Below are 72,089 nucleotides of genomic sequence, written 5' to 3' on the forward strand. Positions count from 1 at the left end.
AAATCAACCTAGAAATGATAGTTTACTCTTCTCAGAATTCTTCTGGTCACTGTGTTTTTTAAGTTGGTAGGGGACAGGGTCCTGCAACACTGCAAGCAAATACTTCAGAACAAATATCATCATTTGGAAAAGGATGCTCATGATTGGAGTTGATTAGTAGCTGTGACAATTTGCTTCAAATGCTTCCTGAAGGTAGGGACAAAATGAAGGATTTGTTGATTAGTTAGAAGTATAGGTTATGAATTAAGATTACCAAAAATCACTACAGTTTGGCCTGTTGAATATATGGGTGATAGAATCATTAACTACTCTGCAAGGTTTCAGGTGTAAGCCAATTCACTTGGGAAAAGAGCCTCAGTTCTCAGATTCATGAGTAGCTAGATTACAGGCATGAGCCACCAGTGCCTGGCTCCAGTGTGTGTGTGTGTGTGTGTGTGTGTGTGTGTGTGTGTGTGTGTGTGTGTGTGTGTGTGTAATGTGCCTGGCTACAGTGTGTGTGTGTGTGTGTGTGTGTGTAATTATGGTCTACACTATTCCAAGAATTTGGAAGACATTGTTTTAGAACACCAACCCCTTTGTATAAGTTTTTGTCCATTTGAATGGACCAGACTTTTTATAGCTGCTGTACATTAGAATCCTCAGCCCATATCTCTCAAAGCAGAACAGATAAGCAAGAAATGTTTGTAGGAAAGATGGTGGGAGGGAGAGAAGTCACAGAAAGTGGGACAGAAGGAAGCTGACAAAGCATGGTGAAAGTTAGCCTCTGGAGAGTCATGATCTGTTAACCAAGCACTGAGTTCCTTCCCAGTGATGGGCAGATAAGTACCAGGTGAGTCCAGAAATAGGAACATCCTTGCAATTGTCTGGATCACAGAGTGGAGTAACACCTACATATCTTATTAAATGAAAGTCTTTCTAGTGCCCTGTGCTGTATTGGGTGTAACAAAAAGCTGACTTTAAAAATTGCAACAAATTCCATTCTATTTTGAAACAAATAAATACTAAACCATTGTAACTTGCTTCCTCCCTAATTTACTGATGTTTCTGTACTAATGTGTATATCTGATACCTACAGGTAATTTCTACATTCTTGGTACTAATTAACATTTGCATTTAAAGGTGTCTGCCATGAATTGGAATGCTTGACCTCAGAAATAGAGAAGGAATTAGGCTGTTGTAAGAGCATTTCTTTGCCAGCAAATACTAGGACAGTTTTTACCATGATTTAGTCCGTTTTTTTCAGTTATACCATTAAATACAAATTTTAAGTAACAGACTATAAATATTCATTTAAAAATTTCATCTTTTGTACAGAAAATATTTATTTCCTATGTACTTTGAGCTGGAACACACTAGTTGTATATGCATGGCTTAACTGAAAAGACCAACGAGACCATAATATAAAGGTCTAGAAAATATTTTTAGATTTTTCTATTTTGCCTAGTGGCTAAAAATATTTCTGAACAAAATATATAAACACATGATATTTTCTGAAAAGAAGTTCAGACTAAAAGAAAGTTCTAAATATACAGTGGCTTTGGAAATTATTCAGTTGATGAAGAAAGAGAAGGAGGCAGAATAAAAGGAAAGGGTGAGAAAAAAAGAGCTTAAAGGGGAGTTAAGAGGGATACTGCAAAAGAATACAGCTAAAATCTACCTACAGCTAAAATTTACCTCTTGCTATTAGTTCCTCAATTTGTTCAAAACAGTAGAATGTGGAAAATGATACCATATGAATTCATGTTCTGTTCCAATACTCATCATTTCTGAAGTGGTATTCAAATTAATTCCACAGCATTGGAATCTTTTATACCTAAATATAGATCAAACTACTCCCAAAAAGCACAAAAATGACATGACATTGTATGCAATGGGATGTGTCAGAGAGAAAAAGTTTTATTGTCAGAGACACTTCCCAAGGGGAACTGTATTTTCTATACCTCTCAAATCAGTCTTTCTTTCTTTTCTCTCTTTTTTCCTTCCTTCCTTCCTTCCTTCCTTCCTTCCTTCCTTCCTTCCTTCCTTCCTTCCTTCCTTTCTTCCTTCCCTCTCTCCTCCCCTTTCCTTCCTTCCTCTCTCTCCTCCTTCTTTCTCCTTTCTTTCTCTCTGTACTTCTTTCCTTCTCTCTTTTTTTCTTTTCTCTTGGTGCTGGTACTAGGCTTTAAACTGAAAACCTGGGCACTGTTCCTTAAATCTTTTGCTCAAGACTGGTACTCTACCACTTGAGTCACAGCTCTGCTTCTGTTTTATTTTTCTGAATATTTTTTTACTCTCTTTAAGTAGTTGTACAAAGGAGTTGCTATTCATCAAAGCAGTTTATGAATACAATGCCTCTTGACCGATGTCATCTTTTTTTTTATAATTCTTATCCACCCCTTCCAACTTATACCTTTCCCCACTTTTCTTAATATTTAGATTATATATTGATTTTACTTTTTGCTATTCAACAAAGTAGTTAGTATCTTGATCTGTGACATCCCTTAAACATTTTTCATCCCCAGGAAATGGTCCACTTCTTTTGGTTGTCAATTGAAGGTAAGAGTCTCATGAACTTTCCTGCTCCCGCTGGATTCAAACTGCAATCCTGAGATCTCAGCCTCCTGAGTTACTGGGATTACAGACATGAGCCAATAGTGCCTGATGTGTCCCCATATCTTTAAGGATGGCAGGGAAAGTAAGTGACTGCATACCTGAGATGACATGGACGGATACAGATACTCAAAAAATAAATCCTACGTGTGTGGTACAGTGGTTAGCATATGGTGGATAACTCCTGCTATCGCATTTGATCATCTGTTCTCAACATTCCATCTTTGCTTGCACCTTGATTTTACTTTTCTCTTTCTGGTATATTTTGTGATTACAGTAGTCTAGAAGTCATTTACCTTAAGTTTAGGCATGAAACTCTTTTATGCAGTATTCTTAATGGAGGAAGAAATAGAAAGAGATTAAGAAACCTTGGTTTTGGACTATAGTAGAAGTTACATTGCTAACTTAATTATTCTTCCCTTGAAACCAGGTTTTCAAATTCCTCAGGTACAAATTCCAAGAGTTCTATTTCTGGTCTAGCCACTTGTACCATATGCTAATAAAGAGACATGGCGAAGGGTAGAGCAAAGAAATTTATTACATGGCAGCCACGGAAAATTATATTTTTAGCCATCTTCAGGGGATACAGGTTAAAAAAGGAGAACTAGGGGCAAGAGATGAGAAGGTATATATACAACTCAAAGAGTAAACATAACTCACAGGCAGATTCAGAGGTTCAAAGATTATGTCAGGTGCTCTGACAGTCCTTTTTCTCAGAATTGTCTTGAGAAATTACCGTTTTAGCCGTTGAGGGAAGTAGGAACAACTAAGTTTTGCCTGGAAGGTGGTTGTCCTAGGCTGTTCTCTTTGTAATAATTTTGCATTTTTCTGTGAGATGATTAGAAGGTAACAATGTCTATCTGTAGGATCCATTGCCTTGTGTTACATGATACTTCCTGGAAGTGATTATAAAATAACTGAAGGAGAGAACAGATCAAAGGCACAGATAGGGGAGCTGAATGCCCAAATTTTTATTTTGCTCGTCCATCTTTTGTATTTCTATCTTTGTAGGCTTTTGTTTCCTGATCCTAGTACATGGACGTTGGTTTATATGGAATCCGAAAGCTGCTGTTGCAGTGTCCTATTGACCTATTATTTTTCTTTATAAAGTAGCTGGAATAGCATTGTTTGCTTGGAGAGAAAATGTCTGAATAAAAATGGTACTGTAAACATCATCTTAAGAGTGTGCGTGTGTTATTTTGAAATCTGAAGCTTTACTAAATATGGTAAATTTCCCATTTGTAAAAGCCAGGACAGAAGTTTCTTATTTGAGGGATGCTAGAATTCAAGGGATGGACAGATTAAAATAAGTGCAGAATATACAAGAGAATACAAGAACTTTAGAGCAAAGTAGAACTAAATTGAACAGCACTAGGAACACATGGGTAGAAATTGGGACCAAGGAAAGCTTTAGAAAAGGAGGACCAACTGAGAATATATGGAGAGGAAGCAGATACAATAGAGGCATAGGAATTTTGAGTTTTTGCTAGATTCTTCCATCGTATGTATGGAGTAGTAGCTTTTAAATGTGGGAAGTAACCAGGATAGCTTTCTTATTTAATGTGTTTGTACAAAGTACATCTTCCGGGAACTATAAAAAATTAAATCTGCTTTTGTTTTTCAATTCCAATCAATAAATTTATGTAGACCTTCCCCTACATCTTTACTCTCACACACGTTTTGCTTGAGGTCAGGATAGATTTCTTCTTCTATCTTATGACAACTCTTTCTTCCCTCCATCCCACAGATGTATTTTGAGGGACTTTTTTGTACATTTGACTTCAACTGATATTATTTTGATATATCAATGATATACTTCACTCATTTCTAAGGTTGGGCATTAATAGATCCTCTTTATCATGTAGGTAGTATTAAAAATTGAGGGCTGGCTTGGAGTGTGTTTTAGTGGTAGAAAGCTTGCCTAGAATTTATGAAGAACAGAGTTCCATCTCCACAACCAAAAGAAATTCAGAAACATAAGAACCTAAGGCTTTTATTTTTTAAGTGTTGAGGTGATCTCAACATAAAGATGAATCAGAGAAATTTTAAATACATCTTTGAGATATCTTGCTATTATTATGATACTTTATAATATTTTGGGCTAGTCAACATATGACTTTAAAACTTGACAAATGCTATGATGCACAATTCTCACATTTCTTAGGAAGAGAAATGTGAGATGCTGCTCTATTCATTGGCAGAAAATAAAGAATATTACCTACAATTGGGCATTTCCAGACACTAGAAAGTTACATGTGATAAGATCACAAAAGCATATTTCAGCATAAAATCACTCCCTCAGAATAATAGAATACAGAGAAGCCACACATTTAATGCAATTATCTGGAGGCATTCTTGGATGCTCTTCTTTTAGTTAAGGAGTAGATAAATGTAATTTAAAATTGACGCTAGCTTCTGAAAATTCATGTAGAGCTCTCTGCAGGCTGCATGACACAGGTGTGGCACAACCTCACGAGTAAATTTAAGCTATTTGGAGGCTATAGAGATTATATCAGAGGACGTCTGCAGAGTGCCAGTGTTTTTGAAAGAGATAGAATATGAATAGAGTTTAGGAACAGAAAAGCTGGATAGGGATCTTTTGTCCTGTACATAGAATTGTTTCAGAGAAATATTATCCTTTGTTTGCTCTTATATTTTTTCTGACTTGAATCCAAAAACATATTGATTTGTTGTCAGTCAGAATTCCATGCTGGACAGATACATTTCCATCCCTATTGTACAAAGCTTATTTCATTCTGTTGCTTGGGGCAGATAGCCCTAAAACAACAGCTCAGCTTAACTTGCATCCATGCTTGATAAGCAATTCCCTCATCCATTTTAAATTTGATTCATAAATAAGGGACCAATGAAATCATCTTATCAATCTACATTTGCTCAGTTTTGTTGAGAGATATTCTGAAAGCTCTTTTCTTTCCTTACTGCCACTCCTAATATGAAATAGGTTATATTCTTCGGTCTGCCTCAGAAGATGAAATATTGTCATGTTGAATGTATTAGCTGCTCATATTACTCCTTTTATTCTACACATGATTATCTAAAGAGCCTGCCATGGGTGGCAGCCTGAACCTCTCTGCAGGAATGATTGAATATTGGAAACCCATGCAGCAGTGGGTCAAATCAGTTGTTTAAATTAATGAGATAACGGCTTGTTGTTATCCCAATAGCTTGAATTGAATCTTTATGCCTTTCATAGGCTAGGATGTAGTAGGACCTGTTTCTTAATATTGTGTGTGTGTGTGTGTGTGTGTGTGTGTGTGTGTGTGTGTGTGTGTGCACATGCTGGTGCTGGTATTTGAACTCAAGGCCTTACACTTTTGCTTGGATTTTTTGTTCAAGGCTGGCTTTCCACTATTTGAGCCATACCACCATTTCTGGCTTTAAAATACTCAATTGGAACTCTTTTGGATTTATATACCATGGCTGGCTTCCCAGTCAGATAAATTCTCATATCTCAGCCTCTTAAGTAGCTAAGACTATAAGTGTGAGCCATTAACTCTGAGTATATATTCTATTTTACATGAAACAAGAACCAACAGACAATGAAAAATATTTTTTGAAGTTTGAACTCATATGCAAATACTGCCAAGGAAGCTGTAGTGGAACAAAAAGTCATGTTACAGTGGAGAAAATGGAGGTAGATGTGCAGAGCTGGGTTGATGGAAGCAAGACACCTAATAGAAAAGCCTTCAGAAAGTAGACACATATTCATCACTTCAGAGAAATCTGAAGCATCGAAATCTTGAGAGTCTATACTACTTGGAGGTAGAATTGGACATAGCTTATTTTTTTTCCAGTTGAGATGATGAGAAAAGGATCAAATATAACTGTAGGTTTGGAAACTGAAAGGGTTGATGGATAGTGAAAAGAAAATGTAAAACAGATAATTGATATGCTTCTTTTATTACAATTTGAGCTAGCCATTAGAAATTTAAATGATGATTCTAAGTTCAATGAATTCTAAAATTGAAAGCCAAAACTCAAGGCTGGAGATGCAAATATGGCCTCAGAGCCTTTTCATCCTGTTTTTTATTAAGATTTTATGTTTATTACAACCATATTATGCTTCAAAATGTTTGCTTGAATAGTACCAATTATGATTTTTCTTACTTAAAATAGCTATGCAAAATGACATGCAATAAGAAGTGAAAACTCACCTGCTCGGCTTTCACAGGCCCCAGTGGTGTGACTAAACACCACATCTCTATTTAGATCTCTTTTTCCATTACATCCTGGCACACACAGAACCCTGATAACCACTCTTGTGAGTAGAGGAGAAATCTCATGACTATCGCATTAGTCTGTAAATGCCTCGCTCCAATATTTCTCCCAAGCCTGGAAATACCACAGCAGAAAGTTTAGAGAACTTTGGAGGATGACAGAGCAGAAGTGCCTTGTGTGTTGTGCTGGATATTGGCTGCATGAACTGGGGATTCATTAAATTGGTATAGCCACCATCTGTAAAATGAAGATAATATTCCATATTCCATGGGGCTGTGTAAGAATTAAATGAGAGAATGTTTGCAAACACTTGATACACACCACAGGTACTCAGTACATGATAACTTTCATTTCTATTAAAATAAACATTCCTAGGCCTTTCTTTCCAAATGCAGAAGTATTCATCCTTCATATCCAACCTCACCAAGCTACTTTATACTTTCTGAGTCAAGAGAAAACTATAAATGAAAGTAGCACATTCCCAAAGGTTGTTGAAAGAGAATAGATATACAAGGGTAAAACATAGAATAGTGTCAGTCCAACTAAATGAAAGGACCTCCATGATATAGAAACAAAAGCCATATAACGAGTGACTGCTGTCCTAAACGTACTATGTTATCTCTCATCTCTTGTGCTGTCCTTTGGTTATCACATATTGTTACAGTATTTCACCTTGTTATCTGATATATTTGATATATGAGTATTTGATTATTCGAAATCAGATAGGGAAAGGAGGAGGAAAACAAGAAGAGGGGTGGAGGTCGGGGAGGGAAATGGGAACCAAGACATGAAAAAGGGTATCAATGTATGTGAAGTAATGCACCCTCTATCTGGTGAATATAATGTAATCCTTCTATTAATTACAATAAAAATCTATGAATAAAAAAGTATAGAGTCAGTCCTCTGAGGCTCAGGCTGGAGGTCAAGTCCAAGCACATTACTATGTTTTGGTATAGACGGTGACACTGTAAGTTCTTTGCACTCTGCTACTCTTCTAAGTTCTCTCTGTTCATCCTTTGCAATAGTATGTGCCTCCATTTTGTTTTGTTTCCATTGTAGTTCCATTTGAGTTAATAGATAACATGAACTGTAACCTATCGTTAAAATGCCAGTGGCCTGAATTTAATTCTTTTAGTCACAGAATGTGCATAATTTCTTTGGGTCTTATGTACATTGAAGCTTGGAAGTAAAATTAGCCTATATGATATCGGATTTTACCTTCAGAGAAGTTTTCAGAAAGACAAGGTTAGACACAAGGAATATTAGAAAGTAAAATCCGTGGTGGTGGGGGGTGGTATTGGGGCTTGAACTGAGCTTGGGCACTCTCCCTTAGATTTTTCACTCAAGGCTGGTGTTCTTCCACTTGACCCATAGCTCCACTTTCAACTTTTTGGTAAATAATTAGTGAATAATTTGGATTTGTCTCTCCATGCTCCTTTAGACTTTGAACCCTAATCATTAGATCTCAGCCTCCTGAGTAGTTAGTAGCAGGTATGAACCGCTGGCCCCAACAAGGGTGAGATTCTTTAGGAGCTAAAGGGCCAATCAAAGTAACTAAAGTAATAACTAAAGGCTACAAAAAGAAACATAAAACGTTGGCATTACATATGGCTAGATCACAAAGGAATTGGAAAAAATGGTCAGAGAATGACATTTCTGACTCAATCTGTTTTTTCTTTTGGCAGACTTGATTTATTTACTCAATAATCCATACTATTGAAAGACCACCCTCCTTAGAGGAGGTCCCTCAGGTTGGAGACCCTTCCCAAGGAACAGCGAGACCACACAGTCGGATGCAACAGCAAGAGGTTTATTCAGGTATCGGGCGCCCGGGCGACAGGTCTCCTAGAAGACTTGCGCGCCGGTTGGGGAGCGAGGGGTATATTTTATAGGCAGCTAAAGCAAGCTTACAGAAGCAGAGGCAGCATAGTTACAGGGTTCTGATTGGTTTATTACAATTTTATTACTGGAACACTGGGACTTTCTATTTTAACACATCCCTTAACCACAGGCCTGTCGTTACCCCACCATCCTGGCACAACTGCAGGCCTGGTGTTACTCCATTTCTTGACCAATGGTGTTACAAAACATTTGTTCCTTTCGGTTCCTGGAACCCGGGTCAGATGTTGGCCCACAGAGTTCCTGTAATTGTACCCTATTTTTATCTTAAGGCTTACACTACACTTTTTATTTCTTAGTTCAAGCCTTGCAAGATGGCGTTACTGATGCTAAGCTGCTAATTATATGATAAGGTTTTATTTTTGGGGAGGGGAGGATCTTTCATTCCCCCCTTTTTCTTGTGCCTAAATAAAATCCTTTATTTTGGAAGGACAATTTTTTTTAAGGTAATTAATATACTGTTGTATAAAAATCTTCTTGAGATACCCGGTTATATTGCTGGGTTAATACCAGGGCTTGGACTACCGCCACTCGGTCTTTGACAAATTGCACTAATCTGTTTAATATGCAGGGACCAAATAACAAAATTAGGAGAACAATAATTAACGGGCCCATAATAGTTGAGAATAGGGTGGCAAACCATGGTGACTTATTAAACCATCCTTCAAACCAACCTTGTTGTGAGTCAAATATCTGCTGTCTTTGTTTGAGTCTTTCTCTTAGTTTGGCCATATTATCCCTCACTATTCCAGTGTGGTCCGCATAAAAGCAACATTCCTCTTTAAGGGCCGCACACAGTCCCCCTTCTTTTAGAAATAATATGTCCAATCCCCTTCTATTCTGCAACACGACTTCAGACAGGGAGGTTAAGGATTTTTCTAAGGCACTAACAGATTCTTCCAAAGCTGTGATATCTGAATGCATTGCCTGTTGAAGTATCTTAATTTCTTTGCTGGCCAAAAGGACAGATGTTCCAGTTCCAATTCCAGCAGCTATTCCTCCCATAGTTATTCCCCCCAATATTATTGCCATGGTTAAAGATATGGGTTCCCGACGTACTCGGTTACTTCCTTCATAATATTTATACATAGCATCTGAATTATGATAGGTTATTTTAGGCCATAATTCTACAATTACACAAAAATCTGAGGTGTCATCCAAAACTTTTGATGACACGCAGGGGGTTAATCCGGTGCTGCAAGCCCACAGGGTATTATCGGGGGGTACCAAAAAATAGGATTCAGTTGGTACTTGGACAATCTGAGTACACATCTTTCGATAATTTTGAGGAACTGTTCCTATGCACAATCCTCGACCTGTGATCTCTGAAAGGGTCAGTTTGTGCTGAGCAAAGGCCCTGCATTGAAGAGGAGGTGTTGCGAAGAGACTGAAATTTTCATTAATGGCAACTCCTTCATAAAAAGGGGGTCGGGCCCCCAAGCATAGCCAACATTCTTGGGTTAAATTAGGATTGGTGGCATTCAGGAATAAGTAGGTACCGTTAACCAATTCTTGTAATCGCTCAATGTTTTCTGGCTGAGCGGGGGTTGATGGGCCTTTGAGATCCCAGGTTTGTTTGGTCTCAGTTTCATTTACTTCTTCGACTAGGATCCCTGTTTCTGACATCATTAGGATCCCAGTTTTGGTTACTTCTTTGACTTGGGTCCCTGTTCCTGATATCACTAGGGTCCTCTGTCTATATATTTCAGGCCTAGAGAATATTACAGAAGTCCTCTGTCCAGGTGTTACAGGATTAGGACCTTGACTCAGGACCGGAGTTTTCTGTCTAAATATTGCAGGATTAGGGCCTATACCTACAGGCTCTGGAAGTCTTTGGACTTTTAGCCTAATCTGAAAGAGTACTCCGGGGTTATATCCTGAAACATATAGCCTAAGGCCCCAAAAAGTTCCCTGGGTCCACCCCCTAAATTCCTTCCCCTTTTCTGTGAAGCTTATTTTTAGAGGTAAAGAGAGTCCTGAGTAAAATCTGTCTTTACCCTTTAAACAGGCAGTGGTCGGTTTTCCAGTCTCTTTTTTGAAACCTCTTTTGACTTCAATTAAATCTCCCGGTAACTTCCAATTGACTTCCCCTGTGGTCTCACAGCCCCATTTTGCACAATAGAAATCCCCTGGTCCCCCGCACTGTTCTGCCTTGAGATTGGATCTACCCCCTCGGGGACAAACATAGAAATCATAATGTGCCCATTTGCATCTTGCATATGGGGTGCGACACCCGGCCTGATCAACTACCCCCGGGTGGGTGCTTCTGTAAAGGTCTTTTAATTTCACATTTTCTACTCCCCATATAGGGTCAGCTCCAACTGCTATTTGACAAAAATCGGGGGCAAGTGTGGGCCACCAGGTATTGAGGGGGGCTGCCTGGGTAGTCTCCCACACTACCTCCGCATTACCAGACAGAACTTGCCAGGTTAATAGCTTAAGCTGGTGGGGAGAGCCTTGACAACAGAGGACATTGATGTATATAAGAACCACTATTGAGAATTTGTTATAAGTCTTATCTTGAGGGGGTTTTGGGTTCGCTGAACTCACCATGTCTGCTCTCCGGTCCCGGATTCCACAGGTGTTGCCGGTTTGACGTGGGAGGCGTGGATCCAGGCGGCGATCCCGTCTACCTTGAGAGCGGTGGGAGTGGTCAGCAGGACAGTGTAGGGTCCCTTCCACCTAGGTTCAAGGTTCCTGGTCTGGTGCCGGCGGACCCAAACAGAGTCACCAATCTGGAACTTGTGGGGCACCACAGGACGATCCTGTTGCTCTCTGTATGCTGCCGCCAGAGGTCTCCAAACCTCCTTTTGGACCAATTGGAGGGCCTGTAAATGGGCTTGGAGAGTTTGACTATTAGCAAAGCTGGCAATATTAGGATCCAAAAAGCTAACAGCAGGTGGGGGAGCCCCATACAGAATTTCAAAGGGGGTCAACTGATGGGGTCCTGGAGTATTCCGGGCCTTATACAGGGCCAAGGGGAGGAGGAGCACCCAATCCCTAGAGCCAGTTGCAAGCGTTAATTTGGTTAAAGTCTCCTTTAAAGTCCTGTTCATCCTCTCTACCTGTCCTGAACTTTGGGGTCTATAAGCACAATGTAATTTCCAATCAATCCCCAATAATCTAGCCACCATCTGACTTACCTGAGAGACAAAAGCGGGCCCATTGTCAGTCCCGATTACCTTGGGCATGCCATATCTAGGAAAAATTTCTTCTAGAAGCTTCTTGGAAACCACCTTAGCGGTTTCTTTTCTGGTGGGAAAGGCCTCCACCCATCCCGAAAAAGTATCCACAAATACCAATAGATACTTGTATCCATACATTCCGGGCTTGATTTCAGTAAAGTCAATTTCCCAATGAATTCCTGGCCGATGTCCTCTTTCTTGAGCCCCTTTGGGGGCACTGTGTTTTCCCGCGTTGACCTGGGCACAGACCTGGCAGGAATCTGCAACTTTCTGGAGTATTTGATTTTTATTGGGAAAATAAAAGAACTGTTCATCTCTATCCAACAAGTCTTTAAGCTTTTTAGGACTGAGGTGAGTTAACTTATGGATTCTATCTATTATCTGGTGCGCTATTGGGGTAGGCAGCACAGTCTTTCCTTCTTTCAGCCAGTCTCCCGTTTCTTGGTCTAGGGTGGCTCCCAGGGTTTTTAACAGTTCTTGGTCCTTTGGCCCGTACCAGAAGGACGACCTATTAGGTATTTTTATAGGCAAAGTTGCTGTGATTTCAGGCATGGGCTTCAGTGCCACCGAGCGTGCTGTCTCGTCGGCCAGTCTATTTCCCATGGCCACGGGGTGGTCTCCTTTTTGATGGCCTGGGCAATGCATGATGCTGAGCCTGGCTGGCCGGAATAAGGCTGATAGTAGGGCCAGAATTTCCTTTTTATTTTTAACCTCTTTGCCTTCCGAAGTCAAAAGCCCTCTCCTACGATATATCTCCCCATGTACATGAGCAGTGGCAAAGGCATACCTGCTGTCTGTGTAGATGTTGACTTTCTTTCCTTTGGCCATCAGGAGAGCCTGGGTCAATGCCGCAAGTTCTGCCCGTTGTGCTGAGGTCCCTGGTGGAAGGGGTTCTGCCCAGATTACCTCCTTCTCTGTAGTCACCGCAGCCCCCGCTTTCCGTTGTCCGTCCTGTAGGAAGCTACTCCCGTCCGTATACCAGGTACAGTCCGCGTCAGGGAGTGGAACATCGGTGAGATCTGGTCTGGTTCCGTGCACTTCTGCAAGGATCTCTAGACAGTCATGAGGTTCCTCCATCCCCTCTGGTACCGGGAGTAGGGTAGCAGGGTTAAGGGTGACTACTGGGCCAAAATGGATTTTATCAGTGTCCAGTAGCATGGCCTGGTAATGAGTCATCCTGGCATTAGACAACCATCGTTCAGGGGGCTGTCTGATTATTGCCTCTACGGCGTGAGGAGCCAGTAGAGTTAATGGCTGTCCCATAGTCAATTTACCAGCATCCTTGGTGAGTACCGCAATGGCTGCCACCATTCGAAGACAAGGTGGCCATCCGGATGCTACTGGATCCAACTTCTTTGACAGGTATGCCACAGGGCGTCGCCAGGGCCCAAGTTTTTGAGTGAGAACCCCTTTAGCGTATCCAGACTTCTCGTCCACAAACAGATCAAAAGGTTTAGTTAGATCTGGCAACCCGAGAGCTGGAGCTGATAGGAGGGCCTTTTTAATCTCCTGGAAGGCTTTTTGTTGTTCTTCTCCCCAGGTATAGCTAGCCCCTTGCTTAGTAAGAGGATATAGTGGGGCCGCTGTCTCAGCAAACCCAGGGATCCATAATCTACAAAATCCAGCAGTCCCCAGGAATTCTCTCAGCTGCCGTGGGGTTTTGGGAACTGGCATTCTGAGGACTGTCTCTTTTCTGGCTTCTGTCAGCCATCTCTGCCCATTTTTGATGAGATAGCCTAAATAGGTGACCTGTTCTTGGCATATCTGTGCCTTTTTAGCTGAGGCCCGATATCCCAGCAAGCCCAAGGCCTGAAGCAAACTCTTTGTTCCCAGCTCGCATTGCTGGCGGGTTGGGGCTGCCAAGAGAAGGTCATCTACATATTGAAGCAGTGTTAGAGATGGGTTCTGGATCCGGAAATCAGCTAGGTCCCGGTGCAGGGCCTCATCAAAAAGGGTGGGGCTGTTTTTGAACCCCTGAGGGAGTCTAGTCCAAGTCAATTGCCCTGATAGTCCCAGCTCGGGGTCTTTCCATTCAAAAGCAAAGATTGACTGGCTACTGGGATGTAATCTTAGGCAAAAGAAGGCATCTTTCAGATCCAGCACAGAGTACCATTTATGAGCCGGTGTCAGAGAACTCAGCAAATTATAAGGGTTAGGCACTGTGGGGTGGATGTCTTCCACACGCCTATTTACTTCCCTCAAGTCTTGTACTGGCCTATAATCCCCAGTTCCGGGTTTCTTTACAGGCAGAAGGGGGGTGTTCCATGGGGACTGGCAGGGGATTAGAACCCCTTGATCTATCAGCCGTCTAATGTGGGGTCTTATACCCTCCTGCGCTTCTTTTGACATAGGGTACTGTTTAATGGAGACTGGACATGCAGTTGATTTGAGGGCAATTACTAAGGGGGCTTGTTGCACTGCTAATCCTAGACCCCCTGTCTCTGCCCATGATTCAGGAAATTCCTCAAGCCAGCTTTTTAGATCTGAAGTCTCTGAAGGTTGTTCATACAATCTATATTCTTCTTCTATATTTAGAGCCATTACATGTAGGGGCTGCCCTTCGGGTCCCATTACCCGGACCTTTGTTTCTTCAAAATAGATCTGAGCTTTTAATTTTTGTAGCAGATCCCGACCTAGTAGTGGGTAAGGACAATCAGGTACATGTAAAAAGGAGTGAGTCACTTTACCAGTGGCCAGGTGCACTCTTCGTTCGGTGGTCCATTGATAGCTTTTTCCTCCGGTCGCGCCCTGCACCCACACAGTCTGGTTACTGAGCGGTCCAGGGTTCCGGGTGAGGACCGAATGTTGCGCACCTGTGTCTACTAGAAAAGTCACTGGCTGCCCCCCAACATTAAGAGTTACCCTGGGCTCAGGGGGGGGCTCCTGGCCCTGACAATCCTAATCTTCCAAATTGAGTAGGGAGCTGGTGGGAGCCTTAGGCTTCTGAAAGTCCTTCTTTTTGGGGCAGTCCCTGGCCCAGTGGCCTCTTTCTCTGCAATAAGCACATTGGTCCTTGCCCACTCGGGGCCCACGCCCTCTTTCCCTACTTCTGTCTTGCTTATTTCTGTCCTGGCTTCTGTCAGACACTACAGTGGCCAGCAACTTGCTAATTTCTCTGGTCCTCCTCCTATCTCTTGTTTCCTCTCTTACTTCCGCCTCTTTTCTTAACCTTTCATCTCTTTCCTCTGCTTCTCTTTTTAGTCTTTCATCCCTTTCTTCCTGAGTTTCACGCTTATTAAAAATCTTCTCAGCTTCTTTTAATAAGTCAGAAAGAGTACTTGCTCTTAAATTTTCAAGGCGCTCCAATTTCTTTCTAATGTCAGGAGCCGCTTGCCAAATGAAGGACATGACTATGTTAGTCTCCACAGCGGGGTCTTCAGGATCAAAAGGGGTGTAGATTCTAAAGGCCTCTTTTAATCTCTCCAAGAAGGCGGAAGGGCTCTCATTTGCTCCCTGCATAACTTGCTTAACCTGAGCCAAATTTGTGGGGCGCTTCGCTGCCCCTTGGAGACCCGCTACGAGCAACTGGCGATAGAGATGCAGGTGATTCCTACCTTCCACCGTGGTGTGATCCCATGCTGGCCTCTCCAAAGGAAAAGCGGCATCTATTTCATTGGGCAACTGGGTCAGGTGTCCGTCAGCCCCCCTAACATTTTTCCGGGCTTCTAACAGAACCCGCTGGCGCTCTTCCGAGGTTAACAGAGTCTGTAAGAGCTGCTGGCAATCATCCCAGGTGGGCTGATGGGTCACTAGAATAGACTCAATTAAAGCAGTAAGCCGCGAGGGGTCCTTTGAAAAGGAAGGGTTATTGTTTTTCCAGTTGTACAAGTCTGAAGCCGAGAAAGGCCAATACTGCCATCTACCGTCTATCCCAATCCTAAGGGGGAAGGCTTGTGAGGTGGAATCAGCGGCCGGTGGCTCGCGCCGCCCTCGGAGGCGAGCGGCCATCGGGGATGCAGGGGGTGGCCCCGGAGATGGGACTGGGGCCAGAGGTGGGTTTGGCGGAGGAGCTGGTTCAGCTTCGGCTCCTCTGTTCTGAGGGTACGGCGGAGGGTCTTCCTGGAGAAGGTTAATCAAATTATCATCGGGTGGGAGAACAACAGGGGTGGTTTTGACCTGCTTCCGGGGAGGAACGAGAGCTGGGTAGAGGGACGAGGTGTTTGGAGAGGGAATGGGAGCTGGAGGTGCAGTAGCCTGGAGAGGGGTTTTGGGGGGAAGGAACGGCCTGACCCAAGGGGGGAGGTCAAGGGCAAGTGACTCCCAGGTGAAGATATAGGCCATCTGGTCGGGGTGTCCGTGTGGACCAGGATCCAGGATCTTAGATTTCACCTGCTGGATTAACGAGGGGTAAAAGCTACCCTCAGGGGGCCACCCCACCCCAAACGTTGGCCATTCGGAGGAGCAATGAGTGATCCACCTATTCTTGTGTATTTCCACTGACAGGTTATGAGCGGCTGCTCGAACCTCCTTCCAGTGCTGCAAAGTCAAACTTAAGGGGGTAGTTACAGTCTGAGTCTGTCCCATTTTAGCAGTCAGTTCCAGTCCCGTCACAATTAACACAAATACCACAAAGACAAAAAAACAAAAGAACTTCACAAGACGACCTTTTTCCAAAACTGAAAATGAATCAATTGTTGGAGGGGGCCCAGACGCCTCTCCCAGCAACTGAACTGCAGATTCCTCAGGCTGAGGTAGGGCCCCAAAGGGGGAAATAGGGCGGGTCAGATATCTGACCCCAGACATTAAACAGAAAGTAAATAAATTCAGACGGGAGTCAGAGGGTGGCCAATCCTCCTCCCTTACAGGTTGTGAGTGGATACTCACTTCAGAAGGGGTACCAGGCACCCCACTAGACAGACGGGGGCTTTTCCAAGCCCCTCTCACCCCTGGGACGTCTCCCAGGGGCTGCGGTTGGGAGTCCGAGCCCGTCAGCTCCTCCTCAGATCCGCAAGGTACAGACCGCCACGGCGAATTACAGAAGCGCATGCGCATGTGACAGAGAACGGAATTACAAACAAACAACAGAGAAATCGCTGGCCAGCTTACCTCCCGGAGGTGGGTCGGTGGTCCCTGGGTGAGGGGTCTCCTATCCCGGACGAGCCCCCAATTGAAAGACCACCCTCCTTAGAGGAGGTCCCTCAGGTTGGAGACCCTTCCCAAGGAACAGCGAGACCACACAGTCGGATGCAACAGCAAGAGGTTTATTCAGGTATCGGGCGCCCGGGCGACAGGTCTCCTAGAAGACTTGCGCGCCGGTTGGGGAGCGAGGGGTATATTTTATAGGCAGCTAAAGCAAGCTTACAGAAGCAGAGGCAGCATAGTTACAGGGTTCTGATTGGTTTATTACAATTTTATTACTGGAACACTGGGACTTTCTATTTTAACACATCCCTTAACCACAGGCCTGTCGTTACCCCACCATCCTGGCACAACTGCAGGCCTGGTGTTACTCCATTTCTTGACCAATGGTGTTACAAAACATTTGTTCCTTTCGGTTCCTGGAACCCGGGTCAGATGTTGGCCCACAGAGTTCCTGTAATTGTACCCTATTTTTATCTTAAGGCTTACACTACACTTTTTATTTCTTAGTTCAAGCCTTGCAAGATGGCGTTACTGATGCTAAGCTGCTAATTATATGATAAGGTTTTATTTTTGGGGAGGGGAGGATCTTTCACTATGAATTTCTCATTCAACATAGTCAAATAACTTGTACAGTCACTCTTGTGGGTTTTCTGTTTCTCTCTCTCTCTCTCTCTCTCTCTCTCTCTCTCTCCCTCCCTCCCTCCCTCCCTCCCTCCCTCCCTCCCTCCCTCTCCCTCCCTCCCTCCCTCCCTCCCTCCCTCCCTCTCTCTCTCTCTCTCTCTCTCTCTCTCTCTCTCTCTCTCTCTCTCTCTCTCTCTCTCTCCCCCTTTTCTCTTCCCAATCACCTCTCCAGATTCATGGCTATATATTTCATGTATCTGCTGATAATTTCATATCTGTTCCTCCATAATGATCTTCTTTCAACTCTATACCAATGCGTTCAGCTGTACATATGACACCTCCAGATGGACTTCTAACTGGCAGTTCAAACAAAACATGTCCAAAATACAAACCCTGAGTTCACCTCCCTTTCCAAGCCTGCACTGTTTCCTTTCATTTGACAGGTACATTATTTTGGAAGTTCCTCAGATCACAGTTGTTAGTGTTGTCTTGAACTCCTTTCTTTGTCTCTGAAGTCAGAAGATCTTGTTTGTTTTACCTTTCCAATACATCCTTGGTCCAATTTCTCTTCTTCCCCTGCATTACTACAAGATGACTATGCTGCCCTTCTGAATTTCTAGCCGGTTTCATTGCTCCACCTCTGGACCCCAATATTGTACATTCTCAATAGATTTTTCTGATGATCTTTGTGATAAATAACTCAGCACGCTGACTTCTCTGCTTGAAATTTTTCTTTCCAGGGCTAGACATATTCCATTCCTTGTCTATTAATGATAGAATAGTGGTCAGAGCTCTGTCTCTCTCTCTCTCTGTCTCTCTCTGTCTTTCTCTCTGTCTCTCTGTCTCTCTCTGTCTCTCTCTCTCTCTTACTCTCTCTCTCTCTCCTACTCCATCACTATCTGCAAGAGAGTACTGACCTTTTAGAAGACTGCAAATCTTACAAAACTTCTGATTGTTCCATTCATTGTGTACTTAGGATATAGAAAAGTGCCAGGTGTTTTCTGGTCTTCAATAATAAAAAAAAACAATGAATACATAGATGAATGGGCAAAGAAATAGCATTTTTCATGTTCTACTTAGTTATTGATGTGAAGTATATTCATAGATACCTATTAAAAAGTGTATCTCTGGAGCCAGAGATGTTGTGAGATGTGGCTCACATATAAATCACCTGCCTAGCAAGCATGATGACATGAGTCTAATTCCCAGAAACACCAATAAAGAAGTAGATCTTAGTGCTAAATTAGTTCCTTAGATCCATGTCTCAAACAGATTAATTAACCCTTCAGTTTTGTACCTAACAGGCTCATGTATTAAAATCGTCTATATTCTAGTTATTTATGACTCACAGCATTACAGAAAACTGTGTTTGGAGTTTGGGCTCTGCAGATAAACTACTTTGGTTCAGAACTTCACACTATGTGTGTGTGGCTAGTATTAACCAGCTATTCTTTAGAATTGTTAGAACTAAAAATCCACTTATAAAAGTGTCCAATACAGACGAGTATATGATATACACTTATAATCGTGGCTCCTCAAGAGGAAGAGGTAGGAGGATCACAGTCTAGACCAGGTAAAATTGTGACACCTTTTCTGAAAAATAGCTAAAACAAAAAGGGCTGAAGACATGGTTCTAGTGACAGAATACCTGCCTAGTATGCATGAGGCCTTGATTTCAATCCTTAGAGCATGTGTATGTATGCATGGACAATAACAATTGAATCAGAATAAATAAACTAATTAAAGCTGGGTATTTCAGTGAATGCCTAGAATTCTAGCTACTCAGGTGGCTGAGATCTGTGGATAACGGTTTGAAGACAACCTGTACTGGGAAGTGCATGAAACTCTTCCCCAACTCACCACCAGAAAACCAGAAATAGCACTGTGGCTCGAAGTGTTAGAGCACTAACCTTGAGCAAAAAGGCTCAGGGACAGCACCAGGCCCTGAGTTCAAGCACCACAACAGGAAAAAAAATTAAAATTTAAAAGGCACTAGCACATAATGGATTAATTGTACACTTACACTATTAGGATTTCTAAAGTTTTGTGCTATCAGCTAGCTACTGTTGCCCCCGACTTATGCTTTTCTCATGATATATCTAAATAGTTATGTCTGTTTTCTTAGCATTCACTTAGGAATATTTGAGCAGGACATCAACATAAATATGTTTTATATCATATAATTAATTGGATTCAATAATGAAGCCTTCTAAAACCTACTTTCCCTCTTTTGTATCCACATAGTCATTGAATATCTGTTGGATAAATGGCTTAGAACCTAAGGGCCTATAGAAAAAGTGCTGCCATGAATTTTTCTAGAGGTCAGTGTCCTACCGCTGATCCCAATCAAGACCCTGACAGACAAATGTCATTGACTGAATTTCCTATGCCTAGAGTCCCTTTACCAAATCCAACTAAGAAGACTGGTTTCTCTCATATGTTAGAACTTTCAAGTCCAGTGACTTTTGCATCAGATATGGACCCCAAGCTCTAGTGGTCTGGGGCACATTTCTTTATTGCACCTTTAAATCCTCCTGAGCTAGAAACTAGAAGTGTAGGTAGAGATGATATACTTTTTGCCTTTTCCTTTCTTTATCTTCCCAGACTTTCTCTAGCATATTATTTATATCCTTTTTTTCTTATTCCATTACTTCTTTAAAAGTAGAGATTATACTTTTATATTAATGATGAGTCAACAGAATGAAGATGAAAAAATTAATAATATTCGATCTACAAAAAACAACTTTGGGAAGTGATTTTCACATGAGCTGGCATCAGGGCACTACTGTTTGGGGGAATCATGATTGTTTTCCAATAACTACATATAGGGAATTTTCATTTTGGTGTTGTATATTAACAAAGTATTCCAAGTTCTCCCCAGTCACATATTAGGTTTCATATTCTAAAACCAAAAGCTATAATGACTTTTATTCCTAGTTTACTGCACTGGAAATGATTTGTGAACTGTCATTTTCATAATCATTCTCCCAAGCACTGCTGCCATTACTATCAAATGAGGAAATACACAAATATTCACTTAGATCTCTGTGAACATAAAGGCTTTAAGATTGAACTATTTTTAGTCTTTCCTCCCAGGGACTTTAGAAAGAAAATAACCTTCAGCCATTTTGAAATGGATGAAAATGATGCGAAGATTATAGAATTCATGTCAAGTACCTCTCCATGGGAACTGCTGAGCTAAGGGGAGACAGAAAGTTAGGTTGGGGGGTATGTTTAGTAGTGAATAATGGGAGCGAGGCTACTAAATCTTGAGTGCTAAGTAATCAAATGGAATTATATTACAAGTGCTTTTTACAAACATGTTCACTAGTGCGTCACTCTGTTCTGTCTGTGGATGCAAAAAAGTGTCTTAACAATACAAAACTCAGCAAGTTTTACTGAATGCTGGTCTAACAAAGCAGGAATCAATGTGTAGGACTATATCCTATGGATAAAAGAAAAGAAAGAAGAGAAGGAGCTAGTGAGGAAAGGAAATCCTGTAAGAACTACTCATTACCTGAAGGCCTGACTCACTGCTGAGTAGTTTTCTAAGGCCACACACTTCAGTTTCCACTACAGAATTAAAGATTTTCCTCTAGTACTAAAGGTATGGTATGGTATAGCTCTAGTGGTAGAATGGAAAAACCTAAGGAACATCACCCAGGCGCTGAATTGAAGCCTTAGGAAACTCTCTCTCTCTCTCTCTCTCTCTCTCTCTCTCTCTGGCTATAGTTATGTTACTACTCAGGAAAATATAATATTTTAATATAGAGTTGGAAATTAATGTGGTTATGTGAGCCTGTTATAATTTAATTTCACTATCTGATTCTGGAAGGGATAATGACAATTTTAACAGGTGTTACTCAGTTATCTTACTCTCCACTGGCCTATAGCAACTCAATGACCCTATAATTTTTGGTTATATTAATGATCTTTTTTTAATGTTAAGGAGTCAAAGGTTTAGAGCACAGGTATTCTCATTATTTCTTCTGTATATATTTAATTACTTGTTTGGGAATGCTTACCTTTCATCTCTAGAAGAAAAAAACAATTACCTTTTATAAATAGATTTTTGACAAAATAATTAAAATATTCTGATATTCAATAAAATTATGGACATGTAGACTCCATTTGCTTACTGAAGATTATATTCCCAGGGGTTGGGAGTTTGGCCTAGTGGTAGAGTGCTTGCCTAGAATGCACAAAGGCCCAGGTTTGATTCCACATGCATAGAAAAAAGCCAGAGCTCAAGTGGTAGAGCTCTATCCTTGAGAAAAGTCCAAGGACAATGGTCAGGCCCTGAATTTAAGCCCCACAACTGGCAAAGAAAAGATACTTCCCAGATTAAAAGCAGATTCTTATCATGAAATCATTATATCCTCTTTTCTGTTTTAAATGTGTCAGGCTCAGGATTTCATTTCTTATTTGAGCCTATCCATCCTGAGGTAGTCACTGCAGCCTTGGGCTCACTGTATATATGATGTATGATAAAGGAAGATGCTACACATTTGGATTTTTACCCTATTACTGGGTAAAAACAAGACAGAGTTGCTGATTTTGTTTTTCCGTTAGAAGATATATTTAAATGAGTCCCATACCTATGTAAGTTTCTGGTTACTTTGGAAACGACCCAGAACATATCTAATTTTTATATTTTATTTTATTTTTTGAGCATCTGGATGCATTGTTTCAAGCTAGTCTTCAGCCTTTCCAAATTCTTTCTTCAGGGACCACAAATAATAATGCCTACTGTTGTTGACACGTAATGGGCACAGTTCCATTTGTAATTTCATTCAAGGACTCAGAAGCTTGATCTGAGTTACTATTCAGGTCTTCATGCAGGCCATAGCCCCAGGTGATATTGGAGCCAGGAGGGTGGCTGCTTACTTAGAGGGACTCTAACATATCAGGCCCTTCCTCAGCCCACAAGGCTTCTTGCAACCAGCCTGTGTGAGACTGAAATATTGAACCTGTAAAACTTGATAACTGCTAACTCAGTGGATCCACTTTATGATTTAGAAAAGGTGACTTCTGGGACCTACCCCAAGAGACACACAACCTGGGTCTAAATGTTCTCTTTCTACCTCAGCCAAGTGGTTTTCTATAGTAGACCAATACCCAAATTTATGTTTTTGTGCAAGTAGAGCCAATCATGTCTAGACACAGTAAGGCTCTTCATGCATTTGCAAGATAAATGAGACAGGATTTAAAAATCCAGCACAAGGGGCTGCGAGTTTGGCCTAGTGGTAGAGTACCTGCTTAGCATGCACAAAGACCTAGGTTCCATTCCTTGGAAACACACACATAGAAAAAAAACTGGAAGTGGTGCTGTGGCTCAAGGGACAGGGCTCTAGACTTGAGAAAATCCAACGACAGTGCTCAGGCCCTGAGTTCAAGCCCCATGACTGGCAAAACAAACAAATAAATAATCTAGCATAAGTCAGTCATCACTGATAAGAAGCAAAGATTAACAATGAAAACTGAAAACTGATGCTTCATTTTGAAAGAAAGACAATTCTATAGGCAAATGTAACTTACATTATGTATGCAAGAGTTTTATAAATATTCTGCTTAATGTTATCTTCTTGAAAAGTTCAAAATCTATTTCCTTATTGTACAGATGTGAGTTCTTCCTCAAAAGGCTCGACCTCAGCACTGTGGAATGAACAGGCTGCTGGGTTAGGCTTCCATCTTAAAGCAAGCTTTTCTGTGAGATCACTATAAAATCCAGCCCATGAAACAAAGCTCATTATTTTTAATGCTTGGCACTTTTAAATATCATACTTTGAAGTGGAGAAGAGAGAAATTTCCTTTTTCAATTGTGAGGCACTGCTTTGGCATCTGTCCCCTGCCGCGGCACTCTAATGAAGGCAGTAGATAGTTCTTGGCTCAGCAGCAAGGCTGCTGTGAGAAGCACACAAGACATAGGAGAAAGCTCTGCTTGTGATTCCTATGGCTCTACATCAAAGCTTAATATTGATCTGCCATCAGAAAGGGCTCCTGAAATGCTGGAGGTGATGCTCCGGGAAGGATAAACAGGCCGAGTTATTTAGCAAGGAAAGAATGGAGCTCGCTCCTGTTTTCCATGGTGACTAAGCCAGAACAACTCTTGGAGGGCACACAGAGCATCCGGGTGCTTTGAGAGGCTCTGGGCAATGTTCTTCTTGTCTTGAATGCAGGGGATCCAGCCAGATATTAACAAGATCCTTTACCTTGTCAGTAGCACAGCATGAGAGAGATTTGCAAACCAGCCTTGCTTCTGTAGTGACATTGGACACTGCTGAGAAGGACCGTCTGTATTAGGTTGAGTGAGTTTTCCTGTGGGTGGCCCTGAGTTAGCTGTGCAACCTGGGAGAAAATATAGGCAGGAAAGAACCGCACAGTTCTATGTTGGCTCTGTACCAAACCCAGAATCAGTTAGTCACATATTTGAAGGTACTTTAATTCTTGTGTTTTATTCCTTTATTTTTATGCTGTTTATTAGCCCCTCACTAATCAGAAATTAACCCAACAAACAGGCTGTCTGGTTATCTGGGTCAGTCTCTTGATGAGCCACACCAGTGCCTTTCTGAGCCTGAGGCTTAGCAGCAGGGGACAATGAAGGCTGGTGAAGGTACTGAGTAGTTTTCCATTTTAACACACCTCCCACCCTCCCAGCTCAATATTTCATAGATTGGGGTGACAAGCAATGTTGTCTGAAGAATTCAGCTTGATAGTCACATATATTCTGTCAAGGTAATAACTCCCTTAGGGTTTGGGGGAAAAGAATCTTTCCAACTTGACATTTAAGGACACTGCAGGTTACAGCCTAACTACTATTCCCACCATACAGAGCAGAATCCAAGTGCTATCCCATATGCAAATGCCCCACAGAGACAAAATGGAATAGAGAGGCAGCTGACACTCTCTGAGGCTTCTCTTTTCAAAGAGTCCTTGAGTCTCAGGCAAAAGACAAAGAGTCCTAATGTTCTGTTAAGTAACAAATCCTCATTGACACAGCTTGAGTAACATTTGCAGAGATATGTCAGGATGATGGAACTTTTTGCAATAGTCAGGAAACAGTTAACTACCTGGGGAATAATCATGACTTGTTTGTTTGCTGTTTAAAAACATTTCTGTGGCCTGTCTGTCTATGTTTGGATACTATATGATAATATAATTTTCAGAGTATTTCCCAAGTAAAATAATTATTCCTGGAAGGGGCCAGGAGCCTGGCCTAGTGGTAGAGTGTTTGCCTAGCATGTACAAAGCCCTGGATTCAATTCCTCTGTAGCACATTCACAGAAAAAGCCCAAAGCAGTGCTGTGGCTCGTGGTAGAATACTAGCCCTGAGAAAGCCCAAGGACAATGCCCAGGCACTGTTCAAGCCCCAGGCCTGCAAAAAAACAAAAAATCCCTGGAAAAACAGTATAATCATTGTAATAAATTCCCATAATAGATGGGCCTATACATTTGATTTATCTATCTGTTCCCATTTATCTGTCATGTATACCATCTCCAAGACAGACCAGGATCTTTCTCTGGGGACATTTTGCAAAGGACTCTCAAAAAAGAAGATCCTCTGGCTTGATTGGTGTTGCTTAATGCTATCCTTGCTGGGATTTTCCAAATTCCTTTCTGTCTCTTGCACATCAAAGTCTCTATTCAGTGGTAAGTTGAGTAACTTTTTCTGCCTACTTTTATTTGGCACCTTTTTATGTCAGGTTCCTGTTGATTCATGATTGAATTACTTTCTGAATCTTTTTCTTTGACATCCTAATTTAGCAGACTCCAGTATGCACAATATTGATACCTGGTGTTATAATGGCTATTAGACACTTATCATTGATGGATCAAGTATAAATATGTTTTCATGCTTTAGGTTCATTGACAATATTTGTCCATTTTAGTTGCTTATTATTTCATTATATTTTATTAACTATGTTATTTATCATTATGATTTAATATGTTTTATCATGTTTTTGGGGGGTAGCGGGAGACCAGGCCAGTTCTAGGGCTTGAACTCAGGGCCTGGGTGCTGACCTGCGATTTTTGCTCAAGCCTGGTGCTCTACTACTTGAGTCACAGCCTCACTTCAAACTTTCTGGTGGTTAATTGGAGACAAGAGTCTCATGGACTTTTCTGCCCTAGCTGCCTTTGAACTATTCAGACTTCAGTCACTGACTAGCTAGGTGTGACTTACTAGTTCCCAAACTCATTTTTCTTTTGTTTTGGTGTCCTGATACTTCCATTCCATTCTTGTGACATTCTGTTGAACTACACTCAACTTTTCTTCTGTGCCTCAGACACAGCTTAGAGACCATTACTGTCCTCTCATTATTCTCTCTTGCTCTCCTTCTCACCAACTAGCTGTCTTAATGGTTATGCTTTATAAAGAGAACATTGTAAACAGCTTACAGTGGATGAATAAGGAAAGGTAACCTGTATCTTATGAACCACAACATTTTCTGGCTTCCTCCTGGTAAGAGCTATCATGTTATTTTGTTCTGCAATTCCCCCACACTATCTGCCACAGTTATAGTCACAATTTTGCTAATTTCAGATTTCACTCTTGTAGTTGCTCCTACTAGGTAATGGAACAAACAGATGTTTATTATTTGAAAGAATGTATTTATTACAATAAATAGAAGGCGTTATTGGAATGAATACTGAAAACTCATTATTAGATTTATGGCAATCAAAGGAAGACTATGTTTTAGAGAAGGAGTGGTGAGATTGACATTTTGTACCATTTGCCTAGGGCAATGAACAGAAATAGGCCCAGTTTGCTGCCTATGGGATGCATGGGCATTTTAGGATGGTCTTAGAGATTCAGTTATTCGTCTATTAGATTATTCTACCACTGATGGAAAGTGTACTGCCAGAGGCTTTTTACCAAGATAATGCAAAACCTCTGGGAGGAAAAATATGTTTCAAGAGGATGAGAGAGAGTCTTAACGGAATGACTAGTGCTGAATAAGCATCAGGAGAGATTTAGCAATAGTGGATGGTGAGAAATTTCCAGAGGGGGGGATGGTCTGTTAAATTGGCAAAGTGACAGAGATAATTAAAGGATCTGCGAAAATTTGGATCTTTAATGTCTCCCAAAGGCTCATGTAGACCGAAGGGTTGGTCTTCATCTAGTTCAGAGCTGTATTGGAAGGGAATGGAAAATTTAAGAAGTGGAGTCTCAAGGTAGGAAGGGAGGTACATTGGTGCGGTGCATTTCAAGGAGATTGTGGACCCCAGATCCTCTCCATTTTTCTTTTAAATTCTTGACCATGAAGCAAAAGACTTCCTCATCTACCATATCTACATGCTTCTTTTTTTCATATATTTTTATTGTACTTAATAGAAGGGTTACATTATATTTGCCAGATAGAAGGTACATTAATTCACATATATTGATACCCTTTTTCATGTCTTGGTCCCCATTTCCCTCCCCCCACCCCCACCCCTAATCTTGTTTTCCCCCCTTCCCTATCCAATTTCAAATAACCAAATACAAATATATCCAACATATCAGATAACAAAGTAAGATACTGTAACAATATGAGATAATCAAGGGATAGCTAAAGAGATGAGAGATAACATAGTACATTAAGGACAACAATCAGTCATTATATGGCTTTTCTACATGCTTCTTCTATGAGGTATTGGCGCATTCATTACAAGCCCAGAAGAAATGGGGCTGCCAACCATAGACTGAAACCTCCCAAAATTGCGAGTGACATTCAAAGTTTCTTAAGCTTTTAATTTCATGTGTTCATTGCAGTAAAGGAAAACTGATTGACACAGAATTTCAAATTAAGGGAGGTTGCTTTGCAGGAATAAATTTACTGATAAGGATTAAAAATTTAGAGAAAATGCTAGCAGAAAATTAAAGACTAGGTCAATGATTTTCAGACACTATTCTTGAACAAGTCTTGAATAAGAGCTACTGAAGTCAAGTAGTTTAATTGACATGAAATTTCAGAAGTAGTGCTGTGGCCCAAAATGGTAGAGTGCTAGCCTTGAGCAAAATGAGCTCAGGGACAATGCCCCAGGCTCCAGTTTCAAGCCCCAGGAATAACAAAAAATGAAAACAAAACAAAGAAATAAAAACCTGAGATAGAAAATGAAATTTCACAGTTGGTAGGTTTTCTCAATTCTATGCTTTTCTTCCATGCTTTCAAATTTTAAAATTTCTTTAGTTGCCCCCAATCGTCATCAGATGATATAAATAAATGAAAGAAACAATGCTGATTTGACAAAAATTAGTAACTATATATTAAAATTGCCATTTATTCGTTGTTTATAGCTGTTTTGCAAACCTACTCTCTGCTTTTCTCCCTTTTTCTCCCTCCCTCCATTTGTCTCTCTCTTCCTCCTCTTTCTTTCTCCTTCTCCCCTTCATTCTTTCCTTCCTTCGTTCCTTCCTGCCTTTCCTCTCCCTCCTTCCCTCCCTCCTTCTCTTGCTTCGTTTCCTCCTTCCTTTTGTGTGTGTGTGTGTGTGTGTGTGTGTGTGTGTGTGTGTGTGTGTGTGTGCATGCACCAGTCCTGGGGCTTGAATTCAGGGCTCTGTCTCTTAATGTTTTTGCTTAAAGTATTCTACTACTTGAAACACAGCTCCACTTCTGGACTTTGGGTGGTTAATTGGAGACAAGAGTCCTGGCTTTGAACTTGACTCTTAGCTTTCAGCCTCCTGATCAGCATGGATAACAGGTATGAGCCACTAATGCCCAGCTTGTCTGTAGTCTTACTTTTATATTTTATGATAGAATCCTATAAGAAAACAAAAATCTCCAGTTTCCATGTGAAATCAATGTACAAGTGTTTCATAACATCAATAGATACATGACAGACTAAGTCCCTCTTCAGCCTTGTATTCTCCTCTTGGCCTCATCTTTTATCCTGCAGGAAGCTCCATGAGGAATTTGTGCAACTTCATAATAACCATGTTTTCACTATAGGACCCTATACCCTGCCTTTAGCTTTGTCATCTGGAAGAACAATCTGTCTTTAGAGACAAAGATGAAGAAAGAATGGATAAATCAGCAAGTCTACTCATAGCTCCTGACTGGTAGATTCTGAGAGAATTCTCTGCATAGAGAATTCAGGCTCCAGAAAGTCTGAGTAGATTTGCAATAATACACCATACCTTAGTCTTTTTTCTTGCTCCAAATATTGCTTTATAGAATTTCCTGTCTTGTTTGTTTGTTTTCATTTGTTTTACTTTTTAAAAAAAATTAAAAAGTACTATCTTAAAATCAAATTTCTCTTTTTCCTATGGTTTCATTCACATAAAACTGTAATACAGCATAATAAAAATTTTGATAATCAGGTTAATCATGGAATGGTACAAGGACTGAGGGCAGGTGATGGTCAAATGGTATTGGAATTCATCTGCAGTATTTTAAAGTGTTGAAGGAAGGAACTCTTTTTATATTTTAGATGAGAAAAATGAGCCCTGCTAATGTAAATTTCTCTCACTTAGAACTTAGTCTGGGTCTGAGTCAAGTGAAAAACAGGACAGGGATTTAGAAGATGGAGAGAAAAATATTTCCTTTATGGCTGATAAAAAGCAAAGGCCATATAGGATGAGACTAAATGAAAGGATCTCTAGGATATGGAAACAAGAGCTTTATCTTGTGTGATTGTTATTCTTAATGTATTATGCTTTTTCTCTTCTCTTTTGTTGCCCTTTGGTTAGTCTCATATTGTTCCTGTATCTGACTTTGTTACCTGGTATATTATATATGTGTTTATTTGAAATAGGAAAGAGGGAAAACAAGATGATTGAGAGGGGTGGGGGGAAGAGAAATGGGGACAAAAACATGAGAAGGGGTATCAATGTATGAAAAGTAATCACCTACTACATGGCACATGTAACTGTAACCTCTGTATACATTACCCTGACAATAATTAAAAAACAAAAACTCACCATAAGGTTAACTTGGTCAGGCTGCCTCCAGAAAAGATGGAGGAGGGAAAATGTTATAGATCTAAGGCTAAGTGGGAGAGAAACATAGGACAAGGTCACTTACGCATTCATTCATTCATTCATCCACATATGCAGAGTGATTACTGTATTTTGGTTCATAGGGATCATGACTCACAAGGCCGAATGCTTTCTGCCTCTTCTTGCTGTTATAGTCTTATTCAGAGTCAAGTATTTTCTAGATTTCAGTAAGTCACATAATAGATGATGGTCAAATATGAATCATCTAATATGAATGAATGTAAAACTTCAGGCTATGAACAGCATGAAGATGTACAGCTTTTTTTTTACTGCATTATGCTATTAGAAGAGATAATCTAATATCCAACTCTGCGCAAGTCTTTTGCCTACAGAGAAATATTTATTGCCTGCCTCAGAGCACTGCACCACTGTTCTTACTTCAAAGCAGAACAGATGTCTTTTTATCAACCTGAATCACATTCTGTCTGAGTTGTGAAAGCAGTAGAATTGTTAATATTTCTCAGACACACACACACACACACACACAAACACACACACACACACACACACACACACACACACACACACTTTGTTTCCTGTTTCCTTTATTTAGATGTCAGGAAGGGACTTTAGATGTCAATATGAAAATTACACATTTTTCCCTTTTTAGTTTTGGCTTACAATTTGCTCTTATTTTAGTCCTTGTCTCTTTTCTTCATTGTGTTTTACCATTGTCTCACAGCCATCCTTAGTAATGACTGGCTTCCAGAATGTTCCATCCTGTGTCATGTTCATTTGTACATACTGTTCTTGTCCCATGAAAAATCCTTGTCCCTTTATTACTTTGTGGAAACCATCTCAAAAACATTCAAATTAAACTCCAACTAGAGCACTGTTTTACTTTATCAGCTAGCAAACCATATTCTCTATTGTTGTGGATATCTCTGAATGGCGTGTTATATGTTCCATTACAATACTGTTATTTCTCTTGACCTTTCTGATCACTAGCTATTTAAAAGCACAGATTGTTTTCACCTCCTCAAGTCTCAAAGCCCAGCTCATGACTTTTCTTACCATAGGTTCCAGCAAATGTTTATAGAATGATCAAAGAAACACTGCAAAAGTGTATTTATAGGACTTTTAAAATTATATATTATATACAGGAATGATTATTGCAAGGCAGACAGGATGTTGTTGCCGCGATACAATGGTGACCATGCCTTTTCAGTAAAGGAAGGAAAAGGATTCTTCATGACAAGTCAGATTGTGTGGTGAATATATAGTATATTCTGTGCATTTCCAGAGTAAGTAGGAGAGAGGGGGAAGAAAAAGGAAGACACAGAGGAGGACAAGGAGGAGAATGAAGAGGAGGAAGAGGCAGAAGAGAGCAAAAAAAATCAAATGTATACAAGATTAGAACAACACTGGAAACATCATGGGAAAATTTAATATATTACAATCTAGAGATAAAGATTATCAGTGAAGAAAGAACAAGCCTTAATATCTATTAAATGATTAAATTTTCATAGAATGTTATGATTGTCTTAAAGAAAAAAAGAAAAATAGGCATATATTTAATCAAATAACAAGCACTTTATTTACTAGGCAAAGCATTCTTTCCATACTAGAAAAATTCTGTACAAATGTCTTCAATTATTTTTGAGAGATATTTTTCTCTATGATGTTTTGTTGTTTAGTTTAGTTAAGACTTAGTTTAAAACTCAATTCCATTACACACTAAGTGCCAAGTTCATTTACTTTGGACCACAGGGTTTATTCTCCTTAAACTTCAATTATGACTTCAAGGGAAGTAAGTCCTACCTTGAAAACTGGTGTGGGAATATGTATGTCAATAGAAACATCTGTAAATAAGCAATCAATATTAGTATGTTAGAACTATGCACACTTGCCAGGCACCTGTGGCTCATGCCTGTAATTTTAGCTTCTCAGGAAGCTGAGATCTAAGGATCACAGTTTGAAGCTAGCCCAGGCAGGAAAGTTTCTAAAACTCTTATCTCCAATGAATTACTCAGAAAAAGCCATTAGTGGTATTCTGGTTCAAGTGGAAGTGTGCTAGCCTTGAGCACAAAGAGGCTTAGGGACACTGCCCAGGCCCTGAGTTCAGGACCTGCAAAAAACGGAAAAAAATGTATATTCATCTCAGAATCATCAGACACACACACACACACACACACACACACACACACACACACACACACACACACAGGCACGCACGCACGCATGCACGCACACACTCACAATGTGTTAATGAGCCTATTTGTTTCTAGTGTTGCTTATTCTCTGACATTCAGTTTCCATAAAGATGAGGCATGGTTAGAAGTCATACCTCACTCTTCAATAAGAAGCCCAAGTTAAACAATATCCATCTTATCAGCTAATTAGACTTGTGTATATGTTAACATAAGGCTAAAACTGAGCAGGAAAGGAGAAGATAAAGTCACATGCTCAGTGAATAAGGGAGACACAAACGGACTTGGGGGATGAGTGTGCAGAATTTGGGGCTTGAATGAGGCAGGAGAGTCATCTCTTGTGACATGTGGTTGGCAAGCTACCCTGGCACTGCCCGGGGGAAAGCCAGTAACTAAAGAGCTAACCCACACTGCTATTTAAGAAAATTACTGTTTGCAATGATCTTTATTTAAGAACACCTTAATAATAATGTTGGGTGTTGTGAATGTTAGAGTTAAAGAAACAATTGCTAGCCCTCAGCTAAGCAACCTTTTGTTCTCGAGCCAAGGTCTTTAGGACCTTTTTGATGAAAGAAGGGCAATTGTGGCATTCGTGCCCTTCTTCTGATTTAAAAGAAGGTATTTTAAATTATCTGTAATCTGTTACAGGTCAACTGTTCCAATCTAAGAAACGATCAAAATTTACCTATCCACTAACAGAGTAGAGGAAATATTTTCTTCACAATATGATTTTTTTGAAATAACCCAAAGTATAATGAACATTTTTGTGTTATTAAAATACATATACAATTTTTGTCCCAGAGACTGAAATGAGATGAGTTCATGATTCATCTTCAGTGTACAAGCTAGTAATAGTAATGGTCTGGGCCTCCAGGATATGGAAACAAGAGCTAAATAATGTGGTATTGTTGTTCTTAATGTACTATGTTACTTCTCATCTCTTTTGTTGTCCCTTGATTATTCTCATATTGTTACAGTATCTTGCCTTGTTTTCTGGTATTCTGTATATACCTTTATTTGTTTATTTGAAATAGGAAAGGGAAGGGGGAAAACAAGATGAGAGGAGGGGGTGGGAGAAGGAAATGGGGACAAAAACATGAGAAGAAGTATCAATGTATATGAAGTAATGCACCTTCGATCTGGTGAATATATAACTGTAACCTTTCTATTAATTACAATTTTAAAAAATATATGAAAACATATTTTTTAAAAAAAGAAAAGGAAAAGAGTAATGGTCTAGGTAGAGAAGCCTGGAACTTTCTGATGTGAAAAGGCAGAGATCCCTGAAATGAACTATTTTTCAACTCTAATTACAGTCCAATCACAGTAAGTCCTTTGGTTGAAATTTCCATATTTGTATCTATATTTTAGGCTTAAATATATTCAGAATAATCTCTCAGTAGGTTTGCTTGTTTTACTCCAGATGCAGTTTTCAATTTTTCAGAAATGATCCCAAATTGTTTAAATGCTAATTCTTTTTTTGTCGGTTGTGGGGCTTGAACTCTGGGCCTGGGTGTCGTCCCTGAACTCTTCTGCTCAAGGCTACCACTCTACCCCTTGAGCCACAGCGTCACTTCCTGTTTTCTTATGGTTAATTGAAAATGAGAGTCTCGGGGACTTTAGTGCCCAGGCTGCTTTGAACAGAGTTCCCCAGATCTCAGCTTCCTGAGTACCTAGGATTACAGGCATAAGCCACTGCAGCTGACATTTAAATACTGATTCTAAGATCAAATATGCCACGACAGTAAAGATCAAGGAAACATACTATATTTTTTAATTTATTTTTTATTGTAATTAATAAAAGGGTTACATGATATTTGCCAGATAGAAGGTGCATTAATTCACATACATTGATACCCTTTCACATGTCTTGGTACCAAGACATACTATATTTTTATCTAGTTCAGTCAAATTCAAGTTTGTCAATTCCTGTCTGAAATTTATATTCACTTTTGGAAAAGCTTTAGATATGGAGTATAACTTAATATTTTAAATTACTATTGTGATTTAATCTTTTATTGGTTTTTATCTGTTATGTTTCCATATATGTTTATACTGTATTCTAATCAAATTTTTACCCCATCACACTCCTTGCACTCTTCCCTCTAAGAAGTAGCATATCCAACAGTTTCCTTGTTCTGTTTTTATAGTCACAAATGGGCTGCTTCAACAGTGTTCAAACTCCATTATTGTCTCCATTGATCCCTGTCCTTTCAGGCTCCACCTTCTCATGGAGTGCCAATTCGTTTTCCTAGTTCTTTAACCATTGATATTTAGTATTAACAGCAGTAAATCAAAACTAATACATTAAGCACTGAGGAGATGCTTCCATACAGTACAAGCTAGGAGTCAGGACTTCCCAGGATCTGTTCCGTTTTTGTTGTGTGATTTAGAAAAAAATCTTTTTATGCTTCAGTTCCATATATATATAATATATATATTATATATATGAGACATCTATAATGCTCCCTCATAAAATGATGAGAATCACAGTGTATTAAGAATAAGTAATATTTGTAAATTTTGACTGTCATCACAACACCACCCTTATGAGTATTATCTTCATCATCATCATCATCTCATGAAATAAGTGACAAATTATAGACCTTCTAGAATTTAAAACAGATTTTATATTGAAGTCTTTTAAAACAGCACACAGGGATGGTTGCCATAGAAACAACAATTTGAATTTGCTGCCTCCAGTGAAGAAAATTTCAAGCCTACACTATTATTATTATTCATTATGCAGTAGTTAAAAATAAAATAAAGCAGGAACAGAGCTTGAGCTGTTCCTAATGAGTCTAGAATGATGCCTATTGTCCTTATGTGTTATGATTCCTTGTAAGCTATCAAAGGTAAACAGACTGGTATTTATATCTGCCTCCTAACTGACAGCCCCTTATCTCTCCCTCCTGAGTTAGTCTACTTGGGGAGCATTGCTTGAGCTCCCATTGCTATAACAACAGGCTGCTCTCCTTGAAACAAGATCCACTTTGAGTCAAAGTCGTACTGTTTCCATAGTAACTGCTACATATTTAAGCACAGCAGCCTGTTTCTTAATCAGTCAATTGTCCTTTGTCAAAAAGCAACCACATGTTGTTATCTAATAAAATTATGTATATTTTTCAGGCAGGGAAAATGAATAAAACTGAGTTGATCTCACAGAGAAATCAAAATCAAAAAAATTCTTTTTCATGATCATAATATCTTATGTATAAAATCAAAAAACTATGTAACATACACATATGTCAATTTATGTATAAGATAGCTCTATACTGAATACAACATATTTAATATACATAAATGACCAAATTTAAGGAAAATCATCATTATCAAAAATAAAATGTCCAAATCATTTTCTTGTTTTCTGTCATTACAAAATGATGTCCAGCCATGTTGAATGTGGAGTATGTTTTGCGTTACTTTCTTCCATCCCTTTGTTTCAGGCAATATAGTCAAATTAATTAAATAAATCCATTCCCTTAACTCCCCTCCTTACTTAACCCCCACAACAATTAACAACAACTCTTGGATGCACTTTTAGAGTTGACCTAACTATTCCTCTCACTTGGACACTCAAAATGGGAGTGGCTAAGTGTTTTTATGTTATCAGTCAACTAGAAAGTTTGAGAATTGAACTTAATTTCCTATTTTCCAATTATGGTAATTGGCTCATTCTCTTCATCTAGTAGAACTGGATTACAATCCTGCTATTAGCAGATGTCATTATTCTTATTTTTGTCATGGGTCTGACTTGAATACTAACAACCTGTGTGTGTGGAGAAAAACTGGTGTTAGTGTACAAATAGCTTTTCAATATTAAGGTTTATTTTTTCATTTAGAATATTTTCTTTTATAATTTGATTTGAATATAACTGTCTCTAAAGTATTCACGTATGTTAATCTAAAACTTTTCCAACACTCTGAGATCAGAGTTAGAATACAAAATGAAATTCACGGAAGTTTTAATCACCCATTTGCTTTTATTACTTTAAGACGCAGGAACATAGACTTTGTTTTTCTTAAATGTCTACAGCACCCAGCAGATTAAATTGCTTTGGGCTGAGATATATGTCAGATATTTCTAGGACAATCCTGAATTTAAATGTTCTGTTTCATTGTTCCCATATGTATAGCTGCGCCTGGCAGATACCTCGTCCTGGTTTTTGCAAAAAAAATATTGTCACTATAAATGTGAGACTTGCACTGCTCCAGCTTGGCCTTGGCTGGTAATTCCAATCAAGATTGCAGGACTCCTTGGCACAGATGGCACCTCGTCTGTGTCCTGGTGCTGCCCCGAACACACTGGCAAAGCCCCATTGTGCCTGTCTACCTGACAGAATGCTTCAAAGGACAGCAGGTGACACTTGTTTATCTTGTTCTTTGTTTTGGGGCAAAGGGCAAAAGGGGCAGATTGTCCACAGCCTGAGTAGCTAACTATTAAGTCTTTGCTGTATGAACTTCATTTGTTTGCTTTGTTTTGTTTTGTGCCAGTACTTGGGCTTGAACTCAGGGTCCTGATACAGTCCCTGCCCACTTTTGCTTAAATTTCTACCATTTAAATCAAGACTGTACTTCTGGCTTTTGGGTGGTTAATCAGAAATAGAGTCTCCTAGACTTTCTTTCCCCAGGCTGGTGTTGAACCACCATCCTCAGATCTCAGTCTCCTGAATAACTAGGACTAGTAGAGCCACCAGTACACAGTTTGTATGCTCCAAGTTTAAAAGCCACTAACTGGTTTAGTGTTGTAAATTATTTCAGCGATGCTTGTATAACTCTGTTATCAGCAGAGTAAATCTCTGTTACCCACTACTCATCCTGAGACGAGAATCAGATCACCCGATACCCGGAGATCACGTTGAACCACTTACTTTTTTCTTAATAAGAGTTGAACCTGAGGCACTCCTCTGACAAACAACACTCCAAACTTTCAGCCCCTCACTTGTGTCAGTTCTTCTGCCTATGAAAATTTTGTTGACATTATTTTTCAAAAATTACCTATGAATATTGAAAGATAAAACTATGTACAAAATTACAAATAAGTTGGGAAGCAGTGGTTCATGGCTGTAATCCTATCTACTCAGGAGGCTGAGAGTTGAGGGTCCCAGTTCACAGCCAGGCCAGACAGGAAAGTCTATGAGATTCCTATTTCCAACACTAAAATATCAGACTGCAGTAGTAGAGCTGTGGCTCAAGTGGTTGAGTACTAGCCTTTAGCTGAAGAGATCAGGGACAGCCACCAGGCCCAGAGTTCAAGCCCCAAGACTGCCAAAATAAAAGCAGAGAAAGGATGTGAACCAGAATGAGGACAAAGGAGCCTCGACTACTGGGAAACAGCACGCAGTGAGGGGATTATGAACAGTAGGGGTTTATTACTCATAGTTATGCAGATCAGGAAGTTTCTGATCAAGGAAACAGCCAGATTCTATATCTGGTGAGTTCTGGTTATGATATCTTTTTCATATCTAGACAGGAGAGAAACAAAAGAGACTAAAGGAGTTCCCATTAGTCCCATTTCAAGATAGTAACCCATTTCTTGGGGCAAACTGCTCACAAACTAATCCTCTCTCAAAGGTTCCACCTCTTAGTACCACCACAATGGAGGCTAAATTTCAATACAGATTTTGTAAGGAATACTTACAAGGCAAAGCAAAGACTAATGAAATATGAGAAAAGGCATAAATATAAAGTAAAAACTCTAGATTAAAGGAATAAGTTTGAGCTAATCATTCCATTCAGTATAAACCATTACTTGCTTTATTAGATTCCCGACGTTGTCATCGCAATTTGGCACAAACAGCAATATATCTTAAACAGTGGAACGGTCTTAGTACAGTGGCTCAGGCATATAATCACAGCTACCCAGAAGGGGGAGATTAGGTGAATATAGGCCATCTAGGACAAAATCCTATCTTAACAAGTGAAAAGTGAGCATCATTCATCCCAGGTACACAGGATGCATACACAGGAGGATTTCAGTCCAGGATCTTCTAAGCTTACATATGAGATCAAATTTGAGAAGAGCACAAGGTGTAGCTCAAGTTGTAGAATGCCTGCTTCAGGAAGGATGAGTTCCTGAGTCCCACAATCCAAGTTCTGCCAAATGAGGAGAAAAGGTATTAAGTATCCTAGAGTTCTAGAAGCTAGATGTTTGACATCAGCTGTGGATAGGGCTTTGCTCCATCTGAAGTCACTAAGACACAATCTTTCCCTACTTCTTGTCAGCCATGGGGCTTGATAGCAATCCTTGGAGGATGCTTCACTGCAGAGGCTAACACCAGCCTCTGCCTTTGTCTTTAAGTAGCCCTGACCTTTGTCTCAGTCTCTGTGCCCTTCTCCTTTCCTTACAGTACTAGATAGGATGGTTAATCTTGATTACAGCTTGATTGGATTGCTTAGCTCCACATGAATTCCAGAGATGATTGACATGTGGGACAGCCACAGAGAGGAAACGACCAGCCCTGTTTAATAGGTGGGACCTGGATAGAGTTAATGTAGAAAAGGAGGAACCCAGTCTACATGCAAGCTCCTTTCTCCTGAGGAAGTGTGTTTACTGCTGCCTTACCTTTGACAGTGGACATAAGACTCCAACTTCTTTAGTCTTTCAACCCAAACTCATACCAGTGATGAGGCAAAAGTTTCCAGGCCTGTAGCTTTGCATGAAGGTGCTTCTTGGTCTTCCTTGGTTGAAAGCTTCCAGCTGTTTTGGGACTGAGCAGCCATTGTGTTCTCTGACCCCTCAGGTTGTAGACAGCTATTGTGGGAACTACCCAGCATTCAGTTGTGTGACTCAATCCAATAAATCCCCTCTTATAAGTATGCATTATTCGTTCATGTCTGTTCCTGTAAAGAACAATGACTAACATTAAGGCAGACTGGGTTTGGCCTTTCATCCAGTATGACCTCATTTTAACTAGCTACATCTGCAGAATTCTATTTTCAAATAAAGTCACATTCTGAGATTCAAGATAGCTCATCCCAGAGGGTGAGAAATATTCAATTTAGTATTCTTAATCTTCTTTTGGCCACATGTTATCCTTAAGGTGGCACTATATTTGTCTAGTTCAATTCGATTGTGGATTATACAAGAAAATAACCTGGAGGGTCATTGTTTTACTCTGTATATGTAAGTCCATACTTTATGTAATCAAGGACTGGCTAGTAGACTTGGGGGATGAATATAAGGTAACAGATTTACTTTCAACAAACCTAAATGTACTAATGCAATTCAGCAGAAGTTAAAACCATGCAGGCTTGTCTAATATTTACATCATTTCATTACCACAAATAACCAGTGACATTGCCTTTGTAGAAAAACCAGAAGGCATTCCCACAGCAGGTCTTTTCCTCTATTTCATAACATCTATTGATTTACTGGTGTGGTCTAGTGGTCTCTCCCTTCATTTAACAGTAGTTTCTCAACTTTATTCTGAAATAAGACTGCTTTTTACACGGAAAACTTTACAAGAAGGAATAAGAGATACACTAGGTCTCCTTGGCAAAGGTCGAAACTTTCTCAATAAGGCCAAGAAACACAACAAATCAAACACAGGTTGGATAAGTGGAACTGCATTAAACTGCAGAGCTTCTGTATGGCAAAGGACATAGCTAGTAAATTAACTAGAAAGCCTACAGAGTAGGAGAAGATCGTCACTAATAATACAGTGGACAAAGGCCTCATATCTACAATATATCAACAGCTCAAAAATTAAATCACTCCAAAACTAATCTCCAAAGAAACAACCAACCCATTAAAAGATAGGCCAGAGATTCTTCGCTGAAGAAGAAATAAGAATGACCTATACACACATGAAGAAATGCTCGACATCTCTGGCCATAAAAGAAATGCAAATCAAAACAACTCTAAGATTCCACCTCACACCAGTTAGAATCGCCAGGATCAAGAAATCTAATAACAACAGATGCTGGAGGGGATGTGGCTATGATGGATCACTACTACACTGTTGGTGGGAGTGCAAACTCATTCAACCACTATGGAAAGCAATATGGCAGTTCCTCAAAAGACTAAACATAGAGCTCCCCTATTACCCAGCAATTCCAGTACTTGGCATTGACCCAATCATCCAGAAACAAGGACATACTAAATCTCTAGCACAACGATGTTCATTGCAGCACTATTTACCATAGCAAAGATGTGGAACCAACCCAGATGCTCCTCAGTTTATGAGTGGATCAACAAGATGTGGTATTTATACACAATGGAATTCTATGCTGCCATCAGGAAAAAAAAAGATATTGCCTATTTGTAAGGAAATGGAAAGACTTAGAAAAAATCATATTAAGTGAAGTAAGCGAGACTCAAAGGAACATAGGCTCAATGGTTTCCCTCATTTGTTGTAATCAGTAGAAACCTTGGGCTTTCCTAGCAGAGATTTACAAGAGAACAAAACCTAGATACATAAGGCCATATAGAATGATGCTAAATGAAAGTACCTCCAGCATATAGAAATAAAAGCCATATAAGGAGTGATTGTTTTCCTTAATGTACTGTTATCTCTCATCTCTTTTGCTGTTTCTTGGTTATCTCATATTGTTACATTATTTTACCTTATCTAATATATTGTATATATGCTTATTTGGTTATTTGAAATAGGATAGAGAAGGGGGGAAAACAAGATGAGGAGTGGGGTGGGGCATGGGAAATGGGGACCAAGACATGAGAAAGGGTATCAATGTATGTGAATTAATGCACCTTCTATCTGGTGAACATAATGTAACCCTTCTATTAATTACAAGAGAATACATTAAAAATATAAATATTAAAAAAGAAGTAAAATCTAAGTGCTAGTGATTATATATAGAGATCCCCTTCTTGAATGCTTGTTTGTTAAGTATGTCATTTGAAATATGATGTAAAAATCAATGTTAATAAATTCTTAAAAATAAACTAAAAATAGATGATTGTTAGACACACAAAGCAAAACATTTCAATCTTTCTTCTATAAACGACAGGAATATTTAACCATTTCTGTATATTCACTTTAAATCTATCTTTAAGTTTGCTGTTAGCATCTATTTTATCAGTCATTTGATTTTTTTTTTTCTTTTTGCCAGTCCTGGGCTTGAGCTCAGGGCCTGAGCACTGTTCTTGGACTTTCTCAAGGCTAGAGCTCTACCACTTGAGTCTCAGCACCACTTCTGGCTTTTTTCTATGTATGTGGTACCGAGGAATCAAACCCAGGTCTTCATGCATGCTAGGCAAGCACTTTAACCACTAGGCCAAACTCCTGGCCCCCAGTCATTTGATTTTTCCAAAAGCAAATTTTGTGATATAAATTTCTGTGTCTTCCCCAAAAAAAACATTTTGGAGGTTTTCATTGTTTGAAAGCATAAACAACAACAAAAACAATTTACTTTGGTGACTTCCTAAAATTTGGTGAGCTACTCTTATGTAATCTAGGACAAAGTATAAAAGTGTTGGCCTTTCACCATTTATCAAGTTACTTTTTTTAGCTTTGTAAATAGTTTTTACTTTTCATTATTATTATACACATTTAAAGATAATAAAACTGTCTTAAGATTTCAAGTTTGGAAATTTGTGGCAAGTTGTAAAAAGCGCATTTTAAATATACATTCAACATTATCATTCGTCTTCATTATTTCCCATCTGCTGAGGGTGGGTCCCTTCACTGCATGGATTGTAAGTCTATACATGCACCCAGGAAAACACCCAGGAGAATATATAATAACAGCCAAAATTCATGGATAGATTGTACAATAGATCTTTAACACAGATATCACATGATACCTTTGGGAACAGAAACCTGAAGAAGATTTTAGATTGTTATCAATGAAAAAGAACATTGTGCCTGTATTCTGTAAATATGCAGAAAATAACGGAGAAAACTATCTCCATTATAGCTGGTGAGCATTTTAGTGAGTGCTGGTGATATTCTCAGCATGGAGTGGGAGGGGAAGCAGGTGCTGGAGCCCTGAATATCTCTTTCTAAAGCAATAAAGTGGGGTAACTGAAATAATTTTACCCTATCATAGTAGTTTTGCTGGTCAATTTAAAAGAAGATTGTGGATGGATTATGAATCCTTTCACTCAAGATTCCAGCCAAAGAAATGAGCAATTTTCTTTTTCTGGTAATATTTCAATGACTATGAGAAATTAGTTCTAGTAACAAGTGGTACCTGGTATAAACTCTGTTCTGAAAACCAGGAGGGGACTCATTTTTAAGGTGCTTACATTACAAAACAAATTTAAAGTTTCTGAGTAGTCCACCAATTGAGGAATGGATAAGCAAACTGGGATGCACGTGCATAAGGTAATATGAGTCATAAAAAGCAATACAGGATGAAAAGGTGTGGGTGGAGTCTGCGTCCGACTCTGGAGACAGCGAGGAGGAAACCGGGCCCATTGTGCTGGGCAGGAGGCAGAAGGCCCTGCAGAAGAATCGCAGTGTTGATTTCAACCCCGACTTTGTTTTCACTGAGAAGGAAGACATGTCTGACAATAGCTGGGCCCTGGTTGATGTCAAGAGCCAGCTCAAGAAGAAGAGAGCAACCACAACATTAGATGAGAAGATTGAGAAGGTGGAAGAAAAGGAAAGCAGAGGAGAAAGAAGTCAAGTCTGGGAAGTCGGAGGAGAAAGAAGCTAGTGTGGGTGGTGGTCCTGAGGAGCTGGAGGATGGGGGAAGGAAGGATGATTACCTGCCGATGAAGAGTCAGAGACCGACTACTCCTCAGTGGACGAGAAAGTCCTCACCAAAGCAGGCACACTCAAAGTAACGGAGAGGAAGAGGAAGAAGGGCCAGGAAGCAGGGGGATTCTTTGAGAACGCCTCTCAGTGTGACGAGAGCCTCTCCTTCCAGGACATGAACCTGTCTCGGCCTCTTCTGAAGGCCATTAACAGCTATGGGCTTCAAGCAGCCCACCCCGATCCGGAAAGCCTGCATTCCCCTAGGTCTTCTGGGGAAGGACATCTGCACCGGTGCAGCCCCGGGGGCAGGTACAACCGCAGCCTTCGCCCTCCCCGACTTGGAGCGTCTCATCTGCCAACCCCGGCCAGGCCCGGTCACCCAGGTGCTGGGCATCCAGGTACACTCGGTCACCAGGCAGCTGGCTCAGTTCTGCAATGTCACTGTTTCCCTAGCTGTGGGAGGCCTGGATATGAAGTCTCAGGAAACAGAGCTGCGGGCAGCCCCTGATGTCCTCATCGCCCCCCGGAGCCGGGTCATCCATCACTGCCAGGCCATGCTCTTCTCAGCCACCATGACGGACGAGGTGAATGATCTGGCTTCTGTCTCCTTGAAGAATCTCGTCCCACGGACGTGGCAGGAGTTTGGACGGATCCGGCCTAACCAAGAAGAGGACCAGGAAGCCATTGTGGCTGCTCTGCTGAGGAGAACCTTCCCTGACCACCCAGGGAATGCTGTTCACCCAGACCAAGAAGCAGACACACCGCATGAACATCCTCCTTTTGCTCCTGGGCCTGCAGGTGGGCGAGCTCTATGGCAACTTGTCGCAGACGCAGCTGCTGGAGGCGCTCCAGCGCTTTAAAGATGAACAGATTTGACATCCTTGTGGCCACGGATGTGGCAGTCCGTGGACTTGACTTAGAAGGGGTCAAGAGCGGAAGATGTTGAAGGAGGTCATGAAGGCTGCCAAGGCTCCAGTGAAGGCCTCAGGATGTGATCCTCAAGTTCCTGGATAAGATTGAGAAGATGGACAAAGACGTCTATGCTGCAGCTGGAGGAGGAGGAGAAGGAGCTGTAGCAGTCAGAGGCCCAGCTGTGCAATGGAGAAAGGGCAGGAGCTGGAGAGGAGCTGGTTCCAGACCAAAGAAGAGAGGAAGAAAGAAAACATTGCCAAGACCGTGCAGGAGTTTGACTTGGTTTTAAGAGGAAAGAAGAAAAGCAAGAAGTTCATGAAGGATGTAAAGAAAAAGGGGGAGATGACAGCAGAAGAAAGATCCCAGTTTGAAATCCTCAAGTCACAGAAGTTTGCTGAGCGCTTGGTCAAGAGGAACTGCAGAGTCAAGTGCAGAGTCAAGTGATGCCCGAGGAGGAGCCGGTCAGAGGCCCCGCTAAAAAGCCTAGGACGATCTAGGTGTTTGACGAAGAGCTCACCAACACCAGCAAGAAGGCCCTTAAATTGTTTCCTCTGAAGAAAGGAAACAGTTGGGTCTGCCCCAACAGAGGAGAGGAGGAAACTTCAAATCTAAGTCCCGATATAAGAGGAAGAAGTAACTGTTGCTGCCTGAAGTTTCACTTGGGAAGTTGTCTTGATCTATTTTTTTCCTCCATTTGTAAAAAGTTCTTTAAATTTTTTGTGTATTAAAAAAAAGAAATATAAAACTGTTATCTTTTAGCAGGATTACTTTGCTTTTTGGTAACCCTGTTGTTGCAAACTTGGGTGGAAGTAGACATAGTTATATCAAGTCAAATAAACTGAACTGAAATACAACTATCATGTGACCTCATTCATAAGGAGTGTCAAAAGTAAGCTTGAATCATAGAAGTCCATGTAGAATTGGTGGTCACAGTGGCTGGGGACCATGCTAAGATACAAAGGCAGGAAAGGATTTGGCATTGAGTACTAAGTTATAGTTAAATAGAAGAAGTTCTGGAATGCCATCGTACAATGTGATGATCTTGGTAACTATGAGGTACTGTCTATTTCAAATAACTATGCTGCTTGATACATCTAAACTTGCTCATTTAGATGATCTTACTGTTTGATCTCCATAATATTACCAGTACATTTTGTTAGGATACAAGCCTGAAAATACTCATGCCTTGTAGTATAGAGTTGGTTAAAATAATTAAATATAAATATTTTTTCTAGGCTAATAATTAAATTTATTTTATTTTATCAAAATTAAATTTAAAGGCTGGGAGTATGGTCTTGTGGTAGAGTGCTTGCCTAGCATGCATGAAGCCCTGGGTCAGATTCCTTGGTACCATATACACAGAAAAAATAAAAAACAGAAGTGGTGCTGTGGCTCAAGAGATAGAGTACTAGCCTTGAGAAAGCCCAAGGACAGTGACCAGGCCCTGAGTTCAAGCCCCAGGACTAGCAAAATACCCAAAAACAAAACAAAACTATATTTAAGCATTCATCTTAGATACTCAGGAGGCTACAACAGGAAGACTTCAAGTTTAATACTGACTGGGGCAATATAGCAAGATGGTGAAAATGAAGAGGTTGTGCAGGTTAGCTCAGTCAGTTGAAATGTATCTTTTAAGAAATTAGGGAGTTTTGCATTAAAGGAATCTTAAAATTAATTCTTTTATTTGCCAATAATTTATTGAGAACTTATTTTAAAAGATGCTTTGGCAGGTACAGAGTGTGTAGTAATAAAAAGACAAATGTGCTTCTATTCTAAATAGTTTTCAACGTACCTAAAACTTTGAATATATACATAAATTTGAATATTGAAAATATATTTTAAACTACAACAGACTCTTATGAGAGTAGTGAATAAAAATAGAGCCATTCAACCATAAGATGCCAGGAAAGGGTTTTGAGACCAAATAGAGATTTGTCGAACACTAGGAGGATGTTGGCATAGGCAGTTGAATATTGAAAGAAACAGTTTTAGTCAGGGAGTAGAATAAAAAGTCTGTGGTCTCTTTTCCTCAGTATGGGCATATGTATTGTCATCGGGGTCCTGCTTGGATGTCTGGGGGAAGGGTGGTGAAGTGGTGACAGACCCCACAGCTAATCCTGGGAACACAGACTCCAGAGACCAGACTCATGGTGCAGATCTAACTTGATTTAAAAATGTGCTCGCTTATATACAGCACATCATACAATGGCAGCCACCTCATACCACCAGCAGCAAATAAGGCCTTCCTGTTGCAACTGTCAGCCAATGGTGTCCTGAGACATGCGCCCTTACTGGGAGCTCCTGGTTGCAGTGGAAGTGCCCTTGGGTTCCTGACTGCCTACCTAACTGGGTGTTCCCAGGAGTGTTTGTGCTTGAAGTCACAGGGTCACGGAAGCAGAGAGCAACCGAGGCTTCTAAGCCACCAGTGCGGAGGCCCCACACATATGGAACAAAAAAATAAAAGGTTATGCCTTTCACATCATGAACAATTACGATGGAAGAAAAAAACCAATTCAGAAATGTTTAAGATCATAGTAAAATGTATATAATAAATAATTAATAGACATTGTCTATAATGCTCATATATTATTTAAGTGGCATTTTGAAACATGGAATCAATAGGAACTTAATTTGTCATGATTTTTGTGGTTTGAACTCCTAGCCCTCTGTACTTGAATGCAATTATTAGGTTAAAATTGTAATTTTAAATTGTAATTTCCTAATTTCTTTTAAACTCATTTCATAGCATCAAATTTTGATTGTACTAAAGAGTTTGACTGTGTAACTGAAAACTTTAACTAGAAGCCTGATAAATATATAGTGGTGTGGTGAGCAAGGATGAAATAAATTGAAACTACTTTCACCCCCAAAAGCAGGAGGAATATGTATTGCACCACAGGGTGATAAAATAGAAATATGAAGAGAGCAGAATAACTTGTCATGGAACCATTTCATAATGGCTACTTTTTTCTCTACCAAAATTTCCCCTTTCTTCTCATCAGCACTGCTGGGTAACTACATTATAGAAATAAATAAGCATGTAACCAAAAGCAATCTAACTCAAATTGTTGGCGGAAATAAAGAATAAAACTTTTTATAAGTTCCTGAACGTTATTTTTCTCCCCATTATTTCAGTGGCAAATTATATTCTTTCACAATAATTTTCACTTACTCTTCCTCATTGTGTACTGCTTGGTGCTGTACACAAACTTCAGAAGGCTGAGCTGAGTCCTTGTTTCCATGGCACAGAAGAGATTCCTGTGTGTAAATGAGGTGAAAGAGCAAAATGGAGCTATCTCAGGTATGCAGATTAATGTGAAATACAATTTATATCTCCCGAGTAAATAAGCACAATGTTTTTAATTTAATAAATTTATCACTGGTATGTTAATAGCCTGGAAAAACTGTAGTATTTAATAATGATTCTCTTAAAGATAAGGTCGGTATCTGTTTTGCATTTTTCCTTGTGGGATTTTTTTAATCCCTTTACGGCATTATCCTTCCCTAAAGAATCTTAGGTAGACCTTATAAATGTTTAGGTTTTGACCTGTTATTTTGATAAGAGGTAGCTTAAGTGAAAGTGCATAGAGTACAATGGAAAGCTTGCAATTCTCTCAATTCTGGGAGTAGTAGCTAAATGTAAAATTAAGTTATTGCATTATTTATTAGGTCACTGGAAAAATCTGGATTGGCTATTACCAGGTATCACATTTACCCTTTGACAGTAAACAACTATGAAACTTGATAAGATTTATGAAATCTCTACTTTGAACATGTGAAAACTAACAGAAGGGGTTATGATCCCCAAGGAAGAGAAATATGGGAGAGATTGCTCATTGTTCAGGCACAAGACAGTGAATACCAGAATTGGATTATCTGGGAAAAGGAAGCAGAAATCAGATGCCAGGTTCACAGAGATGTTTGGAATTTGTGGGACAGGGTATCAAAGGTCTGTTGGCTTTGCAGAAAAAAAAGAGGCAGAGTGCTATAAAACTGCTTCCTTGATACTTTGGCCAAATACTAAGATGTATGTGGCCATGGTGAAATTCCATGATTGACAGAAGAAAAACTAACCTCAATATTTCTTACATCAGCAGAAAATTCTGAAGTCAGCAGTGCTGGAAAATACTGGAGCTTTGGCCAGCAGATGGAAGAGACTTTGAAGGCATATTCCAGGTAGTTAGATGAGACCTGAGTAAAACCACACCCTAAAATTAAAGCTACTTTATGTTATTCTTGATTTATTCTCATAAACTTAAAACTAAGCAATTTTTCTTTTACTATTTTATTGAAAAGTTGACAAATGAATACATTTGTAGCACATTAAATCAAAATTCACTTTTCAGTTAATAAGCATAATGGTAGTTCTCTCTATAGTCATTCTAAAAAGCAAAGTAGATGATTTTTTAGTGCAAAGATTGGAGCTTGAACTTCAGGACTTGAGCTCTCACTGGCTCAAGTGCTACTGCTCTAAGACCAGAAACACACCTCTACTTTCAACATTTTGATAATTAATTGTACCTTGGTTTGAAATTGAAGTCTTAGATTTTTTTCTCAATCTCAGCTTCCAGAGTAGTTATGATTGTAGGTTTGTGACAACTGCATCAATATCTTAATATATACTCTACAGAGAGGTAAAGTCAATTTAAAAATATTAAGTTGCTTGATCAAGGCATATTGCAATATATGACAGAAGTACTAGCAATATGACATTGTTTTACAAGTGATAAATCTATATCTGCATGGTCACACATGCCTATAATTCTAGGACATATGGACCAGAAATTAGAAGACTTGAAATTTAAGATCAGCATGGGTTATGCAGTGAAAATGTCTCAAAAACAAAATGAATCAACCAACCAAGCGAGCACACACAAAGAATCACAGAACAATGATTGGGAGAGGGTGGAGAGTGGGAAAAGGGGACAAAAACATGAGAAGGGGTATTGAGGTTTGAGAAGTAATGAACCCATTACCTGACAAATGTGACTGTAACCCCTCTATACATTATCCAGACAATGAAATACAATAAAATGTTTTAAGAAGAAAAAATGTAATTTTACTGAAATGAAAGTCTGAGCTCAATAAAACTACTATAAATTTGAAAAAAAGAAACAAAACAAGTGGTGAACCCACAACCATACACCATTATCATGTAGAGTCCATAATTTATGTTTAATTTCTAGTACAGTAAATTCTATGGGTTTGGACAAGTATATAAGGAGAAATATCCATCACTAGATAATTATGTAAAATAATTTCACTGCCCTAAAATTCATCCAAGCTCTGACTATTCATTCCTGTTTTCTTTCCTTAAGAGTTTTCGAGGGATGACTGTTGGCCTTTTTACTTCTTTTTTAAAATTACTATCTTTAAGTAGTAGTACAAAGGGGTTGCTGTTCAATAGAACAGATTATGAATATAAAATACCTTGATTGACATTTCCCCTCTCAAGATTCTTACCCATTCCTCATTTCTAGTTTTACATTTTCCAGAATTCCCTCTGGTTGAACTTACACAGTGTGCAGCCTTAATAGATTGGCCCATTTGTTTACTGATTGCATTGCATTTAGGTCTTGTATATGTCTTTTTGTAGCTTAATATCATGATATGCTTTTAGAGGAGATGTTTCACTGCTATATATGGTAATTAATGGGGAAGCTTCTGCTGAGGCTAGAAATGGGTATGCTTTCTGAAATTATTTAGTACTAGATTTAAACTTTCAGTCCTGGCAATTGTTCATTCTTATCTCCCTATTCTTCAATGCTTTTGAGTCCTATATATAAGTAGACTCTGTCTGATTCTTTCTGTTACTATCCATTGTCTAGATGTGACAGATTATTTACCTTCTTATCTGCAGAAAGACATCTTGATAGTCTCTGTATTTGGGCATTATTTTAAGAAGCGTGTATAAACATTCTTATGTAGATTTTTTCTCATTCACACAAGTTTTAAACTCCTTAGATCAAATAATCATGTTGAACGATAGCTGAATTATGTGGTAAACAGATATGAAATTTACAATAAACTGTCCACTGACTTATGTCCCCCTAGCCTAATGGAGTTGGATGTGGTGATGAATAATGGTTCCTGTGGTTTACCAATAACATTTGTTGTTGTCTAGACTTAAGCCATTCTATGCAATTATATCTCACTTTTATTTTTCATTTCTTCATGCCATATATTTTTGGTATGCTTATTTGACATCTCTTTTGGTGAGATATTTATTAAGATCTTTGGTTATATTTCTTAACTTTATTAACTTTTCTGAGTTATTTGTTTATTTGGGATAATAGTTTATCAGTTGTGCTTTTGCAAGTGTTTTGTCTCAATTGGTGGCTTGCTGATTCATTCTGGTGACAGTGTCTTCCATGACGTGAAGATTATCCATTCTTTCTCTCATGAATTTAATCTATTGTGTTGCAGGTAAAAAAGGCATCACTACTAAGTTGAGGCTCCAGTACTAGCAAGAGAAAAAAGCAAGGAGAATGAGGATATCAGCAAACATACTCACTACCTGACTTTTGTAACTGTAATCCCTATGTGCAACACATTTAAAATAATAAGCATTTTAAAAGTTGGTCTCTGAAAAAAAAGCCATCACTAAATCTAAGGTAGCTAGATTTCCTTTCATGTTATAACTTTTTGTTTTACACTTAGTAATTCAGTCCATTTTGAGTTAATTTGTGGGAAAATCTTAAGGTCTGGGACATTTATGTTAGCATATAGATGTCTAGGCTTTTAAACATAAGTTGTTGAAAAGATTCTTTTCTCCATATTGTTGTGTTTGATTTTTACCAGTGACTGTTTAAGTAGATCTACTTGGGTGCTGTCCATTCTGTGCCACTGATTCAGTAATCTTTTTCTTCTTTCAACAATGTCACATGTTTTTATCACTCTACACAGTTGTCATCTTCCTGGCTTTGTTCCTAGTCACACATATTTTGTGGGATATTCTGAAACTTGATTTTAATTTAACACCAAACAGATTCTTCTATCTGCTCTTAAAGAAACTCTGGGAGCTAAGTATTATTATTCCAGTTGGTTAGGGGGAAATGGATGCCTACACTTGAAATTGCCCACTTTCTGCCATTGACTTTTAATTTTGTCTTTTCACTCTTTTACTTCTGAACACTAAAATGAGGAGAATGAGTAAAGAGGGCTTAGGGACTGAGGAGAAAAAGAAAAGAATGCATGTAAATGAAGGGAAAGGCACTGCTTAGGAGGACAAAGAAATTTTTTATTTTTTATTGTAATTAATAGAAGGGTTACATTATATTCACCAGATAGAAGGTGCATTCCTTAACAAACATTGCTAACCCTTCTCATGTTTTTGTCCTCATTTCCCTTCCCCCACCATCTCCCCTCACCTTATTTCCCCCTTCCCTATCCTATTTCAAATAAATGAATAAAAATATATACAATATATCAGATAACAAGGTAAGATATTGTAATATGAGATAACCAAGGGACAACAAAAGAGATGAAAAATAACATAACACATTAAGAACAACAATCACACATCATATGGCTCTTGTTTCTATACCCTGAACGTCCTTTCATCCTATATGGGCTTATGTATCTAGGTTTTATCCCATTGTAAACCTCTGTTAGGAGAGTCCAAGGTTTATACTAATCATGACAAATGAGGGAAACCATTGAGCCTATGTTCCTTTGAGTCCCGCTTACTTTACTTTATATGATTTTTTCCAAGTCTTTCTATTTCCTTACAAATGGGGCAATGTCCTTCTTTCTGATGGCAGCATAGAATTCCATTGTTTATAAATACAACATCTTGTTATTCCAATCATCAACTGAGGGACATCTGGGTTGGTTCCATATCTTTGGTATGGTAAATAGTGCTGCAGTGAACATCATTGTTCTAGTGGATTTAGTATGACCTTGTTTCTGGACGATTGGGTAAATGCCAAGTAGTGAAATTGCTGAGTTATAGGGGATCTTGACATACAGATAAAAAAATACTAATATCTCATTGTTTTGATAAAAAATGTATCAAATTTTGGCCAAATGTAAGTTTGTGTGAGCCACATTTTCAAAACAATAACATAGCAAACTGAAATTTGGAATAATTTTTAAGTGCTTAAAGTATTTAATAACAAGAGCTCAAATATATTATTTGGTTATCTCTGTAGTTGAATAGTAAGCTAAAAGCCGAACACACCACTCAAGTTTCTTTCCTTAAAGTGATATTAAAGATATCTATATTCATTATAAAAACTGTATAACTATATTTTGAGACCCATTTTGTAAAGAAAAATACGTTATACTTTAAACAATACGTGTCTAATGCATTTTCTATAGTAAGAAATTCCATGTTTGAGTTAATCACACCTAAGAGATGAAATGATTACTATAAGGATTATTCCAAGTAGATAATGACATTTTTGAAAGAAAAGTTATTGCACATTATATTTTGATATAATTTGTATTCAATCCACTATAGGAAACCATTCGAATTTTTAAATTATTTATTTCTGCCCTCAATATTACTACTGACAAAATAAGAAACAGCTGGATTCATCCTAATTTGTTTCAAGTAGTGGTAATTAGAGAGGGTGTGAAACACAGCTCTCCACTCAATCTACCTAATTACTATAGAACATATGATAAGCCTCTTAGAAAAGCAAATACTTTGGGTGCACTACAACCTTCTTGAAATGCAAAATGATAGATGTACTCTCTCCCTTGCTCAGTTATTTTAAGAGAAAAAGGCTACACAGTAGCCACAGAAACCCATTTTTGAAGTGTGTATTGTTTTGGTTTGTTTTGTCTTTTTAAGAAGAAAATATATGATGATATTCACATGTTCAACTATCAAGGAACATTCTTTCAATTTTGTTACTGTGGCATTGCTTATAACATGATTTTCCTTTGGTAAATTAGAATATTTTAAGTTCAATCCAGCTTACATATTTAGATCTGCATTCTTTATTTTTTGTGCTCAATTTTGAATTGTGAATATGAGAGAATATGGCAAATGCAGTCAGCCTCTTGTCTGTAGCAGAATAGAAAATGTCTAGCACCTCCATCATTGTCCTTGATCCATAGCACCACTTCCAGTTTTTCAGTGGTTTATTGGAGATAAGAATCTCACAAGGACTTTTCTGTCTGGGTTGGCTTTGAACTGTGATCCTCAGATCTCAGCAGCCTGAGTAGCCAGGATTACAGGCTTGAGCCAAGGGCTTAAGCAACAATGAATTTTTGCTAATGACAGTTACGTTTAGTTCTGGAATCAAGTGGTGGTGCACTTGTGCAATCCTATACTTATGAGGCATAATACATGGCCAGTGTAATAGAACTGAAGTTACTGATTATATGTACAGACAATCTAACATATATGGATAGTTTAGGTAGAATTATCATGTTCTAAGGATAGCTCTGAGGGGCGGGAGGTGGGGGAACTTGAAACGTTGTCTGAAAAATAAAACAAAAAGGTTTTACAGGCAGGCTGATATGATAGATATGGGCATGTTCACATAGTAGAAGTCCTTGTCTAGAAGGCCTAGGTCCCTGATGCAGCACCAGTACTTCAGCTTGATAAAAATCACTACAAAAACAGAACTAGGTTAGGCTTCTGACATACAGAACAGTAGGACAGTAACTTTGTTTAAATCTGGTAAATGGGTGTCACTTGTGTAGCAATAATAGGAAATTCTAATACAATAACTAATGTGTTCTTTAACATTTGTATTCAAGACTTGGCTGACTTTATAGGTAAACAAAACTATAGGATTTTCCTGCAGAAAGAGTGAGGTATGGGCAGGTATGAGAATGTTAGGTAAAAAAGTTAAAGGAGGGGAGATTGGCAGAAGATGGCAGCAGTACCGTGGGGAAAAATTCGTAGGGGAAAAATTCATACCTCAAATCGATCCTAAGTAAGCTTTAGTGACACAGAGAACTCAGTCAGAGAGGAGAAAGGCAAAAAAAAAAAAATGATGCAAGAAGACAGCGTGGAGCAGTGGTGCCTGCCACAGAGCACCCACAGAGACAAAGAGGCTCTTCTCAATCAGAGCAGACAGCGCTTCTCGGTGGTGCAGACCCACCGGCTGCAGACAGTGCCACACAGAGCCTGCGCAAGCCCAGAGCCGACACCCGGCCGTGCACAGACCCACCAGCTTCACGGATCCGGAGAATCCAGCAATTTGTGAGTACCTCCGAGGAGAAGTTTCCACTTCTGCCCACAGAACAACATTGGGAGGGTACCCCTCCCCCAAAAGCTGAGAGCAGCAGCATCTTCACTGCTGACAAAGACCCAGCCAAAGCAATTGGAAAATGAGAGGTGTTGCTGAAAACGCCATCATTCTAAAGGGCAAAAGATTGTCCAGAGATACCTCAGCTGGAAATCCAGGCCCAGTGCTGCTAAAGTCCGTCCCCTATGGCCTGGTAAACAAAACCGCCAGGGACTCTTCAGTTTCCTTTCCCAATCAAGCAATCAGACTCAAAAACCACAAAGCCAAATCACAAGAGAATAAGACTTTCTGAAGTGTTTGAATCCCAAATTTAGTGGAGACACAAGTTTCCTATACTGCCTCCTTCCCCGCCCCCTTAAAAATACTGAAAATACAGTTTTTGTTGTTGTTGTTGTTGCTCTTTGTATTTATTTTCTTCTACCCCTTTACATTTACATTTTTAGGTGTTCTTATTTTTTCTTTACCATTTTACCTACACTTTTTTAATATTATATTTCTTTTTTTCTCTCTCTCTTTCTTTTCCCGCATTCGTTCTATAACTGTGGTCGTTCCTAGAAAAATAGTGACAGCTCTGGGTACAGTCTGAATACAAATGATATCTATATTGATACAGTCAACTGCTTTTTAATCTCCTGGTTCTCAAAGCTAGTATTTCTTGGGTAAGAATTCACAATAGTGAGGAATCTCCCCCCGTCTTTTCTTTTTTTTCTTTTTTTGTGTGTGTCTTATTTTTTTGTGTTTTGTTTTTCTTCCTGTTTTGCTTTGTTTTTCTGTTTTTTTGTTTTGTTTTGTTTTATGTTCTTTGTTGTTGGTTTTGTTTAGTTTTCTTTCTTTTTTAAATTTTTATCATTGAAATCACCTTTATCTACCTCCCTCTTTTCTCTTCTTATTCTTCTTATTACTCTTCTTATCTTCATAAGTTTTACCTAATTTTTTCTAAACTTTGTACACAAATATCCTATCTGTCTATCACCTTAAGTCAGTTATCCTTATGCTTTACCTTTTCTTCATTACTATAATAAACTTATATTCCTATATTATTCTTTCTTACATCCCCTGTTGTCTCTCACACTATTCTGTCTCTAGTCCTGTGTTCATCCTTCAACTCTTATAATGCATGGATCTACATTTGATGCTTGTTGAGCAACGCTGTATATCTATTCAATTATATTCTAAGTACAGAGGGATTTAAATACAATAGAGATTGGATTGAGGGGCTTATTATCTTGATCATAAATTGGTAATCAGTGGTTGTATTAGATTTGACAATAAGTGCACAAAAAAAAGAGAGAGTGATAATACCAACCTAAAATTGTGAACATCTACTGTCAGCCAGCTAAAGAGGTCTACATTGGTTATATCTGAAAAATTATATTCTTGTTTAGTAATAATCTTGCCCCCATTTTCAAATGGGCAGCACAAGAAACTCAAGAACAATGTCAAATCAAGGAATAGCATCTCCCACCCAATATAAGCAGGCAATGGAGCAGTCAGTGGAAAATCTAGAGGAGAGTCTTCCAAGTTCTATACAAATGCAATTGATAAACTTCATTAATGAAAAGTGTGAAAACATAAAGAAAGAGATAAGGGAGGAAGCCATAGCTAAACAAGAGGAAACCATAAACAAGGTGATATGTGAAAAAGGGGAAGACATAAAGGAGGCCATAATAAAGGTTTTTCAAAGAAAAATGGACAAATTCATAGAATCCACAAACAAAAAGGTGACTGAACTCCAACAAATGTCCAAAGAGAATAAAACTGCTGAGCTAACCTCTCAAATGGAAATCAATGAGCTAAAGAAATCCATACATGATCTAAAATAAGAGATGCAAGGCATCAACAATGAGCAATTAGAAGCAAGGGAGATGAAGAATAAAGTAGATAGCTTTGATAGCAGGTTAGACAATGCAGAAGAGAGAATTTCCGGGGTTGAAGATAATTTAGTTGTTATAAAGAACAGAAAATTAGTCAAACCAAAGCTAGGAAATATGAGAGATTGCTTCAGGAGGTCCAAGATACAATTAGAAAGCCTAATTTAAGGCTGATTGGTGCCGGGGCCAGCCGGCAGCAAACCAGGGTTCGCGGATTGGGATTCCTGAAATAGGGGCAAGGACTAGGAAAAAATAGAAGAGAGACAAACAGATGGAGTTCGGGAGGACTACAGCCCAAGTCAGCAGTCCAAGAAGACTGTGAGCTCCAGACTGCCGCCTAAGACTCTCTTGTTTATTTTAAGTTCCGACCTTAAATACTCTTCTTAAAACTAGGGAACTGCCAGAGGCTACATTCATACAAAATAGTAAACAAGTCACATATAGGATAAATGAGAAAGAATTAACATTGCTTAAAGTCATCCTGATAAGAACTGATTAAAATTGCTTAAAGTTATCCAGATAAGAACTGATTGACATTGCTTAAAGTTATCCTGATAAGAGCTGATTGACATTGCTTAAAGTTATCCTGATAAGAGTTACTTCCTTGTGTATACAGTTGTGTAGGTCCAAGGTCAGGTCCAAGGTCATTGACCCCACAGTCGGTCCCCAACAGATTGGTATTGAGGAGAGTCTAGAGGAAGAGGTAAATGGTATTGGAAATATACTTCATGGAATCACCTCAGTGAACTTCCTGAATATCCAGAAGGGCAGGCCCATCCAGATACAAGAAGCTTTTAGAACCCCAAACACACCTGACCAGAAAAGGACATCCCACCGCCACATTATAATCTGAACTGGATCAATAGAGAACAAAGAAAGGATACTAAAGACAGCCAGGGAGAAGAGAACAATCACCTACAAAGGCAAACCAATCAGAATAACCCCAGATTTCTCAGCAGAGACCATGCAAGCAAGAAGAGATTGGAACGATATATGCCATGCCCTGAAGTCAAATAACTACCAGCCAAGAATACTGTACCCATCTAAGCTCTCATTCACAACTGAGGGAACAATAAAAACATTCCATTCCAAGGGAAAGCTTCAATATTATGTAGCAACAAACCAACAGTACAGAAAATTCTCAAAGATGTTCTACACATGGAAAACCAACACAAATGTAATACAGAGAAAGACATGGCACCTAAAACTCATAACATCTAAGTACCACAAAAACTATCAAGACACAGGCCCTAATGAAAGCTTGTAAAAATGGCAGGAACTAATAAATATCTCTCAATCCTGTCTCTCAATATCAATGGACTTAACTCTCCAATTAAATGACATAGATTATCTAGTTGGATCAAAAAACAGGATCCATTGTTCTGCTGTCTTCAAGAGACACATCTTACCCCCCCAAAACAAACATCTTTTGAAAGTGAGAGGTAGGAATAAACTCTATCAAGCTAATGGTTCCCATAAACAGGCTGGAGTTGCCATTCTCATATGAGATAAAATAGATTTCAAACTAAAATTAGTGAGAAAAGACAAAGAAGGTTACTACAAAAAACCAACCCTAATCCCAGTAGAAGGAAGCAACTTATTAAAATCAACGCAGAATTAAATGAATTGGAGACCAAAAAAAAAACTATAGAAAGAATCAACAACACAAGGAGCTTTGAAAAAATTACAAAATTGACAAACCTTAGCAAATCTTACTAAAAAAGGATGGGAGCTTACCGAAATAAGCAAAATCACAGATGAGAATGGTAATATCACGACAGAAATGACCAAGATCCAGAGCATCATGAGGGAATAGTTTTCCATCCTTTATGCCAACAAATTTGAGAATTTAGAAGAAATGAATGAATTTCCAATATAACCCTCATCCCCAAACCAGACAGAGATTCATCAAAGAAAGAGAACTATAGACCCATTTCTTTGATGAATATTGATACAATACTTCTCAACAAAATACCGGACAACCGTCTACCACAACTTACCAAAAAAATTATACACTATGATCAAACAGGATTCATCACAGGGAGGCAAAGCTGGTTCAACATATGCAAATCAATTAATATAAGTCAACACATCAACAGGAGCAAGGACAAATATCACATGATATGATTGTCTCAATAGATGCACAAAAGGCATTTGACAAGATCCAACACCCCTTTATGCTAAAAGCTCTGGAGAAACTAGGAATCCATAAAACATTCCTCAGTATAATAAAGGATGTGTATGACAAACCCACAGCTAGTATTATACTTAATGACGAAAAGCTAAAGCCATTCCCTCTAAAATCAAGAACGAGACAGGGATGCCCACTCTCTCCATTCCTCTTTAATATAGTATTAGAATTCCTAGCCAGAGCAATAAGGCAAGAAGCAAGCATAAAATGGATCCAAACAGGGAAGGACGAAGTGAAACTTTCCCTCTTTGCAGATGACATGATTCTGTATTTAAAGAACCCTATAGAAATCTTCTATTTATCCTTGTTGGAAAATTGTTTTGAGGACAAAATGAATATCAGCAAAAACCATTTTCTCTCCCACCTGTTATTGTTTCCATCTGGGATGAGGATTCAATTCATTTGAATCGGTCAGGTCTTCAATTTCCTGAACTGCAGGTGATTCCATATGCTGTTTACTGACCTTCTAGTTTGAACAATATTTTAGCATTGGGTTAAAAATTTAAAGGAATATGCCTGAGCCATGACCATTAGTTTTGTCGTAACATATTATATCATCCCCAAGTCAATGAAAATACATCTCTATGACAGCATTGTAATGAAATTCTATGCTGCCATCTGAAAGAATGACATCGCCCCATTCATAAGGAAATGGAAAGACTTGGAAAAATTTTATTAAGTGAAGTATGCCAGACCCAAAGGAACATAGGCTTCATGGAGTCCTTCATTTGTAATGATTAGTACACTTCTAAGACTCTCCTAGAAGAGGATCACAATAGCTCAAAAGCTATGTATAAATGGTCATACTGGATGACACTAAATAAAATGAATGCTAGGATATAGAAACAAGAGGTTTTTCTTTGTGACTGTTGCTCTTAATGTACTATGTGAAGTTTTTTTAAATTGTAGAGTATAGAGAGGTCACAGTTATATTCACGAGATAGTAGGTGCATTACTTCTCCCACAATACTACTTCTCATGTTTTTCTCCCCATTTCCCTCCCCCACCCCCAATTATCTTGCTTTCCCCTTCCCTTTCTTCTTTCAAATAAACAGATAAACGTATATACAATATGCCAGGTAACAAGTCAGATTCAGTAACAATTTGAGATTAACAAAGGGCAATAAAAGAGAAGAGAAATAACAGTACATTAAGAACACCACAAGATAAAGCTCTTGTTTCCATATCCTGGAGATCCTTTCATTTAGCCTCATCTTATATGACATGTGGCTGAGAACCACACTTATACACAGATTCTCAGACCCAACCCCCCCCAAACCAAGTAAAGACCACCACCTATTGACCACAGAGAGAACCTACAACAGTCTCCAATGCATCAGAAATTGCAATGACAAATCACAAAATATATAAATAATCAAAGCCCCACACAAAGCCCAAAAGGAAACAAGAGTGAAGAAACGAGAGATGTCACCATCCAAGAAATGACACCTGAAGAGACAGGAAATATGACCCTGTTCAAGGAGATGATTGCGGACATGACTAAAGAGAGCAAAGCAGAATTCCAAAAACAATTGCAGGAACATAAGCACGAAATCACAAAGAAGCTCCTCGATCTCAAAAGAAAAATAGAAAAAAATTATACTTCCCTAGAAGAAAAGATTAATATCCTCTCAGCAGACATAAGCAGCTCAGTGTTCACAATTCAAGCAAAAACAGATGCAATAAGCAACAGATTGACTGAGATGGACTATAGGACACCAGGAACGGAAGATAAAACACAACAACTGGAACAAAGAATCATCAGTCTGGAGAAATCAGTCAGAATTCACCAAAGAGAAACCCAGGATCTGGCAGACACAGCCAAGAAATCAAATCTTCATATAATAGGAACCTAAGAAAGGGAAGAGTTTCTAAATAAGGGAATGCAGCCCTTATTCACTAAGACCATAGCAGAGAACTTCTCCAACCTCAAAAGGAAAAATAAACACATTATTGAAGGCTTAAGAACTCCAAGAAGGCAAGATCCTAGAAGGAATTCATTTAGACACATCATACTAAAACCATTAGACCCGAATACTGAGGAACTGATCTTAAATGGTGAAAAAAAAGAGCTATACTACAATGGACCAAGAATTAGAATAACTGTAGACCTTTCCACGCAAACCCTAAATGCAAGAAAAGATTGGAAAAATATCATTCATGCCTTGAAGAGCATCAACTGCCAATCCAGACTGATATATCCAGCGAAATTAGTATTTACATTTGAGGGAGAAACAAGAATATTCCATTCCAAAGAGAAGCTATAATACAATGTAACCAACATTACAAAATATATTAAATAATCAAGAACAAATTCCAGAACAGCAAGAACTCCGATCAAGAAGCTATCACCTATAAACAACTAAACACAAAGGGGGAAAAAAGACAGAAAGAAACTCAGAAGCAAAAATAAATAATAACAAAGGACACTAATCACTTCTCCACAATTTCCTTAAACATGAACAGGATGAACAATCCAATCAAAAGACACAGAACAGCAGACTGGATTAAGAAACAAGACCCATCTATATGTTGTCTCCAAGAGACCCACCTCACTGCCAAAGACAGAAACAAACTCCAAGTGAAAGGATGGGAAAGAATTTTCAACTCCAATGCACCAGGCAAAAAAGCAGGAGTACCAATCTTAATCTCTGATAACATTAACTTCTCAGAAAATTCAGTACATAAAGGTAAAGACGGCTACTACATATTAGTAAAGGGTACAATCCCTGCCTAGAATATCAGTTATAAACATTTATTCCCCCAACAAAGGAGCACACAAATTCGTCATGCAAACTCTCTTAGAATTACAGAACAAGATAGACTCAAACACAGTCATAGTGAGAGACTTCAATATGCCACTCTCACCAAATGACAGGTAAACTCAACAAAAGATAAGCAAAGACATCATTGACTTAACCCAGCTGGGCTTATCACATATACAGAGTCTTCCAACTAATGGCACAACTTTATACATTTTTCTCAGCAGTACATGGAACATACTACAAAATAGACCATATAACAGATCATACAGAAAACTTAAGCAGTTACAAAGGATTGATATAATCCCATGCATTCTATCTGATCACAATGGAATCAGACTAGTTATAAACAACACAGTAAAAGGTAAAAAAACAAAACAAAACAAAAACATTCAAACACTTGGAAGCTGAACAACACATTTCTGAATAACTTCTGGGTTACAGAACAAATAAAAGAAGAAATTCAAAATATTCTTGAATGTAATGACAATCAAGATATATCACAAAGGAATAAAGTAACTATTAATTAATTTAAGAATGTAAAGGACCTTTTTTATGAAAACTTTAAACCCTGAAAAAGGAAATTAAAGCAGAACTGAGGAAATAGAAAAACCTCCCGCGTTCCTGGATTGGAAGAATTAACATCATGAAAATGGCAATCTTGCCAAGGGCTATCTACAAATTCAACACAATACCCATCAATATCCCAATGTCATTCTTTAAAGAAATAGAAGAGGCAATCCAAAATTTCATATGGAACAATAAAAGACTCCATAGAGCAAAAACAATTTTTAGCAGAAAGAACAGCACAGGAGGAATATCAATGCCAAATTACAGAGCTATAGTGTATGAAACACCTTGCTTCTGTCAAAAGAACAGGCTTGAGACCAATGGAATAGAACTGAGGACCCAGATATTAACCCACAGACCTATGGCCACCTAATCTTTGATAAGGTAGCCAATACAATACAATGGAAGAAAGACGGCCTCTTCAACAAGTGGTGTTGGCAGAAATGGTTAAGTACCTGCAGAAAAATAAAGTTGGATCCTTCTTTGTTGCCCTGCACCAGGATTAACTCTAAATGGATCAAAGACCTCGAAGTAAAAGCAGATACAGTGAAAACTTTACAAAAAGGAATAGAGATACACTAGTTCTCTTTGGCACAGGTCGAAACTTTCTTATTAAAGACCTAGAAACTCAATAAATCAGAGAAAGTCTGAATAAGTGGGAGTGCATTGAACTGCAAAGCTTCCATATGTCAAAAGACATACCTAGCAAACTAACTAGAAAGCCTACAGAGTGGGAGAAGATCTTCACTAACCATACAACCGACAAAGGCCTCGTATCTAAAATATATCAACAGCTCAAAAAATGAAATCACTCCAAAACTAATCTCCAAAGAAATAACCATCTCATTAAAAGATGGGCTAAAGACTTAAAGAGAGTCTTCTCTGAAGAACAAATAAGGATGGCCTATGGACACAGGAAGAAATGTTCGACATCTCTGTCCATAAAAGAAATGCAAATGAAAACAACTCTAAGATTCAATCTCATTCTAGTTAGAATAGCAAGGATCAAGAAATCTAATAACAATAGGTGCTGGGGATGTGGCCAGGAGGAACACTATTACATTGTTGGTGGGAGTGCGAGTTCAGCCATTATGGGAAGCAGTATAGCAGCTCCTCAAAAGACTAAATAGAGAACTCGCCCATGACCCAGCAATTCCACTACTTGGCATTGACCCAATTGTCTAGAAACAAGGACATACTAAATCCACTAGCACAACGATGTTCATTGAAACACTATTTAACATAGCAAAGATATGTAACCAACCCAGATGCTTCTCAGTTGATGACTGAGGAGCATGACATGATGTGGTATTTATACACAATGGAATTCTATGCTGCTATCACAAAGAACGACATCGCCCCATTTGTAAGAAAATGGAAAGACTTGGAAAAAATCATATTAAGTGAAGTAAGCCGACTCAAAGGAACCTAGACTCAATGGTTTCCCTCATTTGTCATAATTAGTAGACACCTTGGGCTTTCCTAGCAGTGATCTGCAATAGAGCAAAATCTAGATACATAAGGCCATATAGGATGATGTTAAATGAAAAGACCTCCAGGATATAGTAACAAAAGCCATATAAGGAGTGATTATTTTCCTTAATGTACTATGTTATCTCTCTTCTCTTTTGCTGTCCCTTGGCTATCTCATATTGTTATAGTATTTCACCTTGTTATCTGATATATTGTATATATGTGTATTTGGTTATTTGAAATGGGATAGGGAAAGGGGAAAGAGATGAGGGGAGGGTGGGGAGGGAAATGGGGACCATGACTTGAGAACAGGTATCAATGTAATGCACCTTGTATCTGATGAATATAATGTAATCCTTTTATTGATTACAATAAAAATATATGAAAAAAGAGACATCACAAAGGGATATTTTTGACACAGCAAAGGCAGTTTGAAGGGGAAAATTTATTGCACTAGGAACCCATATTAAAAAGACAGAAGAAGATCATGTAAGTAACTTCAAAAAGAAATTGAAGCACCTAGAGGAGCAAGAAAAAGGTATATCTAAGACAACTAGAAGGACAGAAATAACAAAAATAAAATCAGACATATCAGAGATTGAAATAAGATCTACTATACATAAAATTAATAAATAAAAAAGTTCTTTCTTTGAAAGAGTCAACAAAATTGACAGATCCCTGGCAAGATTAATCAAAAAAAAGGAGAGGGGAGACTCAAACCAGGCTAGAGACCGTACGGGAACAATCACGACCAATATCCAAGAACTTCAGTCCATTATGAATAAGTACTACTAGGGCTTATATTCAAAGAAATAAGAAAATCTAGTAGAAAAGGATGATTTCTTAAATAAATATAGGCTACCCACATTGAACCTTGAAGAGGTAAAAAACCCAATTTTATGCAAAGAAATAGAGGAAGCAATCAGGGGAATGCCAATCAAAAAGAACCCAGATCCAGACGATTTCACTGTGGAATTCTACAAGACTTTTAAAGATGAAGTAATAACTATACTCTTGAAATTCTTCCAAGAAACAGAAGCAGAAGGATCAATACCAAACTCCTTTTATGAAGCTAATACTACACTCATCCCCAAGCCAGGGAAAGATCCAACAAAAAAAAAGAGAATTACAGACCTCTCTCTCCAATGAACACAGACACAAAACTCCTCAATAAAATACTAGCCAACAGAATCCAGAAACAAATTTTAAAAATTATACACTAAGATCAAGTAAGCTTCATCCCACAGTTGGAAGGCTGGTTCAACATTCGCAAATCAATCAATGTAATACATCACATCAATAGAGCTAAGGATAAGAATCATATGATAATTTCTCTGGATGCGGAGAGGGCATTTGACAAAAGACAACATCCATGATTGTTATCCTTAATGTACTATGTTGTCTCTCATCTCCTTTGCTGTCCCTTGGGTATCTCATATTGATACACTATCTCACTTTGTTATCTGATATATTGAATTTATTTGTATTTGGTTATTTGAAATTTGATAGGGAAAGGGGGAAAACCAAGACGGGTGGGGGGGAGGGTAATGGGTACCAAGACATGTGAAAGGATATCAATGTATGTGAATTAATGCACCTTCTATCTGGCAAATATCATGTAACCCTTTTAATAATTACAATAAAAATTTTAAAAAAATACAACATCCATTCATGTTGAAAGCACTAGAAGAAATAGGAATAAGACGTACATTACTTAATAATTAAAGCCATATAGGACAAACCTACAGCCAGTATTATACTAAATAGAAAAAGACTGGAACCATTTATCTTAAAATCAGGAACTAGATAGGGATGCCCACTCTCTCCACTTCTCTTCAATATAGTGCTGGAACCCTTAGACAGAGCAATAAGGCAAGAGAAGGACATTAAAGGCATACGCATATGGAAAGAACAATTTAAATGATCCCTATTCGCAGATGACATGATCCTCTATTTGAGTGACTCAATAAACTCCACTCCCAAACTCCTAGAATTAATAAACCACTTTATCAAAGTGGCAGGATACAAAATTAACCTGCAAAAGTTAGTAGCCTTCTTGTATGCCAACAATACACAAACAGAAGGCCAAATCAAGAAAATGATCCCATTCACAATAGCCCCCCAAAGAATAAAATACTTAGGAATATACTTAATCAAAGATGTAAGGGAATTATTTAATGAAATCTATAAAAGCCTAACTCAAGAAATTAAAGAGGACACCAGGAAATGGAAAGACATCCCATGCTTATGGGTAGGGAGAACCAATATAGTGAAAATGGCCATAGTGCCAAAATTGATATACAAATTCAATGCAATCCCCATCAAAATCCCAAAGACATTCTTTACAGAAATAGAAGATATAATCCAAAGATTCATATGGAACAAGAAAAGACCTAGAATAGCCAAAACAATTCTAGGCAAAAAGAGCAATGCTGGTGGTATTACAATACCAGACTTCAAACTCTACTATATAGCCATAATAACAAAACAGCATGGTATTGGCTCAAAAACAGACCAGAAGATCAATGGAACAGAATAGAAGATCCAGAAATAGAACCACATACCTATAGTCAACTTGTATTTGACAAAGGAGCCAAAGATATACAGTGGAACAAACACAGTCTATTCAATTTTTGGTGCTGGCAAAACTGGGCAGCCACATGCAGAAAACTAAAAATTGACTCTAGCCTTTCACCATGCTGGTGGGATTTTAAGCTTGTTCAGCCACTCTGGAAAGCAGTGTAGAGGTTTCTTAAATGAAAACAGACCTTCCCTACGATCCTGCCATACCACTCCTGGGCATCTATCCTGAACATCATAACCCAGGATATTATAAGGGCACCTGCTCAGCTATGTTCATCTCTGCACTATTCACAATAGCCAGGCAGTGGAAACGATCCATATGCCCTACTGCAGATGAAAGGGTACAAAAATCTGGCATATATATATATAGTATATATATATATATATATATATATATATATTGGAATTCTACATAGCCAAGAGACAAGATAAAATAATGGCATTTGGAGGGAAGTGGATGAATCTAGAGCGAACCATGTTGAATGTGACAGTTTCAAGACCAAAGGAACAAAAGGAGCATGGTATCTTTAATATGTGGCTATTAGATCCAAATAGTACAACAGTGATGTCTCAATATTTGCATACTATTGCTATGGATGGTATTTGATATATAAACACAACTACATAGACATAAAAATTTATGACTCTGTAGACATAATTATTTATTACAGAAATATGCATCTTTGACATACAAACCCTCAGTCTAATTTTAATTATATTATAAATCTAAGTGCCAGTGATTGTATATACAGATTCCCTTCTTGAATACTTGTTTGTTAAATATGTCAATGTTAATAAATTCTTTAATAAAAAAGAAATGTACCTTCTAGCTCACAAATGTAATGTAACCCTTCTCTTAATTGCACTAAAAAAGAAAAAATCATATTAAGTGAAATAAGCCTGACCCACAGGAACATAGGCTCAATGGTTTCCCTCTTTTGTAATAATTAGTACACATCTAGGATTTCCCTAGCAGATCATTACAATAGATCAAAACCTAGGTACATGAGATCATATAGGAGGAGAGTAAATGAAAGGAATTGTAGGATATGGAAACAAGAGCATTATGTTGTTTCATTGTTGTTCTTAATGTACTATGTTGTTCCTCTTCTCTTTTGTTGCCCTCATGGTTAGTCTCATATTGTTACTGTATCTGACTTTGTTACCTGGTATATTCTATATACATTTATTTGTTTATTTGAAATAGGAAATGAAAGGGGAGAAAACAAGATGATAGGGAGGGGATGGGGAGAGGAGAATGGGAACAAAACATGAGAAGGGGTATCAATGTGTGAGAAGTAATGCACCTACTACCTGATGAATGTAACTGTAACCCCTCCATACATTATCCTGACAATAAAAAGTAACTAAAAAAATAAATATCTTGAAGTTATAAATAACCTGAAGCTATTTCTTTTCTCTTTTTTTGACTTATGATTAATCTCATATGGTTATTATATCTGACTTTGTAATCTAGTATACTGTATATACATTTATTTGTTTATTTAAATTAGGAAGGAAGAGAAGGGGAAAAACAAGATGATTGGGAGGGGGTGGGGGAGGGACTCAAGAACAAATACATGAGAAAGTGTATCTAGGTTTGAGAAGTAATGGTACAATACCTTATAAATGTAACTGTAACCCCTCTATATATTATCCCGACAATAAAATACAATTTAAAAAAATCAGGAAATTTGGGATTTTTACTTTTTTTTTCTTGTTTTAGTTTTCTGACTCATGGTTTCACTCTGAGGCTTGGGATGGCCTCAAAAAATGTCCTACCTAACTCTCAGGGGCAACAATTCCATGCAAACCATTATGCCTGACTTTATTGCATTTTAAGTAGATTTCTCTTTATTTCATTTTGGGAATGAAGTTGCTGACCTAGGAAGAGTATCCTATAATACTGTTGCTTAGATTATGTGTCTGTTAGCTTCCAGTTACCATGACAAATACCTAAAATGAGTTACAAAAAAAGAAGACAGTATTTTATCTCAGTATCAAAGATTTTTCTCCATTGTCTGTTGGAGAAATAGAAGATAATGTGAATTGTGTGTGATAGAAAAAACGCCTATGTTGTAGTGTCTGAAAAGGGAGTTGGGAGGGGGGAACTAGGATTCCCATACCTACTTCAGTCACCTAACTTCCTTCCACTAGGTCTGATCACCTAAAGGGTCTAGCCCCTCCCACTAGTACCACAGGCTGGGACCAAATCTTGGACACATGGGAATTAGGGGAACAATGTGAATCTAAATCATAACAGATAGTGATTTAGTATATATTTAAAACATTCCCAGGAGCATTTTATTATATATAATATAGTATAAAACATTATATAATATATTGTACAGATAGTATATTATGCAATATAAATATGTATATGTATAGATATACTGTTTATACATTATATTTCACATATAATTTTTGTACATCATATATGATTCCATATATTACTATATGATATATAATGGTTTATAATATTTTATGTGTTATGTATTTTATACCTTATATATTATATTTTATGTTTATGTTTTATAATAATACAATATAACACCACATAATATGTGATGTAACATAGGTTATACAATGTTTATTATATTCTCTGGATATAATACATATTGTATGTGTTTTATTATACATTATGTTAGAGTATATAATAATTTATAATGTATTATTATATATATCTCCAAATGGGGATTGCATATTTATGTCATTAAAAGACAATTACTATCTGGATATCGTGGCTCACACCTGTAATCCTAGTTACTCAAGAGGCTGATATCTGAGGGTCACCATTGAAAGCCAATCCAGCACCATATTCCATGAGACTCTTATCTCCAATTAACCATCAGAAAACCAGTAGTGGTTTTATATAATACATGTATGTATATTCACACATATATTCACACACATATACAATATATGTATATATAATATAATGTTATCCTAAATGTGGATCTAGAAGTTTACATTCTTTGAAAATCCAGATTGTAGCCCCCGTGTAATTTATTATCTTCCTGTGGGTATTATTTGTGCATATATGTGTTAAAGGGCATATATGTGATCAAGTTCTTATCCATTTTTATACATGACCTTACAGACTGACAACTACTGTGGCATGTGAAATTATTGGCCTTTCCTATGTTTTAGAAAGAGTAGCCTAGAGACCACAGATTGTAGTGACTGACATTGCCACAGACACAGAAAGCATCTTCTTGCATCCTCACTAGCTTACCTGAGTTTTTTTATATATAATGTGAACTATTCTTAACTTGCTGCTATCAAACTGTACATGATCTGTAACAACTCATTTGCCCATGGAGAAATAGATGCCCTGTCAACAGCCAGCCTCTCTCTAGCAATTACTCTTCCATTCCTCCACACTTTCATCTACTACCCTTATTTTCTTTCTTCAAAGGATTTTAGATACGTCTATGTTTCTCCTCAACTCCAACCACCAGATAAGTTGGTATGTTCTGTTTCTGCTTCCCCAGTTCCTGCTACTCCTTAGTTTCTTCTTTATGAATTCGGACAGCACAACATACTGTAAAGAGGCTGAAATGCATTGGAGATTTTTCCAGGACTCATTTTAATTGATTTCTCAGTAGCATAGAACAATGTTGACCAGTCGTTTATTGATTGGTCAAAGGCAAACTCTTGTCATTTACAAAATGAGTAAGTTCAAGCAATCTAATTGACAACCTGATGAACATAGTTAACAATATTCTGTTATATGTTTGAAATACATTAAGAACAAATTTTGCCTGTTCTCATCGGAACAGAAACCAAAACCCAAAACTCAACTAACTAAGGCACATGTGAAAAGACTCCATAGTGGTAATTACATCAAAACATGAATGCTATCCCTCAGTTGATGACTGGGTCAACAAGATGTGGTATTTATACACAACAGAATTCTATGCTGCCATCAGAAAGAATGACAAGGAAATGGAAAGATATAGAAAAAAATCATATGAAGTGAAGTAAGCCAGACTCAATGGAACATAGGCTCAACGGTTTCCCTCTTTTTCATAATCAGTAGAAACATTGGGCTCTCCTAGCAGAGATTTACAATAGAGCAAAACCTAGATACATAAGGCATTATATAAAGATGTTAAGTGAAAGGACCTCCAGGATATAGTAACAAAAGCCATATAAGGAGTGATTGTTGTCCTTAATGTACTATGTTATCTCTCATCTCTTTTGCTGTCCCTTGGTTATCTCATATTGTTACAGCATTTTGCCTTGTTATTTGATATATTGTATATATGTTTATCTGGTTATTTGAAATTGGATAGGGAAGGGAGGAAAACAAATGAGGGGCAGAGTGGGAGGAGGGAAATGGGGACCAAAACACGAGAAAGGGTATCAATGTTTGTGAAGTAATGCACCTTCTATCTGGTGAATATATTGTAACCCTTCTATTAATTATGATAAAAATTATATTAAAAATATATGCTATGATATTATCACACTGCATACCATAAATTTAGACAATCTGTTTGTGAATTATACCTCACTAAAGCTAAAACATAGATAGAAATATTTTCCTTTGTTTCCAACACTACATTCCCTAGGTTTTTCTCATATTTGGCACCTGCTTGACCTCCTTGCCTGATTAATGCTTTTGTGGCAAGCAAGCCTTGAAATTGTCAAAGCTCAATTCTCCTTTCTTTTGCTTTGTCCTCTATACTGATGCAGTTTCAGTGAAATCTTTTTCTCCACATGGGTGCATCCAAGCAATGTATGCCAACTCAGTGTGTCTATGACAGACTATAATCTTCCTACCCCATGTGGTCCCTGGAGTCTTTCCATATCATCACACCTGTCCTGTGTCAAGTCCTTTATGGATGGAATCCTGTAGAGTTATTTCTCTGAAGTAGTTTTTTTTTCTTTTTCTAACTCTATCACTGTCTACTGTCCTATCGACTGCATCCCCTCCTAGATGACTACTTTGGTCCTGACAGGCCTCCATGCAGCCATCTTCTCTGACTTAAATTTTTAAACATATTTCAGCTGAAGTACCTGTCTTTGGGATTTTTTTAAATGAAATCTCTGTAATAACAATTTTGTGAAAGGCAACCCTCTCCTGCCAGAATCATTTTAAGTAAAAATAAAACAAGATAACCCATATGGCTGGCCTCATTTCCTAGTTAGTCACTATCTCTATCTCATGTGCCACATTTCTTTGGGCAATAAGTAAGCTCACCATCTTTTATCTTCCAGATGAGTTTATTTGTTTATTATTTTTCCTGCAATATTCATGGAGGTGTTGTTTCTGTGGCTTTTCCAGGGGCTGAACTTGAACTTGTGATCCTCCCACCTCATCCCTTCTTGATAATTGGTGTATGCCACTATGGCCAGCACACTGTGATTTTTTTGTCACCATTACTTTTGCAGATTTTACTTATTTTCTCTGGTACTCACCAATGTTGGAGTAATTTTCCCCTCCCAATGTGTTGTCAGAATCATGAAAAGAGAGAGAGAAACAGCCGGAGAGAAACAGAGACAGACAAGAATAGTCTGACAAGTAGGCAGGTAGACTTAATTTGGTGGCTCCTTGTTCTTTAATTTGCATCCGCTATCTCTAGCATTGGCTCCAGACTGGAGGCCATAAGCCTATATCTAGTTTAATTTGTTTTGGAAAACAGTAACTTAGTTCCCCAATAGCAAATTAAAAATTGTTTTTATTTCAGTTTGTACTAACCATCTACAAGGTTTCTTTTGCTGGTCAGTGATTTTAAAAAAAATTAGACATATAACACATAGCAAGATTATTTTAGAAAGAAATGATTCAAAGCTGGGCACAGTGACTCACACCTGTAATCCTATCTACTCAGGGGGCTAAGATCTGAAGATCTTGGTTCAAAGCCAGCCTGGGAGCCAAAGAATGTGACTCTTATCTCCAATTAACCACTAGAAAACTTGAAGTGGCACTGTGACTCAAGATGTAGGGTGGTAGCCTGAGTTGAGGAGCTTAGGGACAATACCCAGGACCATAGTCTAAGTCCCAAGACTGAATTTTTTTTAAGTAGAAATGATTCATAAATTGAAGGATCAGGAGAGACTCGGGAGCTCAACAACAAATGAGGCAGGAACCATGTTTTGGACAGAGAAAGGAAATAAAATACAGAAACCCTTTGGTTTTAGGGTAGTATGTGTAATTCATCACAGGCATGATATAATCTGACATTAGCCTTTTAGCAACCTAATCTGATCTAGTAGTAGTCTGTGATAGGTTGATATTCAGCACAAATATTACAAACTCAGTATAGGTAGAGTTTCAGCTACTTCTTGCAAAAGTAGATCCTTGGTTATGTTGTAGTTTATTTACATAGAAAGTTAAGTTGCAGTTTGCCATATACAAACTCAAAGTATGGTTGCAACCTTAGGCAAATTTGTTTTAATTTAACACTATTTTTGGAAGCTTTTGAAGAATTCTTTCTTCTTAGGGACTTCACTATGTAATTCCAGATGATTCATCTCAGCTAATGCTTGTGCACCCTGCTCCCTTTCACATGTTTCAAGATGTAGATATAATACATAATACTTTATTCATCTCTCTCTACTTGGGCAGACTCAGTGCTCACCACTATAGTGGTATTCATGGTAGAGTTCTGCCTGCTCCACTGGTTACCCAGATAGACCTGTGTAGGTTTCTTGTTATATTTTTAAACACTCCATTTCTTTTTCTTAGAATATCCTCTTCCCCACATCCTTCTCCATTCCAGTCTCCTTATTAAGCTTCCCCTTCCTCTAGGAAAAACAAAGCAAAATGAAGCAACAGTAAGAATATCCAGCATTGTCTAGACCTCTCCTGAGTTTCCAGGCATTAGCACTTTGTGTATTTGTTATTTTATTTATTTCTCTCTTTTCTTTTTTTTGGGGGGGGAAGGGTAATGGGGTCATGTCTAAGCAGTGAGCTCATGAATGGCATAAGCTTTATTCCTTCAAAAGATGGAATGCACAGTAGTGAGTTAAAAATGTGCTGCATTAATAGTTCTGAAGCACTTTTCTATGAGCAAGGTCTCAAAGAAATAGAGAATTTATTGAGTAAAAATTGACTAAAGTCATATGGCTTCTTTTTTAGTTAGTCTACTAAAG

The 72,089-nt window shown here is 38.5% G+C and overlaps 1 protein-coding gene and 1 pseudogene across 1 annotated transcript; one reads left to right on the forward strand and one right to left on the reverse strand.

The window, feature by feature from the left end:
- Nucleotides 1-9,177: 9,177 nt before the first annotated feature.
- On the reverse strand, nucleotides 9,178-16,898 carry LOC150055437 (uncharacterized). The gene is given in 3 exon segments (XM_090343967.1): nucleotides 9,178-10,573; nucleotides 11,278-11,690; nucleotides 11,871-16,898. Coding segments are annotated over 3 exon segments (6,837 nt in total).
- A 6,581-nt stretch (nucleotides 16,899-23,479) lies between these two features.
- Nucleotides 23,480-43,961, forward strand: LOC150055438 (putative ATP-dependent RNA helicase DDX27 pseudogene; annotated as a pseudogene).
- Nucleotides 43,962-72,089: the final 28,128 nt, after the last annotated feature.

Source organism: Megascapheus bottae, chromosome 13 (genome assembly GCF_031878675.1).
Source record: "Megascapheus bottae isolate mThoBot1 chromosome 13, mThoBot2.hap1, whole genome shotgun sequence".
Taxonomy (NCBI): Eukaryota; Metazoa; Chordata; class Mammalia; order Rodentia; family Geomyidae; genus Megascapheus; species Megascapheus bottae.